Below are 72,089 nucleotides of genomic sequence, written 5' to 3'. Positions count from 1 at the left end.
ACCAGCAGGCATAAGGAATATCTGAGAATGATTCAGCTGTCAGTGACATGCTTGTGACTTAGCTTAGGAAAAGAAAACAGACAAAGGTAAATAAGAACATAGATGAGTAGAAGTAGAAGAAAAGAGAGGTCTGAAAGTAAAATAGCAAGGAATGGAGGAGGGGAGAAGAAGGTTAGGCAATTGGAATTTCAGTAGTTCCTGGGCTGCAAATGTGAAATGAATTGAAGCCACGCAGTTGTGTCCAACTCTTTGTGACCCCATGGACTGTAGACTGCCAGGCTCTTCTGTCCATGGAATTCTCCAGGCAAGAATACTGGAGTGGGTTGCCATTCCCTTTTCTAGGCCAACCCAGGGATTGAACCTGCAGGCAGATTTTTTACCATCTGAGCAGACAGGGCCTGGAAAGTGGGGTTAAGCTAAAGGGCCCATGGGTGTGATATGACTCTTATTCCATCACTGCAATGTCCTGATTCTCAGTCAAACCATTCTTTTATATTTTTGGAGTATAATATCAGAGTTGATATGTAGTTTATTGTGAAAGGTGTTTCTTTTTTATGGCTAGTGAGAGGATAGATCTAAATACACTTCTGGATGAAATTAAGGTTCTTACAGAGGAGTGCAAAATTCTGACTAAAATAAAAAATCTTAATTCTTATTAATGAGCTGTTCACAATAAGGAATGTGCAGTTCTTTGGTTATCTGAATTTTAATAATAGTAGCCATTGCATTCTTTGTACAAGATTTAACTAAGCTGAATTTTTATAGGTGATGTGTTTTGAAGTGGTCACTTTTTGAAAAAAAAAAAAAATGTATATTGTCTCCGTAGAATTTAGTCAATAGAAACTAAACCCAAAATTCAATGAAGAAGGAAAGTTTGCATTTATTAGTCAAAGTCAATGTTTATATTTCTGGCCCCAAGGAGAACTTCTTATAGAAAATATAGAATAATTTTATGACCTTAGGAGAGACAGAATTTCTTAGATGACAAAGAGTTATAAGCATGAAATTAAAAATTAATGGATATCATCAAAATTAGAAACTTCTCTTTGTGAAAGACACAGTTGAAAAAGTGAAAAGGCAAGATATAGACTGAAAGAAAATATTTGTAAAACATGGATGACAAAGGATTAATATCAAGAATATCAAGAACTCTTACAGCTCAGTAATAAAAAGACAAATCAATAAAAGTTGGTTTATCTGTTCAATTTGAACAGATATTTCACACAAGAAAATATTTAAATGGCTAATGACCACAGGAAGGAATGCTGAGGATTATTAGTCATCAGAGAAATGTAATTTAAGTCATTATTAGGCACCACACTAAAGATCCATTAGAATAGGAAAAAATTAAAAGATGGACAGTACCAAGCATTGGCAAGATTTGGAGCATACAATTTCTAGAGGGTATACAAACCTCAGTGGAGATCTCTATGTCAGTTTCTCATAAAGTTGAACGTAAATTTACCATAAGACCCAGCAACTTCACTCCTAGTTATTTTTCCAGGAGAAATTAATACATATGTATTAAATGTTTGTGCATGAATATTTATAGCAACTTTATTCAGTCCATCAACCCATGTAGGGATAAACAAAGTGGGGTATATTCATATCAATGAAATGCTGCTCAACAAATGAACAAAACATGCTGGATGAGCCTCCAAAACATTATCTAAATGAAGGAAGACACTCACAAAATAATACCTAGTGTATGATGCTATTTTAGGAAATTCTGGAAAAGTAAATCTAATAACAGAAAGCAACCCGGTGACTGCTTGGGTTTATGTTTTACAGGGATTGACTTCAAAAAGGATTTATATTTTAGAGGGAGGATAGAAAGAATGAGTGGACTTGAAGTTAGTAAGCCATCATATTACTAATGTAAATGAAAAACGTCCTGTTTATCTCTGTAGCCCTGCTGCTTGCAGAGTGTCTTCAATGTTGAGTTGTTGAATGAATAAATGAATAAAGAATGGCTGTCTTAAAACAATAAATAAATGAAAAGTGTCCTAATTATTCCACTTTGATTTCGTTTGGAAAGTCTATTGTGCAAAATTCTAAAACAAATTTTAACCTTCAAAATTTATTTATTCAATGTTGGAACCTTCCACAGTGTTCATAAATTATTAAATATTTATCTTTTATTATAGCTGAGAGAAAAATAAATCAGATGAGACCAACAGATACCATGGAGGCTCTTAAAGGTAAGATGAAAAGGCAGCAAAACAGATCCTTTTGCTTTGATTCTTATACGGTTTCCTAGTAATTAGATTGCCACCCTCTATATATTAATTATTTTTGTTAGTTACTTAGATTTATCAGTTAATATACCATGATAAACTATTTTGTATCTTGCTTTGTTGTTCAGTCACTGAATGGTGTCTGACTCTTTACGACCCCATGGATTGCAGCACTCCAGGCTTCCCTGTATTTCACTATAGAATTCCAATTTTGATAAGTGAGGAGAAAATCAAGCTCTGGATCTAAGCAGCAAAGAGTGAGGTAGAGAACTCGGGGTTATCAGCAACGGAGACTTTCTTTCTAGATAGTCTGGACAACACAAGTGAAGTTGCTCAGTCATGTCTGACTCTTTGCGACCCCACGGACTGTAGCTTATCAGGCTCCTCCATCCATGGGATTTTCCAGGCAAGAGTACTGGAGTGAGTTGCCATTTCCTTCTCCAGAGGATCTTCCTGACCCAAGGATCAAACCTGGGTCTTCCACATTGCAGGCAGACGCCTTACCGTCTGAGCCACCAGGGAAATCATGGACAACAAAAATAAAGCTTATTTATTGGTCTAAAGGTTTATATTACATTGCTTGCCTTAAGTGCTATAATTCATTTAGTTAGTTAACATTTGTTGAGTTCTTTAGATGCAGAAGGAAGATACAATGTTCTTTTTAACAAAGAAGGTGAATCAGACAATGTTCCTGCTTTCATGGAGATTTCATTTTCTTAGTAGTTGGGGGAAAAAGTAATCAAAAAATGAGATAATTTCAGAAAGCAGTAAGTGCTTCTTTTTCTATAAAAAAGAAGATAGTAGGATTCTTTTGAACTGTGGTGTTGGAGAAGACTCTTGAGAGTCCCTTGGACTGCAAGGAGATCCAACCAGTCCATCCTAAAGGAAACCAGTCCTGGGTGTTCATTGGAAGGACTAATGCTGAAGCTGAAACTCCAATACTTTGGCCACCTCATGTGAAGAGTTGACTCATTGGAAGACTCTGATGCTGGGAGGGATTGGGGGCAGGAGGAGCAGGGGACGACAGAGGATCAGATGGCTGGATGGCATCACCAACTCGATGGACCTGAGTTTGAGTGAACTCTGGGAGTTGGTGATGGACAGAGAGGCCTGGCGTGCTGCAATTCATTGGGTCACAAAGAGTTGGACACGACTAAGCGACTGAACTGAATAGGATTAAGAGTGGCGGGGCTGCATTATATCAGTTAGGAAATGCCTGGTGGAGGTCGAGGCATTTGAGCTGAGATTTGGACTCAGCCTCCTTTTAGAATTTTGTGTTGAATAAGCTGTTTTTCTGGGCTTCCCTGGTAACTCTGAGGTAAAGAATCCACCTGCAGTACAAGAAGCTGCTGGAGACGTGGGTTTGATCCCTGGGTCAGGAAGATTCCCTGGAGGAGGGCATGGCAACCCACTTCAGTATTCTTGCCTGGAGAATCTCATGAACAGAGGAGACTGGTGGGCTACAGTCCATAGGGTTACAAAGATTCAGGCACAACTGAAGCAACTTAGCTTGTACACATACAAGCTTGTTTTTCAACATAAGCCTAATGAAATAAATTCTAAGTCTAATATTAAACTTCATTGCCAATTGGATAGATTTTGAACATAATAATGATAATACATAGACATCGTTTTCATGTTTTATAGTGATAACATCTTCGTCATAGTCCTCTGCTAGATGGGGAAACAGTGGAAACAGTGGCTGACTTTATTTTTTGGGCTCCAAAATCACTGCAGTTGGTGATTGCAGCAATGAAATTAGAAGACACTTACTCCTTGGAAGGAAAGTTATGACCAACCTAGATAGCATATTAAAAGCAGAGACATTACTTTGCCAACAAAGGTCCATCTAGTCAAGGTTATGGTTTTTCCAGTAGTCATGTATGGGTGCAAGAGTTGGACTATAAAGAAAGCTGAGCATCGAAGAATTGATGCTTTTGAACTGTGGTGTTGGAGAAGACTCTTGAGAGTCCCTTGGACTGCAAGGAGATCCAACCACTCCATCCTAAAGGAAATCAGTCCTGGGTGTTCATTGGAAGGACTGATGTTGAAGCTGAAACTCCAATATTTTGGCCACCTGATGCGAAGAGCTGACTCATTTGAAAAGACCCTGATGTTAGGAAATATTGAAGGCAGTAGGAGAAGGGGACAACAAAGGATGAGATGGTTAGATGACATGGACATGAGTTTAGGTAAACTCCGGGAGTTGGTGATGGACAGGGAGGCCTGGCATGCTGCGGTTCATGGGGCTGCAAAGAATTAGACATGACTAAGTGACTGAACTGACTGTATGTTTATAGACAACCAGCCTCATAGTTCAAGAGAAAATAATAATAGATATTAATATAATCATTAATGTTACTGGTATATAATTTCAATGGACAGTCTTATAACTACATGTCATGCTAATCTGATTTGAGATTGTAAGAGATTACCAGACATGACTCCATTTTAGACTATGTAATTAAATGAAGATTTCATTTCTTTGTTCTCATCTATAGTTGAATTAGACTGATACTATATAAGTATAAGTGATATTGTACTTATGTTGAAACTGTTAAATAATTCTTAAATGTCCTTCTGGGTTCTTTTCCTAACTTCCCAGAAGAAAGAAAATTGATTCCAGAGACTTTGAAAATATTCAGGGGAACATGACAATTCAACTCACAGATAAGGAAATGTTTAGCCACTGAAAACTTTGCCAGTGGATGATAAACATTTTCCTTTGAGAGAGTTTTGTTATGAGGCTTATATATGGTAATTTCTAGATCTATACCTATCTGATTAGATATGTTAAGAAAAATATTCCCTTCTCCAGGGGATCTTCCTGACCCAGAATTCAAACCCAGGTCTCCTGCATAGCAGGTGGATTCTTTACCATTTGAGCCACCAGGAAATCCCAGATGTAACTATCTTGAAAGGAAAAATGTTTGTGATTTAGTTTTTAATGTATTGATGGTAGCAAACCATTTACTCATGGTTTTTGCCATCAAAACTGAACAGTATTTAATGGTACTCTGGAATCAGTGATTAGCCTAAAGTATAAATATAAAAAGACAGAAATGAGTCTAAGAGGAACAGAAGGAGAAAGCAGGAAAGTATTCAGAAAGAGAAAAAATCTTAAATAGGTTGTGTATATGGCAGGATTAAATTTAACACAGTACTAACATTAGTGTGCAGTAAGTGAGAGTGGTGTTCTTTATTTTTTCTAACTGACTTCACTGTCTTCCCAGCCCCCTTTCTATTTTGGCTGTGAGTGGGGATGAAGACAGTGGAAGGTGAGAGGGCAGGACTTAAATTGGCCACCTAAAAGTAACTCAGTTCATTCTGGTTTAAAGTAAAAGATGTATTTTTAGTTGACCTAGTTTATTTTAGGAAATCCTCAGTTTTTCAAGCCTTTCTTCCCTTCCCCTCATAAAGATATCCCACTAAAAATAAATAAATAAATAACATCTTTAACTTTGATATAAAGAACTATTTTCAGAATTGCCTTTCAGATTAAATTTTAAAAGCTCTAAAAGTCTCCTATCTAATTTTATATATAAAATGTCATTTGCATTAATTTGATGATTTTTAACTACACATTTGGCCCACAGTATCTAATTAATTTGGCAAGAGAATTATGGAAATAATAAAATTACTTCCAAATTTCAAAAAAAAAAGCTTGTATATCCTCCTGGTGGTAGAGGAGGGTAGCCAGACCTTGTGTTGTCCTCTGGGTTCTTGATAGCCTCTTTCACAGTGTCTCATACTTCATGAGTCCTGAACATGCTGGTGAAGTCCTCTCCTGCTGAAGGAACTTGTGGTCTGTTTTCTTAGCAAAGTCAAGGTTCTATGGTCCTTCCTTCGCTAACTTGGCTGAGCTTTAGACTCATTGTTGATGAGGTCCTTTAAGTCTCAATTAAGTGTTCTGTCAGTCCCCAGACTGTGCTGTCTATCTCATAGCCTCTGTTAAGCATTATATTTCCCTTGATTTGGTGACCCACTCACTTCTATCTCTGACTCATTAGGAGTATGTGGAATAGCTGAATATTTTCCATATCATTCCAAAAGCCAAAGCGGGCAAAGGGTTATTTCCAGCCCTCTCTCTGCCTAAACACACCATAACACAATATCTGACAATGGCATTGCTGTCCGGGCACCCTATAAGATGGCAACTTTACAGAGTTCCAAGGAAGCAAGACACAAGTACTCCTTAATTTTTTTATACCCTCACTCCCATCCCACCAACATATCTTCTATTTTGCCTCCTTTCAAGGTTTGACTTAGAGAGAAGAGTTGGGGGTAGACTTAGATAGGGAAGGAAATGGCAACCCACTCCAGTATTCTTGCCTGGAGAATCCCATGGACCGAGGAGCTTGGTGGGCTACAGTACACGGGTCGCAAAGAGTTGGACATGACTGAGCGACTTCACTTTCACTCACTTTAGATAGGGATGGGGCGTTTAGCAGCAAAAACACTTAAACCTACATTCTTTAGAAAGAGAGAGGTGAAAGGAGGGAGGAAAGGAGGATGGGAGGAAGGAAGGGAGGAAGAGAGAAAGAGAAATAGATAAAAATAGGTTAAAAAAGAAAGGTATATCTTTATCTCTCATTCTCCAAGTTGCAGTTTCTTAAGCCATAAAGTATGGGGCTTCCCTGATAGCTCAGTTGGTAAGGAATCTGTGTGCAATGCAGGAGACTCCAGTTCAATTCCTGAGTTGGGAAGACCCACTGGAGAATGGATAGGCTACCCACTCCAGTATTCTTGGGCTTCCCTTGTGGCTTAGCTGGTAAAGAATCCGTCTGCAATGTGGGAGACCTGAGTTCAGTCCCTGGGTTGGGAAGATCCCCTGGAGAAGGGAAAGGGTACCCACTCTAGTATTCTCGCCTGGAGAATTCCATGGACTATATAGTCCATGGGATCGCAAAGAGTTGGGCATGACTGAGTGACTTTCACTTTCACTTTCAAGCCATAAAGTAAACTTTTCCTGTCCTTTTCTGATCAAATGAGGGTGAAAAAGAAAGAGGAAAGGAGCTTTCCTATGTCATCCTTTGGTCTTTCAACCCTCTAGTTTATTATTTAATGTCAGATGTTCAAGTTTGCTTTGTAAAAGTAGTTTTTGAAAATTAAAAATATGCTTTTTTTCCCTTTGAGTGATATACATTCTATGACTTGAATAGGGAAAAATTTCACAGGAGAAAAAAAAATGAAGTCACTCAGTTGTGTCTGACTCTTTGCAACCCCATGGCCTGTAGCTTATCAGGCTCCTCCATCCATGGGATTTTCCAGGCAAGAGTACTGGAGTGAGTTGCCATTTCCTTCTCCAGAGGATCTTCCCGACCCAGGGATCGAACCTGGGTCTCCCACATTGTAGGCAGATGCTTTACCGTCTGAGCCACCAGGGAAGTTCATAGGAGAAAAGAAATATGAAAAAGAAAAATACAATTTTAGTACAGTTTCAAATCTTTTACCTGTGCAATAGATTTCAACATGACAGAATGTTGCTTCAAGGGTGAAAAGACTTTGATCTAGCTTTCATATTTTTATGGACATGGATATTCCTAATCTATAAGGCAAATCAGAAAAGTGCTTCTTTATGAAACTTAAACTATCTCATGAGTTCCATTTCTCTGTGAATGGAATTTTGCCTTATCTTTAGCTAATAGCAAAGGTGAATCATAGTGAAATCTTGGCTGGTTTTGAAACTTTCAAAGGTAAGATGGATGATACATTAACTCTCAAATTGTCTCCTAGTATCTTATTTCCTAATCATTTGATAAGGAGTTCTGTTACTCTCTGATGTGTGGATCCAATATAATTTAAATTATTTTATCTTGGCAGATGTTTTTTATTTTTGGTTTATTTACCTTGGCCATATTGATATGAATTTTAATAAACTTTCCTAAAGAAGAGATAGAATTTATTGCTTGAGGTTAGTTATGAAATGCAGAACAAGAAAATAGTCATTCAGTGATTTTGGTGAGCATAGGCAGTGAATCCAGTTAGAATTAAAAAGGGAAACCAACCCTACTTTTGTCACAGAGATAGTTATTAAAGTGTGTCAAGCACCTCTGTATGGCTGACAGAGTTCTAAATATTTTCACATATGTTACTTTATACTCACAGAAGCTCTATGGGACAGATAGGATCACCTTCACCTCATATACCAGAAAACTAGGACTCCCAAGAAGTTGTGTTATTTACCTACATTCCAGTAGGTAATAAATAGTAGAGAACAATATTCAAACCCATGTGTTCTTACTTCAACCATAGTAATTTTCTCATTTCACTAGAACTGCCTATTTCTTTCATAAGAATAATACACTGAAAACTGTATAATATTAAGAATAATGCACTGTTCCTTTTAGAAATTTATGGTGTGTATGTTTATTCCTCCAAAAAGGTTTAAAGGAAGTGAGCTTAATTCTAATCATATTGAATGTCTGCAAAAATTTATATAGGTTCAAGGGGTCTTGAATATTCCTACCCTCCCCCCAAAAATCGATAATACATAGGCAAAATAAATGAAATATTTTAGAATTAGTAAGAATTTTCATATTTATCTCTCTTTCCTTAAGGAGAGATGGTAAATATCAGAGACCTGGACAGCTTACTAGGAAACATGGGCATCGAACTCACCAAAGAAGAACTTGGAGAGCTGAGAAGAAACCTTCCCATTAATGGTAACTCATTTTAGATATAAAGCATCCCTCAGGAAAGCTTGATCTTGAGGTTTATGTATGAGTATTTCTGAGACCAGATTCATTTTATGATGATAAAAAAAACCTTGCAAAAGTTGTCTAGATTAATTCCAAGATCATCTTTCATATCTGTGAATATGTTCGGGGAGCAAAATTAAAAGGTGGAAAAGGAAATGGAAGACTGAAATTGCACATCCTTTCCATATTTCCCATTCACTTATGTATTCTGACTTAACTCCTTAATTCTGACTGTAGCTCCTTAATATTACTTAAACTTCTCTAAAGACATAAGTAGCTTACTATTTGTCAGTTCAGTCGCTCAGTCGTGTCCGACTCTTTGCAACCCCATGAATTGCAGCACACCAGGCCTCCCTGTCCATCACAATCTCTCGGAGTTCACTCAGACTCACGTCCATCGAGTCCGTGATGCCATCCAGCCATCTCATCCTCGGTCGTCCCCTTCTCCTCCTGCCCCCAATCCCTCCCAGCATCAGAGTCTTTTCCAATGAGTCAGCTCTTCGCATGAGGGGCCAAAGTACAGACTTTATCCAGTCTTATTTTTATTGGAGCTTTCTACTGTCTTTGATATTGCTGATAATTCTGACCTTGAGATTATGTTCTTTTGGCTTCTGTATTATTCCCCCCACCTGAATCTTCCCACTCCTCTTTGATTTTCATTTTACATACTCTCTCTGGATAATCTCATCATTATGCATGGTTTTACCTGTCCCCTACTTGCTTTATGACTTTCACATCTCATTTCTACACAGACTCTCTCCTGGGCTTCAAAATGGTATGTCCAAATGCCTCTTAAACATTTCTCCTTGGATACTGCCCAGGAGGCTCTTTTTCCCTCAACTTATTTAAAATTGAATTCGCTATTTTCTGCTCAGTCTTCTAGTCCTGTGTTCTCTCTCATTTGAGTTATCGGTATCACTGTCTAGTCACCTAAGCAAGATATATGGGATTCATTTTTTTATTCTCTAATGTTTCCAATCTGTCACTTAACCTTGCATTTTACATCAATCACTTCAGTTCAGTTGCTCAGTAGTGTCTGACTCTTTGTGACCCCATGAATTGCAGCACGCCAGGCCTCCCTGTCCATCACCAACTCCCGGAGTTCACTCAAACTCATGTCCATCGAGTTGGTGATGCCATCCAACCATCTCATCCTCTGCCGTCCCCTTCTCCTCCTGCCCCCAATCCCTCCCAGCATCAGAGTCTTTTCCAATGAGTCAACTCTTCGCATGAGGTGGCCAAAGTATTGGAGTTTCAGCTTTAGCATCAGTCCCTCCAATGAACACCCAGGACTGATTTCCTTTAGGATGGACTGGTTGGACCTCCTTGCAGTCCAAGGGACTCTCAAGAGTCTTCTCCAACACCACAGTTCAAAAGCATCAATTCTTCACCACTCAGCTTTCTTCACAGTCCAACTCTTACATCCATACATGACCACTGGAAAAACCATAGCCAAGTAATGTCTCTGCTTTTGAATATGCTATCTAGATTGGTCATAACTTTCCTTCCAAGGAGTAAGCGTCTTTTAATTTCATGGCTGCAATCACCATCTGCAGTGATTCTGGAGCCCAGAAAAATAAAGTCTGACACTGTTTCCACTGTTTCTCCATCTACTTCCCATGAAGTGATGGGACCAGATGCCGTGATCTTTGTTTTCTGAATGTTGAGCTTTAAGCCAACTTTTTCACTCTCCTCTTTCACTTTCATCAAGAGCCTTTTTAGTTCCTCTTCACTTTCTGCCATAAGGGTGGTGTCATCTGCATATCTGAGGTTATTGATATTTCTCCTGGCAATCTTGATTCCAGCTTGTGCTTCTTCCAGCCCAGCATTTCTCATGATGTACTCTGCATATAAGTTAAATAAGCAAGGTGACAATATACAGCCTTGATGTACTCCTTTTCCTATTTGGAACCAGTCTGTTGTTCCATGTCTAGTTCTAACTGTTGCTTCCTGACCTGCATACAGGTTTCTCAAGAGGCAGGTAAGGTGGTCTGGTATTGCCATCTCTTTCAGAATTTTCCATAGTTTATTATGATCCACACAGTCAAAGGCTTTGGCATAGTCAATAAAGCAGAAATAGATGTTTTTCTGGAACTCTCTTGCTTTTTCGATGATCCAGCGGATTTTGGCAATTTGACCTCTGGTTCCTCTGCATTTTCTAAAACCAGCTTGAACATCTGGAAGTTCACAGTTCATGTATTGCTGAAGCCTGGCTTGGAGAATTTTAAGCATTACTTTACTAACATGTGGGATGAGTGCAATTGTGCAGTAGTTTGAGCATTCTTTGGCATTGCTTTTCTTTGGGATTAGAATGAAAACTGACCTTTCCAGTCCTGTGGCCACTGCTGAGTTTTCCAAATTTGCTGGCATATTGAGTGCAGCACTTTCACAGCTTCACCTTTCAGGATTTGAAAGAGCTCAACTGGAATTCCATCACCTCCACTAGCTTTGTTTTAGTGATGCTTTCTAAGGCCACTTGACTTCACATTCCAGGATGTCTGGCTCTAGGTGAGTGATCACACCATCGTGATTATCTGGGTCGTGAAGCTCTTTTTTGTACAGTTCTCCTGTGTATTCTTGCCACCTCTTCTTAATATCTTCTGCTTCTGTTAGGTCTATACCATAAACCTAAATTTCAAAAATACCATACATAGATGAATAGATGGATGGTTATGTGACAAACCAAATATAGTAAAATGTTAATAGTAGAATCTAGGTGGTGGACATTATTGCACAATTTTTTCAACTTTGCTGTATGTTTACAAATTTTCATAACAAAATGCTGAAAAGATTCCATATTTAATTTCTTCCACATCTCTCTGTTCTCACTCCGTGGCCATAATTTAGGTCCTTTTATTTTTTTCTGATTTCGCATACTACAGTGGCTTCCAGAATGTAGCCTTCACAGTGATCCATATAAAATGCAAATATAATGATATTATGCCTCAATTTAAAATCATTTATTGGTTTTCAGTAATGTACTAGGAAATGTCTCAAATGCCTTCATATGGTAAACAAGTAAGTGACTTCACGATCTGGACCCTGCTTATCTACCTAGTCTGGAAAAATCCCATGGACCACGGAGCCTGGTAGGCTACTGTCCGTGGGGTTGCAAAGAGTTGAACATGACTGAGCAATTTCACTTCACTTTCACTTATTGATCTAGTCTAGTATTTTACCCTCAATAACATTGAACTTTTATTCCAGACAGACATATATCATGTTTTTCATCACAATTTTGCTTTGTTAATGCATTCCCCAGTATTCAGAGGGCCTCTCCTTCCCCTTTTTCTGACTAACTCCCTCCTTGCATATTAGAGTTGAGAGCCACCTTTTCCAAAAAGCTTTTCCTTAATTGCCCAGGATGTATTAAATACCTCATCTCTGTTTTCACAATCACTGTACATATATTTTTTCATTGTTCTTGCTACACTGTATTGTAATAATATGTTTATATTTATTTGCTATCTGGTAACTTTATTTTTTATTATAAATTTATTTGTTTTAATTGGAGGCTAATTACTTTACAATATTGTATTGGTTTTGCCATACATCAACATGAATCCAGTGGTACGGGGAGGGAGGTGGGAAGGGGGGTTCAGGATGGGGAACACTTGTATACCCATGGCGGATTCATGTTGATGTATCTGGTAATTTTAATATGAGCTTTAGGAAAAGAGGTACTGTTTACCTTCAGGAAAGGGCTTACTATTCATCTTTCTATAGCCAGTACTTAGCAGAGTACCTGACATATAAATTGGCATTCCATAAAAGTTGATTGAGAGATGGATGAATAATTAAGTAAATGACTAGATAAATAACTGAGTAAAATAACTAAGTGATTCCTAAAAAAAAGAAATAACTGCTTTTGGTTAGGTCATAAACATTTACCTCTAGTATATTGTTACCATTTGTCAGCAGCAATTCTGAGTGACAAGAGAGATCAGTTAGGAATAGACTGGAGATAAAAATATGAACTTTTTTTGACCAGCAATCCATGCTTACAATTCATAGCATTACCAGAGTTTAGAATCTTCAGGGAATAAACTTCCATGGCTGGTATTTCCTATCATGCTTATAAGGAGTTATTGGCCTAGTGATAGCATATTTTACTCTGGGATGAACTTTATAGTCCAAGGGTCAAGGGCCAGCTTACTAAGATAGAATCAATCTCTGAAAACTAAGAATTATGCATTAAAATGAACCTAGTGGATAATGTGAATTTTGGAGTAACAAAATTTAGCTAGCTTCTGGAATATTATTTGCAAATCTTTTTTATGAATTTGCTTTCTATATAAGTTATGCCTTACTTATTTAATAGCTCAAGGGAAGACTGATCTGAAAACGCTGATGGATACAGTACAAGTTATTACAGGTTAGTGAGATGTTACTATAAATTTAAGATACTAATTCTTTACAGGAAACTATATTTTTTCTCTGACAAATATTTTGCTGAAGTATGACATGTATAATTACTGTTTTATAAAATCATATTTATCTAGCTTAAGAATTATTACAAAATGAACTTATCCATGTCACCCTGAATCAAGAAATAAATAGTATCAGTAATCCAGAAGATCCCCTATAGCCACTTCCTTCATACTTTCTAGAGGTTATTAAATCCTTTATTCTAGGATCACAGGTTAGTTTCATCTGTATTTGAACTTTATATAGATGGAACTATATGATTTATATTCTACTATATTTCTGTATCTATTTCACTGCCTTCTTTCATTCAGCATTATATTAAATGTTTTTCTCTGAGATTTACCCATATTGTTGCATGTGGCAGTGGTTTGTACTTTTCATTGCTGTATGTTATAAAATATACTAAATTACAATCAAGTAGAGATATTTAGAGAAAAAACTTACTTTGGTAGGTGAAATGACTTCTAATTAATTCATTGTACCTGAATACAGTTCTGTAATGTAATATTCCATTGCATAAGTATACCCCAAAAATCTATTTAATATACTCTTAAAGGACATTTCCAGTCTAGAGCAGTTGCAAATAATTTATTATTGCTATTAATATTCTTGTATATACTTCTTGCTGAACACATGCACAATTCTGTGGCCAGACACCTAAATGAAATTGCTTTGTCATAAGATAGGATTGTGTGTACTTTATTAGATATTGTCCATCATTTTCTTAAGTAATTGTACCATTTTACATTCCAACCAGCAGTGTATGAGAGTTCCAATTGCTTTACATTCCTGCTAATCTTTGATACAGTCTGTCCTTTCCATTTAACTATTCTGGTGAGTACATGGTGGTATCCCACCATGGTTATTACTTGCATTTCCTTGAGGGTTAATGATGTTGAGCCCCTTTTTCATGTTTATTGGTTAAGGCCTTATTCCCAAGTTTATTTTGATAATTCCTTTTGTAAAGTTTCTGTTCATATCTGTTGTCTATTTGTCTGCTTGGATGCCTCTCTTTTAGTTATTAAATTATTTACATCCTGCATTTTATCTATAGTTTTTAATGTATTCTGGATACAAGTCCACTATAGATTATATAAATTGTAAATGTCTCCCTGTATGTATTACATTTTCACATATATCTTTTGATGAACAGAAGCTCCTATTTTATGTGTAGTTGAATCAATTAATCAATCTTTTGTAGTTAGAGAGTTTGGGGGCATATTTAAGAAATCCTTGTATGCACCAGAGTCAAACACTTTTCCTATTTTATCTTCTGGGAGCTTTATTTATTACTTTTCTTTCACATTTTGTCCTATAATCCTCTCAGAATTGATTTCTCTGTGCAATGGTATAAGCGTCATTATTTGCTTTTTTCTAAATATATACTCAGCACCATTCATTGACAAGATGATCCTTTTCCCCACTGCAGTATAAGGCAAACTTTTTCATAAATTAAAGACCACAAAAGTGTTGCTGATTCTGGATTTTTTCTTTGGTCTATTTGTCCTTGCACCAGTACACTGTACACTTGATATAGCTTTAGTATGTCTTAATGTCTGAAGTGTAAGTCCTCCAAATTTGCTTTACTTTATAAAGATTGTCTTGGTTATTCTTGGTCATATGCATGTCTGTATAAATTTTATTTTATTTTATTTTTATTATTTTTATTTATTTTTATTTTTTTTAATTTATTTTTTATTTTACTTTACAATTCTGTATTGGTTTTGCCATACATTGACATGAATCCACCACGGGTGTAAATTTTAGAATCAGCTTTTAATTGCCCCTCCAAATCCTGCTGGTGTTTTATTTGACTCTAGATCAATTTACACAAAATTAACATCTATGCAATGTTAAGTTTTCTAATTTATGAAAATCAGTGGTGTGCTGGTGAAATGACTCTGAAAAAAACGACACCTGATTTGTAGCATATTTTACTTTCCATAGTGTAAATGGACTATAACCCACCAGGCTTCTCTGTCCATGGGGATTCTCCTGGCAGGAATACTGGAATGGGCTGCCATGCCCTCCTCCAGGGGATCTTCCTAACCCAGGGACTGAACCCAGGTCTTCCGCCTTGGAGGTGGATTCTTTACCATCTGAGCTACCAGGGAAGCTGACTAAGCACATAGTATAGCATTGTAAAGCAATTTTCCTCTAATTAAAAAATAAATTAAAAATAATACAGCAGTGTAGAAAATGAAAAAAAGAAAACTAGCTCACAAAATTCCTAAGTTTTTAACAATTGGCCCTTGTGAGCCACTTCAAGCTAGTAGTACATTACTGAAAATAATTCAAGGTAGTAGCACATCACTGAAAATGTTATATTTATTTAGGTCAACTTACTTTCTCTCCTTTGTTAGAGTTATTCCTAGATATTTTATAGTTTTTAAATGTAATTGCAAGTGATATATATATTTTTATTTAATATCCTAGTCATTGACATATAGAAATAGAGGTGATTTTATCTGTATTTGTGTCTGTGTGTTAGTTGGGGTCTGACTCTTTGCAACCCCATGGATTGTAGCCCGCCAGGCTCCTTTGTCCATGGGATTCTCCAGGCAAGAGTACTGGAGTGGATTGCCATCTCCTTCTCTAATTTGTGCCTATATGTGTGTGTGTATGCATATATATATATATACACACACATACATACACATGAGGTTTGCTAATATTTTGTTTAGGATTTTTGTGAAGTGGAGTTAGAAATTCTCTGGAAAAGTTTGTATTTAATTGTATCATTCACTGAAATACTCTAGGACTGGAAATTTTTTTGTGGGTAAGATTTTAAATTGCCAGTTTAGTTATCTTAGTAGATATAAGGCTATCAAGATTTTATATTCCTCTTGCATCATTACTAAGTTGTGTTTTTCTAGGACTTTGTCCCTTCTAAATATTCAAATCAGTTATATATTGGTCATAATATACTCTTATTATCTTTTTAACATCTGTAGAGTCTGTAGTGATTTCCTCTTTGTCTCTAGAAATATTCACTATTTATATTTTCTCTTCTTTCCTTTGTTAATATTAGTACAGGTATTTATCACTTTTGTAAGTCTTTCCAAAACCCAAGTTTTGGTTGTATTGCTCTTATTTAGAGTTTGTTTTCCATTTCAGTAATTCTTTCTCTTTCTTTATTATTTATTTTTTTCTACTTTTGAGTGATTTAACTTGTTGTTCTAACTCTTTGAGGTAGAATCTTATGTTATTAATCTTTCAATCTTTTCTACTGTATACATTTAAGTTTATAAATTTCCTTCTCAGAACACCTTTACTTTATCTCACAAGTTTTATATGTACTATTATTATTGTTATTTAATTCAAAATATATTCTAAATTCCAGTGTGATTTTTCACATATGATTTATTTAGAAAAATGTTCTTTAATTTCCAAATGTATGGGAGTTTTCTAATATCTTTTGCCCTTGATTTGTAGCTTAATTCCATACTGTATACTGCACAGTTATTTGTACCTGTCATCTTTATTATTCTAATAATTTAAAAATTGTATAAGCCTTATTGATTGTATGAATTATTACTTTATAACCACCATTATGGGTCTCTTTTGCTAGAGTTAAAGGAATACTGTTCATTCTCTATACCTGCAGTTGATTGCTTATTGTTTAGCAGGTGTCATTGTGCCTTATTTTACTTTCATAATTTGAAATTCTAATGTTTAAAAAAGTCTCATCTTTCTCTACTTCTTTTGTTTTGAAGGAGGAGAAGTTGACCTCAGTGACTTGGATAATGTCATGCAAAACATGGGAATAGAGCTCACACCAAAAGAACACTTGGAACTAGTGAATTTACTTCCAATTTATGGTGAGCATTTCAAATATCAGCATAGATTTCAGGAGAGTTAATATTACCTTTAAGACAGTTAGTATACTCATCAAAAAAGTTATTCGGTTTTGCAGGCGATAGTTGGCTTTTGAGGAGATAATGATATCCTTAAAAAGCCATTTTATCCAATAAACCCAGGTTTATTATAGATAAATTATAAATTAGAGATAATTAAACATATCCAAATTTTAGAGATAATATAGTGAATATTTAAGAATTTATAAATTGTCATTTAAATAAATATATAAGTCAATAACCCAATCAATTCTAAGTCTTGACATCAGGACTAAGGAATGTTGATAGTTATCTTTCATTCCATTGAGATGCCTATAGGAAATAGGAGAAGGAGGAGAGATATAAAACTATACTAGTAGAGGGGAAAAAAGAGTCAGAAAAAATATAAAATAAGGAAATGTTTTTGCTTTAGCATCAGTTCAGTTCAGTTGCTCAGTCGTGTCTGGCTCGTTGCGACCCCATGGACTGGAGCATGCCAGGCCTCCCTGTCCATTACCAACTCCCAGAGTTTACCAAACTCATGTCCATTGAGTCGGTGATGCCATCCAACCATCTCATTCTCTGTTGTCCCCTTCTCCTCCTGCCTGAAATCTTTGCCAGCATCAGAGTCTTTCCAATGAGTCAGCTCATCGCATCAGGTGGCCAAAGTTTTGGAGTTTCAGCTTCAACATCAGTCCTTCCAATGAACACCCAGGACTGATCTCCTTTAGGATGGACTGGTTGGATCTCCTTGCAGTCCAAGGGACTCTCAGGAGTCTTCTCCAACACCGCAGTTCAAAAGGATCAATTCTTTGGCGCTCAGCTTTCTATATAGTCCAACTTTCACATCCATACATGACTACTGGAAAAACCATAGCCTTGACTAGACGGACCTTAGTTGGCAAAGTAATGTCTTTGCTTTTTAATATGCTGTCTAGGTTGGTCATAACTTTCCTTCCAAGGAGTAAACGTCTTTTAATTTCATGGCTGCAATCACCATCTGCAGTGATTCTGGAGCCCCCCAAAATAAAGTCACACTGTTTCCACTGTTTCCATCACTTTATGATGGGACTGGATGCCATGATCTTCGTTTTCTGAATGTTGAGCTTTAAGCCAACTTTTTCACTCTCCTCTTTCACTTTCATCAAGAGCCTTTTTAGTTCCTCTTCACTTTCTGCCATAAGGGTGGTGTCATCTGCATATCTGAGGTTATTGATATTTCTCCCAGCAATCTTGATTTCAGCTTGTGCTTCTTCCAGCCCAGCATTTCTCATGATGTACTCTGCGTATAAGTAAATAAGCAAGGTGACAATATACAGCCTTGATGTACTCCTTTTCCTATTTGGAACCAGTCTGTTGTTCCATGTCCAGTTCTAACTGTTGCTTCCTGACCTGCATACAGGTTTCTCAAGAGGCAGGTCAGGTGGTCTGGTATTCCCATCTCTTTCAGAATTTTCCACAGTTTATTGTGATCCACACAGTCAAGGCTTTGGTATAGTCAATAAAGCAGAAATAATGTTTTTCTGGAACTCTCTTGCCTTTTTGATGATCTAGCAGACGTTGACAATTTGATTTCTGATTCCTCTGCCTTTTCTAAAACCAGCTTGAACACCTGGAAGTTCATGGTTTATGTACTGCTGAAGCCTGGCTTGGAGAATTTTGAGCATTACTTCACTAGCATGTGAGATGAGTGCAATTGTGCAGTAGTTTGAGCATTCTTTGGCATTGCTTTTCTTTGGGATTGGAATGAAAACTGACCTTTTCCAGTCCTGTGGCCACTACTGAGTTTTCCAAATTTTTGCTTTAGTGTAGTAAGTATTAATAATTGTCTCAGGTGCTAAAGAATTGATAGATTTACCATATTAAGAATTTTTCTTACAGTTTGTTTTACCATTTCTAGAAGATAAATTTTAGGAGCAAATTATTTATTGCTCCTATTAATAATAATAAATAAATAAATAAACAATTATTTATTAGGTAAATTTTAGGAGCAAATTATTTTATGGTCTATATTTCTGTACTTGGATATTTAGTGTTGCTTTAGTATATCTAGTTTTTTTTCCTATGGCCTAAATTATGTTATTTTCTTACAGCTACATCTGATGGAAAAATATATAAGAATAGGTTGTTGAACTGTGTGAAAGCTACAAAAGGTGAGTGAGAAACAAATTGAAAATTCAGATTGAGACTGTTGTATGTCACTCTTGTCTTTTCCTTGTCATTAAATATTGCTTGCTGTCATTCATATATATATATACTTCCATAATTACTTTTAATACATGTATATGTGTTTTGTGCCAGTCTCGGCCTATCAATAACCAGTGCTCTGGTTGGATTGGCCCTTGTGATTATTGTTACAATGGCAACATACCCTTCAATATTAATCATCAGGAAACTTTGGAAAAACAAAGGCTTATTACTTACATGACCTGGAAATTACTCAGTACATCTGGGGTCACATAGTGAGGTTCCAAGGAGAGAGAGAGAGTGCGTGCATGCGCCTGGAGTTCCACTTTTATTAAGGTTGAGGGTGGGAGCCTAGGATTTTGTGTTCTCATTCTTTATGGGTGAATTTGGAACATAAGAGTGGAAGTTTAAAGACTGGGAAGAGAATAAGTGGTTCAATGATTGGAATCTAAATCAATCAAGATCTCTAAAACAAAGGCGCTTCAGTGCTGTGAGGTGTGTGACAGTCAATGTATTCATTCGAGATAACCATCTTTGAAGTAAGTGCACTTGAATTACAAAAAGAAAAAAAACACTGTCAGGATTTACACTACTGTTCATATTGATTAAATAATCTCCTGTTTTAAAGAGATGTTATAACAATTTAGGTTTACCTCAATTTTGGCTGTGGATATATTAAAATTTAAGGCTATTATATATTGAGATGTGCTTCCCTGGTAGCTTAGTTGGTGAAGACTCCACCTGCAATGCAGGAGACCCTGGTTCAATGCCTGGGTCAGGAAAATCCTATGGAAGGGATAGGTTACCCACTCCAATAGTCTTGGGCTTCCCTGGTGGCTCAGATGGTAAAAGAATCCACCTGCAATGCAGGAGACCTGGGTTCGATCCCTGTGTTGGGAAGATTCCCTGGAAGAGAGCATGGCAACCCACTCCATTATTCTTGCCTGGGGAATCCCAATGGACAGAGGAGACTGGAGGGCTACGGTTCATGGGGTCACAAAGAGTCAGACATGACTGAGTGACTAAGCACAGCATGTATTGAAATACAGTGACCAAACTGAACACAGTTACTTATGTAAATTTTTATATTAAAAACTGTTATGTTTGTTTTTTTCTGCTAAAATTAACCTGAATGTTTTCTCAGTCTGCTTTCAATATGTTGTGTTATATAAATTAATAGATTAGTTTTAGTTCATTAATGACTTTCTTGAAACATTTAAATGTCCTTGACCTCTATTTTATGATGAAATTAATAACCATAGTACATAGGCATTAATATTTATTATATTCTGAGTTTTATATCAATTTCCTCACATGTTTCTCTTTTTAAGGATTGCAAGTTGATGTTCAGGGTCTTGATGCTATTCTTGGAAACATGGCAGTCAAACTCACAGCTGACAAACCTATTGACCTAACTCCATATATACCAGCTGATGGTAAGTGCCTTAGACATCATTGTGCCCTAGTAAGAATTTGGGGTTCAGGGCTGATATTTTTGATAGTACTTACTTGGCTTAAATAAGAATGATTTTTTCCTCTTAATATATTAAAATTTCCCAAAGGAAGGCAATGCCAAAGAATGTTCAAACTACCGCACAATTGCACTCATCTCACATGCTAATAAAGTAATGCTCAAAATTCTCAAAGCCAGGCTTCAGCAGTACATGAACCGTGAACTTCCAGATGTTCAAGCTGGATTTAGAAAAGGCAGAAGAACCAGAAATCAAATTGTCAACATCTGTTGGATCATAGAAAAAGCAAGAGAGTTCCAGAAAAACATTATTTCTGCTTTATTGACTATACCAAAGCCTTTGACTGTGTGGATCACAGCAAACTGTGGAAAATTCTGAAAGAGATGGGAATACCAGACCACCTCACCTGCCTCCTGAGAAATCTGTATGCAGGTCAGGAAGCAACAGTTAGAACTGGACATGGAACAACAGACTGGTTCCAAATAGGAAAAGGAGTACGTCAAAGCTATATATTGTCACTCTACTTATTTAACTTATATGCAGAATACATCATGAGAAACGCTGGGCTGGAAGAAGCACAAGCTGAAATCAAGATTGCTGGGAGAAATATCAATAACCTCAGATATGCAGATGACACCACCCTTATGGCAGAAGGTGAAGAGGAACTAAAAAGGCTCTTGATGAAAGTGAAAGAGGAGAGTGAAAAAGTTGGCTTAAAGCTCAACATTCAGAAAACTAAGATCATGGCATCTGGTCCCATCACTTCATGGCAAATAGATGGGGAAACAGTGGAAACAGTGTCAGACTTTATTTTTCTGGGCTCCAGAATCACTGCAGATGGTGATTGTAGCCATGAAATTAAAAGACGCTTGCTCTTTGGAAGAAAAGCTATGACCAACCTAGACAGCATACTAAAAAGCAGAGATGTTACTTTGCCAACAAAGGTCCATCTAGTCAAAGCTATGGTTTTTCCAGTAGTCATGTATGGATGTGAGATTTGGACTGTAAAGAAAACGGAGTGCTGAAGAATTGATGCTTTTGAACTGTGGTGTTGGAGAAGACTCTTGAGGGTCCCTAGGACTGCAAGGAAATCCAACGAGTCCTGAATATTTATTCAGGAAATCAGTCCTGGCTATTCATTGGAAAGACTCATGCTGAAGCTGAAACTCCAATACCTGATGCGAAGAACTGATTCATTTGAAAAGGCCCTGATGCTGGGAAAGATTGAAGGTGGGAGCAGAAGGGGATGACAGAGGATGAGACGGTTGGATAGCAACACTGACTCAATGGACATGACTTTGAGTAAACTCCGGGAGTTGGTAATGGACAGGGAGGCCTGACGTACTGCAGTCCATGGGGTTGCAAGGAGTCAGACATGACTGAGTGACCAAAATGACTGACTGACTGACAGATTAAAATTGGTACTTTTTTTTTTTTTTTTACCATTTATTCATTCAATAAATATTACTGAGCATCACATATTGGATATTCTGCTAAGTGCTAGAGATACAATAGCAAGTAAAAACAACCATAGTTCTTGACCTAAGCAGCTTAATATCTGCTATATAATAATTCTTCATGTACTAGTAGACGCTGAATTAGAAGTAGAGAATTCAGACAATACTGCAGAGCTACAGTAATCGAAGCAGTGTGGTATTGGCACAAAAACAAACATGTGAATCAATGGAACAAAATAGAGAGCCCAGAAACCCATACTCCTACAGTCAAATAATCTTTGACAAAGGACACAAGAATATATAATGGGAGAAAGACAGTCTCTTCAGTAAAATGTGTTTGCAAAGTTGAACAACTGCTTGTAAACCAATGAAGTCAGCACACACCCTCTCACCATACACACTAATTAACTCAAAATGGCTTAAAGACTTAAATATAAGACATGACACAATAAAATACCAGAAGAGAACATAGGCAAAACATTCTCTGAACATTAATGTACCCATGTTTTCCTAGATCAGCCTCCCAAGGCAATAGAAATAAAAATGAAAATAAACGGGATCTAATCAAACTTACAAGCTCTTGCACAGCAAACGAAACAATAAACAAAAAGACAACCTACAGAATGGGAGAAAATATTTGCAAATGATGTGATTGACAATGGCTTTTTCCAAAATATAACAATAGCTCATACAACTCAATAGCAAAGAAATAGCCAACCAATAAAAAGCGGGCAGAAGACCTAAAGAGACATTTCTTAAAAGAAGACATGCAAATGGTCAACAGGCATGTGAAAAGATGCTCAACATTGCTAATTATTAGAGAATTGTGAATCAAAACCTCAATGAGGTACCACCGCACACCAGTCAGAATGGCTATCATTCAGTTCAGTTCTTTGCTCAGTCATGTCTGACTCTTTGCGACCCCATGAATCGCAGCACGCCAGGCCTCCCTGTCCATCACCAACTCCTGGAGTTCATTCAGATTCACGTTCATCGAGTCAGTGATGCCATCCAGCCATCCCATCCTCAGTCGTCCCCTCTCCTCCTGCCCGCAATCCGTCCCAGCATCAGAGTCTTTTCCAATGACTCAACTCTTCGCATGAGGTGGCCAAAGTACTGGAGTTTCAGCTTTAGCATCATTCCTTCCAAAGAAATCCCAGGGCTGATCTCCTTCAGAATGGACTGGTTGAATCTCCTTGCAGTCCAAGGGACTCTCAAGAGTCTTCTCCAACACCACACTTCAAAAGCATCAATTCTTCGGTGCTCAGCCTTCTTCACAGTCCAACTCTCACATCCATACCTGACTACTGGAAAAACCATAGCCTTGACTAGACGGTCCTTAGTTGGCAAAGTAATGTCTCTGCTTTTGAAGATACTATCTAGGTTGGTCATAACTTTTCTTTAAGGAGTAAGCGTCTTTTAATTTCATGGCTGCAGTCACCATCTGCAGTGATTTTGGAGCCCCCCAAAATAAAGTCTGACATTGTTTCCACTGTTTCCCCATCTATTTCCCATGAAGTGATGGGACCAGATGCCATGATCTTCGTTTTCTGAATGTTGAGCTTTAAGCCAACTTTTTCACTCTCCTCTTTCACTTTCATCAAGAGCCTTTTTAGTTCCTCTTCACTTTCTGCCATAAGGGTGGTGTCATCTGCATATCTGAGGTTATTGATATTTCTCCTGGCAATCTTGATTCCAGCTTGTGTTTCTTCCAGCCCAGCATTTCTCATGATGTACTCTGCATATAAGTTAAATAAGCAGGGTGACAATATATAGCCTTGACGTACTCCTTTTCCTATTTGGAACCATTAAAAGTCTACAAATAACAAATGCTGGAGAGGTTGTGGAGAAAAGGAACTTTCCTACACTGTTGGTATGAATGTAAGTTTGTGTCACCACTGTGGAAAATAGTATGCAGGTTCCTCAGCAAACTAAAAATAAAATTACCATATGATCTATCAATCCCACTCCTGGGCATATTTCCAGACAAAGCTTTAATTCAAAAAGATATGGGCATCCCTGTGTTCGTAGCAGCACTATTCACAATAGCCAAGATATGACTGTATAGCTTGGGGAATATATTCAATATCCTGTAATAAGCCATAATGAAAAAGAATATGAAAAAAATATATATGCACATGTATATATTATTACTGACTGACTGCTTTACAGCAGTAATGAACACAACATTGAGATTCAACTATACTTCAATAAAAAATAAATTTAAAGAGGAAGGGGTTCCATGGTGGCTTAGTGGTAAAGAATTTGCCTGCCAATACATGAGACACAGATTCTATCCCTGGTCTGAGAAGATCCCACATGCCACGTGGCAACTAAGCCCATGTGGCACAATTTCTGAACCTGTGCTCTAGAGCTGGGAAGCTGCAACAACTGAAGTTCTGTGCCCTAGAGCTGGCACACCACAGTGAAGAGTAGCTCCTGCTTACTGCAACTAAAGAAATCCCACGACAACAATGAAGACCCAGTCCAGATAAAATAATTCATTTAAAGGAAAGAGGAAGATGCCACCAACAAGCTAAGAACTGAATTCTTTCCACTAAATTATAATTAAATGCTCTTTCCACATTATGATTGTATGGGCTTTTAAAATCTATTACCCCCATACTCCTTAAAAAAAGTATAAATGCCTAGAGTTAGATACTGAAATACTAGAACTTTTAGCAATAAAACTTCACTGTACTTTGTTGTTTCCAAAGTCATTATCTGGACTCCTTGCCAATAATTAGCATATCTTCTCTTATATGATGGGAAAGGTGAATTCTAGTTCAACACAGCAAATGGTGAAGAAAAGTTTTGGTAAAATTAGAGTTGAACTCATAATAAAGCAAGTGCTTGCTAATAAAACTTATTTTATATCAGCAATCTATATCATCCTAATTTACTACAAAGTTATTCTCATAATCGCTTGTTTTGTTGCCTTGATTATCATTCAGAGATTATACTAGAATTAACAACAAAGTCTTTATCTGAACTGCCAATGGCGTATTTGTTAGGTCAGGTACCTGTTTATCCTGCAGTTGGTTGTAATGCTGCAAAGACAGTTTGTTTTTTTTAATTATATCAAATCATGGCATCATTCACAATAATACCATAAGTCTCCATTTCTTTTGCTTTGAAGAAGGAGAGGTTGTTGTCAATGACATGAAAAAAGTTCCTGGAAATATAGGAGTAGAACTCAAAGAAAAGAAGCATGATTTGGTGAACAATGTGCCAATTAATGGTAAGAATTTCAGTAACTATTCTGCTTCCTATCTAGGTGAAAAACAAAAACTGTCCAAAAAACCTTTTGAAGGCAATATTGTTTTATCTTAAGAAATACCAACTCTGTCATCTCATGTTTAGTTTGGGAATCAGTAGACTCTAGTTATAAATCCCATGACCATGGATGAAAAATACTGGTTCTTATTTTTTAATCCATTGTAAGTCCTAAAGTTTAAAATGAGAATTAAGGGGGAAAAGGAAGGCATTGAAAAGTATTGGAATGAAAATAAATGAGACATTACAAAAATAAATGAGGAAGGGGCTTCTGCATGCTAGAGTCCAGGCAATAACTACCTTAGATGCCAATGAGTGAAGAGGGGCCTTCTTAACAGTTTACTCCATTTCATATTTTATGAAAAGTTACTGAGAGTAAATTTGTACTTTGTAGGGAAATGTAAGTTCTGACTTTGTGAAATGGTGGCTCCTATACTGCTTAATGAGTCTTTTTATCACTTTTGTGAGATTTTAATTAGTATATTTCTTAAAGCCCATGAAAAGATCAATCAGAATAGGATGATTGATGGTATGAAGGCCTTTAAAGATAAGCAAAAGAAAGAACAGGATATTGAATCTTGATAGCTGCACCCTTCTAATATTTTGATGGCATGCTTATGCTTCTTTTAATCCATCTGTACTTTTGCAGATATTCTACATTACATGTTAGAACACTTCATAATTTGTTGAAAGTTTATGGAAAAGAAGAAAATAAGTACTGTCTAGTCTGAAGAGTGATTCAGTTCAGTTCAGTTCAGTCACTCAGTCATGCCCGACTCTTTGCGACCCCAGGGACTGCAGCACGCCAGGCCTCCCTGTCCATCACCAACTCCCGGAGTTCACTCAGATTCATGTCCATCAAGTCAGTGATGCCGTGCAGCCATCTCATCCTGTGTCGTCCCCTTCTCCTCCTGCCCCCAATCCCTCCCAGCATCAAAGTTTTTTCCAATGAGTCAGCTCTTCGCATGAGGTGGCCAAAGTACTGGAGTTTCAGCTTTAGCATCATTCCTTCCAAAGAAATAACAAAAAAGTAGTAATTGCTAAGAAATTTACTCAGAAAAAGAAAAATTTCTCTGTGTGTCAGAAAAAAAAAATCATGCTTACTGGGTAGAAGTATGAAATTTGTTTTCCCCATTGCTGTTTCAGTAAGCAGTTCATCAACTTCTTTTAAAACTTTCTTTGTGGAGTGGCCAAGGGAAGAGATTTTATTCTATTATTGAACATCTTTTAAACACTTGAACAGAATTTATTTAGCCATGGTCTTTGTACTAAAACCTATAACCATATTATGCAGGAATTAATAGTTTTTGGTTACATTTAAGAATCACTAAACTTTGGGTTTATTCCTCTCATTTTCTTAAAGGGAAGGGGATGATTGTATCAACAAGTTATATACTTTTCTGTAAAACATGAGGGTGAATCTCATAGGCAAAAAACCTTAAAATCGGAAATAGAATCTGAAAATTAATAACTGAGCATTTAATATAACAGTTAACCACTCAAGAGGTCTTGCGCTTATGAAATGCTGAAATGAATCTCTAAAGCTACTAATCTGGCACCAAGAAGACATTTTAAAACCTCACAGAATCTATTTCTAAATAGAAGTAAATTCCGTCTTTAAGACTTACATTGAGTTTGTTATATCAGCAACTTCTTTCACTGTGAATCATAAACGATGCTGAAGTTTCTGAAGACTACAAAAGACCAGAGAAGGGTCAGGGAAAAGAGAAAAAATTGGGGCAAGGAGAGTGGAAATAGATGAAAACATTTTAATTGAAAAATCAAATCTAGGTCTACACAGCAAACATTGAGTGGAGGATTAGCAGTTATCAGCAGAAATGATCTGGGAGTTCAAGCAAATGAGAATGGCCCTTTGTTATTGTTTGGAAAGATGAGATCTGTGGTCTACAGCAATAGGTGCTAAACTACCTTGGGCACATTTTGTTGTTTCAGGTTATCCCCAAGAAAAGGTAATAGGATTTATCTATCCTATTGAATTTTTCTGAACATTGGAAATTAGTCTTGATAGCCCTATTAAAAGTGTTAAATGATAGTACAGAGACATGAATTATATTTTCTCTCTCTTTTAATATCAGTAACACAAACTAATTAGTCATACACAGACATGAATGTATTTTTAATATTTTGGAAACGTTTTTTTGTCATTTTCCACTCCTACTGCTTTCCTAAGGAGGGAAGGTTAACATGAGTACTTTGGACAGCATTCTGGGCGAAATGAGGATTAAACTCATAGAAAAGGAAAAGGAAAAACTGACAGAAAATCTGCTAGCTAATGGTGAGTATTTTCAAAATAACTGTGCCTTTGATGGGAATTCGTGTTTGTAAATATGAGTATGAGAATTTCTAAAATTAGTGACATTTAGTACCCAAAAGCTATTTTGTAGATCTTGAAATGAATTAATTTCTTATGTAAAGGTAAGTCCTATTTCTTCTTTTCTATAAATCCTAGGGAGCAGAAAACAGTTGTCTTCAGTTTATTGTTCTGTTCAGCACTCTCTCACAAAAAGCTTAATTTTCCCTATAATTCCTGAAAATGTTCATATTTGTATCTTTGGACCAATTTTCTCACCCAAATATTGAATTGGTATATTTTAACTTTTATAGAACATGTCTGTGCTGTCGCTCAGACATCATGGATTTTGTCAGTAACTGAGTTCATAATTATCATTGTGGTTCTTTATGAAGCCACATGGGGCTTTTAGAAATATATTGGGGGCATGTTTGGTTCTCACAGGTGATTTTAGGATTGGGTACTATTAGTATTAAATTCCCTGAGCACTTCCCAGGTGGCACAGTGGTAAAGAATCTATCTGCCAATGCAGGATATGCAAGAGACGTGGGTTTGATCCCTGGGTCAGGAAGATCCCCTGGAGATGGGCATGGCTGGCCACTCCAGTATTCTTGCCTGGCGAATCCCATGGACAGAGGAGCTTGGTGGGCTGCAGTCCACGGGGTCCCAAAGAGTTGGACACGACTGAGCACACACGCATGAGTGCCAGGGATACTAAGTGCTCTACAATTAATGGGACTTTTCCACACACTGAAGAATTGTTCCACAGATAATACCAATAGCATGTCCAGTAACTGAGAAACCCTGGACCCTAACTTGACTCGTATTTCCATACTTTTTCACTATTATAGTACCATCATTATTATCTTGGTAATACAAGCTGGAATCCTGAGAGTTAACCTTCACTCAACTCTAACTCATTGTATTACAAATGAGTACCATTCATCTGTAAAATGTGAGCTTCTTTTGCCAGAGACCATACCTGGATTTCATTTTGCATCTTTATCCCTCCCTCATCTTAGTACCTTTCACACATTATAATAAATATTTAATGAAAGAATTAGAATAAATAAAAGAAGTTTCTATTCAATGTGAGAGAAAAACAAAAAGAGTGCTAGTGGCTGGTACTTACAGTAGCCTATTGACAGATGCCTCAACTATTTGCTTACTATTATACTCTTCATACCAATTATTAATACCACAGTGTTGTCATAGTTATCCCACACAGAGTTAACTGTCTTATATTCTCGTAAGAAGTATTTGGTCTTACTTGCGTTTAGAGCCCATGTTCTCAGGGAAGCTTATAATCCATTGCAGTCTATTCAGTTCTCAATGACATAAATGGAAAAACAATTTTATATACAAAATATAAAGTTTCTTACTTTCTTTCAGTTTATTTTCTGTCATCTCTTCATTCTACCCTCATATCTTTCTAATGTGAGCCAGTGGGTGTCCTTTTGGAGATTATAATTTACTTTATTGTGACTAACTACAATTATATTAAAGTTAGTAGGATTATCAAAGGACTTTGTGAATACCCAGATCACCCCAAAAAGAAATCTCATGCCCTTTAGCTATCACCCTACAAGCCCTATGTAATTACTAATCTATTTTCTGTCTCTGTAGATTTGCCTTACCATTTCAAATAAATGGTATAATCTGTGGGTTTTGTGACTAGCTTATTTCACTTAGTATGTACAGGTTTATCTGTATTGTAGTATGTATCAGTTAATTCATTCTTATTTTTTGCCTTTTTTTCAATATTTTTATTGTGATAAAATACACATAACATAAATTTTACTCTCTTAATCATTTTAAAGTATACAGTTCAGTGGTATTAAGTCCATTGATAATTATTGTACAACCATTCAGTTCAGTTCAGTTCAGTCGCTCAGTCATGTTCGACTCTTTGCAGCCCCATGGACTGCAGCACCCCAGGCCTCCCTGTCCATCACCAACTCCCAGAGTTTACCCAAACTAATGTCCATTGAATCCGTGATGCCATCCAACCATCTCATCCTCTGTCATCTTCTTCTCCTCCTGCCTTCAATCTTTCCCAGCATCAGTTCAGTTCAGTTCAGTTCAGTCGCTCAGTCGTGTCCGACTCTTTGCGACCCCATGGACTGCAGCACGCCAGGCCTCCCTGTCCATCACCAACTCCCAGAGTTCACCCAAGCTCATGTTCATCGAGTCGGTGATGCCATCCAACCATCTCATCCTCTGTCATTCCCTTCTCCTCCTGCCCCCAATTCCTCCCAGCATCAGGTCTTTTTCCAATGAGTCAGCTCTTCACATCAGGTGGCCAAAGTATTGGAGTTTCAGCTTTAGCTTCAGTCCTTCCAGTGAACACCCAGGGCTGATCTCCTTTAGGATGGACTGGTTGGATCTCCTTGCAGTCCAAGGGACTCTCAAGAGTCTTCTCCAACACTACAGATCAAAAGCATCAATTCTTCAGCATTCAGCTTTCTTCACAGTCCAACTCTCACATCCATACATGACCACTGGAAAAACCATAGCCTTGACTAGACGGACCTTTGTTGGCAAAGTAATGTTTCTGCTTTTGAATATGCTATCTAGGTTGGTCATATCTTTCCTTCTAAGGAGTAAGCGTCTTTTAATTTCAACCATTACCATCATCCATCTCCAGAATTCTTTTCATTTTGCAAATTGAAACTTTATATTCATTAAACAAAAGCTCCCCACTGCCCCTTATCCCCAGCCCCTAGCAGCCACCATTCTGTTTCTGTCCCTGTGACTTTCTGTCCCTTTGATTTCATGTAAGTGGAATGACTGATTTCTTTCATGTGGCATAATGTCCTCAAGGTTCACCTATGTTATAACATATGTTGGAATTTCCTGCCTTTTCAGCCTCAGTAATATTCCACTGTAGGTGTATCCCACATTCTGCTTATCCGTTCATCCACCAGTGAACACTGGGTTGCTTCCACATTCTAGTTGTTTATAATGCTGCTATGAACATGAGTATACTGCTTCATTCCTTTTTGTTGGCAAATAATATTCCATTGTATGGATATATTTCTTTATCTGCTTATCAGTTGATAGGCATTTGGGTTCTTTCCACCTTTGGGGCATAATAAGCATTTCCAAACATACACAAAAGTAGTAATAGAATAATACAATTATTCTTTCTCACATATTCCTGTCACCAACAAGTATGAAGATTTTGTTACACTTGTTTCTTTTTTGTTTTTATTTTTTGACTGAAATAGTTCAAAACAAGTTCCAACATCATTTTGTTCTTACATACTTCAGTATGCATCTCTTAAAAATAGAATAATTTTTACATTACTTCAATGCCATTATATAATTTAATTTAAATTTTTCTTACTTCTCTCTAATATTTTTACAGTTGTTAATAGTTTAAGTCAAACACCAAAGTTTACACCCTATATCTGTTAAGACACTCGAATCTCATGGAATATAAAGCTGATCCTTCTTCCTCTTCCTCTTTTACTAAAGCTCTAATTTATTGAAGAAACTGTATCTGTTGCCAATTATCTGTAGAATATCCCATTTACTAAATTTGTTTTCTTATCTGTCTTGTTCCTCTATCCCTTGTATTCCCTATAACTAGAAGTCAGCTCTAATGGTTTAATTATTTTCAATTTTAACATCTTTTTGACAAGAATACTTCATATGTAATACTGTACATTTTACATTGATTTCTATCAGGAAATACAGATTTATCTTTTTGAAAATAGCTATACAATTGTCACAAAGAATTGGACCTGACTTAGTGACTGAACAACAACAAAAAACAGTTGTCACAAATTGCTTAAAGTTCTATCTTCATTCCCTATAATGTGAGATGCCATCTTAACTATATACTTAGTTTCTATATGCACTTGCCTATTTTGGGAATTCATATTTTGTCCTATTGGTCTGATTATTCATATACTAATACTAAATTTCTTTGAATATGACAGCTTTATCATGTTTTAATATAGGTTGGTCTAACCCTAGGCCCTCATTCCTCTCCCCTAGACACATAAATATATGTGGGCTTCCCTCAGGTCTGGCTGTTCTTTTTGGGAATGTCTTTCTGTGTGACTTTTATTAGTAGGATATTTGTCTATTTTTTATGTAATATATTCCCAAGTGAGAAGATTATTGATTTTTTAGGGTTTGGAAATCACTTACGTGGTCAGAGTACTTATTGCATGTACTTGCTTATTATCGTGCCTAGTCAAAAAACCCCAACATGAAGAAATACAAAGGTATATGGTGCACCATTATTTCTTATTTTCTTTGGTACAGAAATACCAACTATTCTTTCAAATTTAGATTGAACATAAAAATCTTCCACATTCAATATAGACTGGCATTATTCTGAGTCAAGATTAGATCATGTGATGATGATGCTGTGCCCAATTTGTTGTAGTTTGGGCCTCCATGGATATAAATGATGCATACATGCCTCAGTAGGTGTGCACAGTAAGAGTGCCCCATGAACACTGTGAGCAATTCACTAAGAAGCTCCAGGAACAAGAGGAAGTGCCTCTTCCTGGCACCTGACTACCTTCCTGTTTTTCATGAGACTTTGGACTAGTAATTCCTTACTCTCTTCCAGCTCTTCGTTGCTTTCAAAATGATGCTTGTTATATTTTATTCAAGATTTTCATTGTAAGATGGGTCTGAATAACATAGTCATCCAAATGAATGGAAACAACTTTCTGGTCAGTTTTAGTTAGGAGTTAAGGTATCTAATCTGGGAGTTCAGAAAAGAAAAATAAACTTTATTCATTTTCATTTATTTTACCATTTTCTGAAAATAATTAAGAACTTGATTAACCATTTTGAGTGTATCAATTTTAATTCAAATACCCTTATTGACCCCCTTGGTATATATATGAACAGACCTTATTAAATCTTGGCCTTCTTGATAAGGTGGATGAAGAAGTTGTTGTTCAGTTGCTAAATCATCCAACTCTTGTGACCCCATGAACTGTAGCACACCACACTTCCCTATCCTTCACCATCCCCCAGAGCTTGCTCAAACTCATGTCCACTGAGTCAGTGATGCCATCTAACCACCTTGTCTTCTGTTATCCCCTTCTCTTCCTGCCTTCAATCTTTCCCAGCATCAGGTCTTTTCTAATGAGTTGACTCTTTGTTGTTTTTTTTTTTTTTTTAATTTTTTAAATTTATTTATTTATTTTTAATTTTTACTTTACAATTCTGTATTGGTTTTGGCATAGATTGACATGAATCCACCACAGGTGTACATGCGTTCCCAAACATGAACCCCCCTCCCACCCCCCTCCCCACAACATCTCTCTGGGTCATCCCCGCGCGTCAGCCCCAAGCGTGTCATATCCTGCATCAGACATAGACTGGCATTTCGATTCTTACATGTTATTATACATGTTTCAATGCCATTCTCCCAAATCATCACACCCTCTCCCTCTCTTTGCATCAGGTGAAGTGAAGTGAAGTGAAGTGAAGTCATTCAGTCGTGTCCGACTCTGCAACCCCATAGACTGTAGCCTATCAGGCTCCTCCGTCCATGGGATTTTCCAGGCAAGAGTGCTAGAGTGGACATCAGGTAGCCAAAGTATTGGAGCTTCAGCTTCAGCTCAGTCCTTCCAATGACTATTCAGGGTTGATATCCTTTAGGATTGACTGGTTTGATCTCCTTGCTGTCCAAGGGACTCTCAAGAGTCTTCTCCAGCACCACAATTCGAAAGCATCAATTTTTCAACACTTAGCCTTCTTTATGGTCCAGCTCTCACATTTGTACATGACTAGTGGAAAAACCGTAGCTTTGACTATACAGACAAAGCTGTAATCATAATGCACAGTAAGTAACATCAATGGCCACATTGTAGAACCAATAACTTTTTTGTACATGCTTTTCTTTTTCACAAGATAAGATTATTGATGTCAATAAGGTGGGTACTCTTTTGCAAAACATGGGGATGAACTTTACAGAAAAAGAAATTAGTAATCTGACACACAATCTACCAGGTAATGGTAAGTATTTGAGACATATTTGAATTGTGCAGGGTGTCTGGAGAATATAGGCTTCTATAAAAGTAATCTCTGAAAACTCTTACTTGACATTGAGACAGAAGACAGTAAAAATGACTCAAGACAGAAAGTAAACATGTTGATGTTGGACAAAAAGCAACAAAATTCTGTAAAGCAATTATACTTCAGTTAAAAAATAAACTTTTTTTTAAGAAGAAAGTAAACATGTTTTGTCTGTTGATATTTTCAGCAACTCTGATTCAGTTGAGAATATGGCCAGTGCCACTATTAGACTTGGATAGAACTAGAGAAAGACAGCACTGTGGGAGAAGGGAATACATTCCCTTTAACACAGGAATTGTTTTTTAATAGAAAAGACAGCTTAGCCAAATGTGGGAAATTGATTCATGTCAATATATGGCAAAACCACTACAATACTGTAAAGTAATTCAGTAATTAGCCTTCAATTAAAATAAATCAATTTATATTAAAAAAATAAAAAAAAAGTTAGACCATGCCAAAAAAATAAAAATAAAAATAGTTTAAAAAAAAAAGAGTTCTATCACCACCATTATTTCCAGGGACTTTAGGACAGAAGAATAAGGGAGGAGTGTTAAGTGTGGGACTTATTTCCTACACCACATGAAAAGGGCAGAGTCTTCCAGATACCCCAAGGGAAAGGACCATGAAGAATTCAAGCTGTCATGCAAGGAATGCAAGAATGCTCAGCCACTCATGCTTTTGCTTACATCCTTATATTCCTGAAACAGATTCTGTGGTCCAAAGACTATGTTCCCAGACTTCTAATCGCCCTCAATGGGCTGGAGACAAACTCTAAAGAGCAGTAAATTTCACATTGCTGCTAAGTCGCTTCAGTCGTGTCCGACTCTGTGCGACCCCATAGACGGCAGCCCACCAGGCTCCCCCATCCCTGGGATTCTCCAGGCAAGAACACTGGAGTGGGTTGCCATTTCCTTCTCCAATGCGTGAAAGTGAAAAGTGAAAGTGAAGTCACTCAGTCGTGTCCGACTCTTAGCGACCCCATGGACTGCAGCCTACTAGGCTCCTCCGTCCATGGGATTTTCTACGCAAGAGTACTGGAGTGGGGTGCCACTGCCTTCTCCAAAATTTCACATTAGGGCTAAATTAATTCATAAACTAAATAAACAAAAGTTAAAGATATAAACCTGAGATCACTCCAGTGAGGCTAAGTGTTTGAAACATTTCCTGAATATTTTACAACCTTAATTGAATTAATACTTGCTTATCTTATTAAGATGCATTTAATTGCATCATTGTGTAGGACAGAACTGTTCCCTAAAATATTTTTTTGTTTCATTCTATCATTTTTATCACTTTAAATCTACCAGAAAGAATATGCAGGTGATCTTCATTGTCTTATTTTCTTTGTGTGGGACGATGTATCCATTAGGAAAAGTGGGACTAGATGTGGAGCTATCAATTATCATAATAGAAAAATATTTTTTTAGCTTAAGAGACCTATCTGAGATTATAATGGTACTTTTAAAAATATTGCTGTAATAAAATGAACCGGAATTATGAAAGAAAAAATATATAGCTATTATTTGGGACTGTCATCTAGTCTTGCCATTGATTGCTGTTCCTTGTTTTGAAATAATAATTCAAGATCAACCAAGACAATGAAAGGGGCTTCCCTGGTGGTTCAGACAGTAAAGAATCTGCCTGCAATGTGGGAGACCTGGCTTCATTCTCTGGGTTGAGAAGATCCCTTGGAGTAGGAAATGGCAACCCACTCCAGTATTCTTGCCTGGAAAATTCCATGGACATAGGAGCCTGGTAAACTGCAGCCCATAGGGTCACAAGAGTTGAACATGACCAAGCTACTAAACAACCAATGAAAAGGGGGATTCCCAGGTGATGCTATGACCAACCTAGATAGCATATTAAAAGGTGGAAATTACTTTGCCACAAAGGTACATCTAGTCAAAGCTATGGTTTTTCCAGTAGTCATATATGGATGTGAGAGTTAGACTATAAAGTAAGCTGAGCACTGAAGAATTGATGCTTTTAACTGTGATACTGGAGAAGACTCTTGAGAGTACTTTGGACTGCAAGGAGATCAAACAGTCAGTCTAAAGAAAATCAGTCCTGAATATTCATTGGAAGGACTGATGCTGAAGTTGAAGCTCCAATACTCTGGCCACCTGATGCAAATAACTGACTCATTGGAAAAGACCCTGATTCTGGGAAAGATTGAAGGCGGGAGGAGAAGGGGACAATAGAGGATGAGATGATTGGATGGAATCACCAACTCGATGGACGTGAGTTTGAGCAAGCTCCAGGAGTTGGTGATGGACAGGGAAATCTGGCAGGGTGCAGTCTATGAGTCTGACATGACTGAGTGACTTAACTGACTAACTGACAGCCTTCTTTATGTAAATATTTATTTACAACATTGTTAGAGTAAAGTAGTCGCTCAGTCGTGTCAGACTCTTTGCAACCCCATGGACTGTAGCCTACCAGGCTCCTCTGTCCATGGGATTTCCCAGGCAAGAGTACTGGAGTGGGTTGCCATTTCCTTCTCCAGGGCTCTTCCTGACCCAGAGATCGAACGTGGGTCTCCAGCATTGCAAGCAGACGCTTTACCATCTGAGTCACCAGGGAATATGTACTAAATGCCACTGAATTGTTCACTTCAAAACGGTTAATTTTATGTTATGTGAATTTCACCTCAAAAAAATTGCAGTGAGAATCTGCTTATACTTTTAAAGTTACCTCATAACTTTTACTTTATTATAATATATTAATTAATTAGCTAGTTATTAATTAGATACCTGGCATCAAAGCTCATTCCTATTCCTTATGATGTATGTTATAATTAAATCCTATAGTCTATCCCTTCATGGGCTGTTTATAGTACAGTCTTCTACCCAAGTTAAAGTTTAAAAGAAGATAATTTTAATTATGATTTTTTCTATTGATTACTTGATGCTTTTAGATAATAAACACATAAGTACATTTCTTGTTTTCAAAACCATATATAATAATGGTAAAGCATAAATAGTCAGATGACAATTCCTGTGCAAAATATTTTTAATATTTTAAGTTTTTTTCATGTATTACTCCTATATGTTTTCCTAAGGAGGAAAGTTTAAGGCCAAAAACCTAGACACCATCCTTGAACACCCGGGAATCAAGCTCACAGAAGAGGAACATGAAGATGTGAAAGAGCACCTGCCACTTAGTGAGTATTGTAAATACTCCTGTACCATAGGGGAGAGTTTATGCACCTGTATATGAGATTTTCTATAATAGTTTTACATGGTATTAAAACAGCATTTGATCTCTGGTTCCTCTGCCTTTTCTAAACCCAGCTCATACATCTGTACATTGCTAGATGGAAGCAATGCACAGGGCAAGGTATGTGGAATGGGGCACAGAGCTTCTATGCCCTCTCTGCCCTCCGGGTACTTCCATGTGTTTACCAACTTGGAAGCTCTCCAAACTCCCTCAGCTGATTTTTATGGAGGCTTCATTATGTAGGTATTATGGATGAAGTCCTTGGCCATTGGTGATTAACTCAACCTCCAGTGCCCCTTTTCTTCCCAGAGTTTCAAGAATAGGACTGAAAGTTCCAATCAAGTGGTTTGTTCTTCCAGCAACTAGCCCCGTATATTGTGGTTATCATCCAAGGGCTTTCCAAAAGCACCTCATTAGCGTACCATAAACTCAGGTGTGGTTGGAAGGGGCTTTTTAAGAATAATGGAAGACATTCTTTTCACTTTTGGTGATCTGAAGCTATTTTAGGAACTGAGGACAAAAGACCAAATATTATAACAAGGAATATTCCCATCACTTTTATCACTGAGGAAATTACAAGGGTTTTAGGAGCTGGTTGGTACAGAGGTGAAGACAAAACATGTACTTCTTATATCATAAATCATAATGTCACATCTTTTAGTTCAGGAAATAAGAACAACACTTTCCTATTGGCAGAAGTATGTGACTTGTTTTCTCTAATTCTGTAAATGGTCTAGAAGTTATGCCAAATCTTTAAAAGCGAATTATATAGACTATTCCCCAAAAAAGGCTCAAGGGAAAAAAATTCTAATTCCACCTTCATTACTGACAACTTTTTGTACAACTAAATGTACTTCATTGTGTGTCAATATCTATAATATACAGTAATTCATTGCTTTTTGTCACATTCCAAGTTTATTAAATTTTGCTTATTTTCCTCTCTTTTTCCCAAGGAGGGGTCACTGATGTCAGTAAACTGGACACTGTTTTGCAAAACATGGGAATGAAGCTTATAGGAACAGAAAGTAAAGACTTACTAGAGAATCTGCCTGTTGATGGTGAGTGCTTACATTTTTTGCACTGTTGAAAATAACCTGAGATGTGAGTATCTATAAAGTCACTTCTGGAAAAAAACTTACTTGCCATTAAGACATTTATAAAAGCTTAGAAATGAATTTAAAAAAGAAAATAAGAAAATATTTTTTCTCATCATTTTTTTTAACATAAGCCAACAACTCCTTTAATTTTGGTTCTAAAGGAATCATGAAAATGAAGACAGAACTGTTATTAGGACTATAAAAAGTGAGGCAAGAGAAAAGCAATTGAGGGAAAAGTTGCATGAAATACAGTCTGGAAATAGGTTAATGCAAAAATAAAGAAAAGAGTAGGTCAGAGGTGAGAGAGTATTGACATGTGGGACTTGTTCCATAACTGTATGGTAATGCTCACTCCCTTTCTCAGAGTCATGGACCATCAGACATTCTGGTCATTAAGTATTGAAATGCTTCCTTATTTCCCTATTTCCATAAAATCCACATTCCTACACCAGACTCCGTGATCCAAGGACTGTATTCTTAGGCTTACCCCCTTTATGATCTAGAAATAAACTCTTAAATACAGTTAAAACTGAATTAGGGCTGAAATGCCTTGGATCAATGAAAATATTACGCTAAGTAAAAGAAGTCAATCATAAGACATCGTATATTGTGTGATTCATCTATCTGAGATGTCTATTATTGGCAAACCTATAGAGACAGAGAATAGACAATATTTTCTGGTACTGGGGATGGTAGAGAAGGATGGACTAGGCTTAATGGATATTAGGTTTAGGGTAACAAAAGTGTTTTAGTGTTAGATTGTGGTGATGATTGGTCAGGTCTCTGCAGCTATACATTTTTAAATTAACCATAATATGTGAAAGATAGTCACACCTGTTCAATAAATCTGGTAAAAAATTAATAATGGCCTACTTGAGTTTTTAAATAGAGGAGAAAAAAATTCCTCTCAGCCTAGATTTAGTATCACTGTGGAGAATTCATACTTCCTTCTGACCACTTTCTGTTATTCACAGGTGATCAGTAAAAACTATTAAATTATTGGGAATATTTTAAAATTATGTTATTATCTCTGATGTTATTATTGAGTTTCTCAATAACATGAGCTTAAAGCTCAACATTCAGAAAACTAAGATTATGACATCCAGTCCCATCACTACATGGTAAATAGATGGGGAAACAGTGGCTGACTTTATTTTTCTGGGCTCCAAAATCACTGCAGATGGTGATTGCAGCCATGAAACTGAAAGACACTTATTCCTTGGAAGAAAAGCTATGACCAACCTAGACTGCATATTAAAAAGCAGAGACATTACTTTGCCAACAAAGGTCCGTCTAGTCAAGGCTATGGTTTTTCCAGTAGTCATGTATGGATCTGAGATTTGGGCTATAAAGAAAGCTGAGTGCCAAAGAATTGATGCTTTTGAACTGGTGTTGGAGAAGACTCTTGAGAGTCCCTTGGACTGCAAAGAGATCCAACCAGTCCATCCTAAAGGAGATCAGTCCTGGGTGTTCATTGGAAGGACTGAAGCTGAAACTCCAGTACTTTGGCCACCTTATGTGAAGAACCAACTCATTAGAAAAGACCCTGATGCTGGGAAAGATTGAATGCAGGAGGAGAAGGGGACGATAGAGGATGGTCGGATGGCATCACCAACGCAATGGACATGAGTTTGAGTAGGCTCCAGGAGTTGGTGATGAACAGGGAAGCCTGGCGTGCTGCAGTCTGTGGGGTTGCAAAGAGCTGGGCACAACTGAGTGACTGAACTGAACTGATATGGATATATTTCATTCTGCCCTTGCGTGTTCTCAAATTGTTACCTTCTGAGCCACCAGGGAAGCCCCTGATTCTTCATAGGCAGGAATATTTCATTATTTGAAATCATTAGGTAGGCCATATAACTCTCAAATGTCTATATTCTCATCTTTTCAAAGGAAAAAAAGTTGATGTCAATGACCTTCCAAATCTTCTTAGGAACATGGGAATTGAGCTGACTGATAAGGAATGCTCAGAGCTGAAGAAAATCCTATCAATTGATGGTGAGTCACATGGTTGCCACTCAGGCCTTTCATGGCCTAATTGTGTGGCCTTTTTAAGAAGTTATAAAACTTCCCTATGAAATTTCCTCTAGAAATTTCTTAACTTTAAGAGAAAAAAATTCTAAGCTGTGTAGAAACCATATAACTGTCAATTAAATTTACTTTTTAAGTCATTAAAACTTTCGACTATGAGTAAAGCAATTAATATTGTGTGTGTGTGTGCTTAGTCATGTTCGACTCTGTGACCCCATGACTGTAACCCACCAGGCTCCTCTGTCCGTGGGATTTTCCAGGCAAAAATACTGGAGCCAGTTGCCATGTCCTACTGCAGAGGTTCTTTCCAACCCAGGGATCGAACCCACATCTCTTGCATCTCCTGCATTGGCAAGCAGATTCTTTACCACCTGCACAACCTTTACCACTGGAAGCCCTGACTTAATATTACTTATACTTCATTATAAAACCTAATTATAAGCAAGGAAAGAAAGGAAAATGAGGAGCGTGAAAGACTAGTAGAAGGAAGAGAAAGAAGTCAGAGAAAAAAAATGGTGGTCTAGTGGTTAAGAATCCATCTTACAATGCAGTGGACACAAGTTTGATTCCCTCACATGCCATGGAACAACTGAGTCAGCGTGCCACAACCAGGAAGTCCATGCACCTCAACAAGGATCCCACATGTTGGCAACTAAGATCAGATGGAACCAAATAAATAAGTAAATATTTAAAAAATGGGAAACAACAATATAGCAGAGTGGTTGAGTACAAAACACCCTGTGTCTGAATGCCTAGATTCAGATCCTAGCTCTACTACTTATCTTCTGTGTTATCTTAGACAAGTTTCTTCTAAACCTCAGTGTGTCAATTTCCTCATTTATAAAAAGAGGATAAAAATGATAAAGCACTTCATAGAAATAGATGGGCAAATATTGGAAACAGTGTCAGACTTTATTTTTTTTGGCTCCAAAATCACTGCAGATGGTGATTGCAGCCATGAAATTAAAAGACGCTTACTCCTTGGAAGAAAAGTTATGACCAACCTAGATAGCATATTCAAAAGCAGAGACATTACTTTGCCGACTAAGGTCCGTCTAGTCAAGGCTATGGTTTTTCCAGTAGTCATGTATGGATGTGAGAGTTGGACTGTGAAGAAGGCTGAGCACCGAAGAATTGATGCTTTTTGAACTGTGGTGTTGGAGAAGACTCTTGAGAGTCCCTTGAACTGCAAGGAGATCCAACCAGTCCATTCTGAAGGAGATCAGCCCTGGGATTTCTTTGGAAGGAATGATGTTAAATCTGAAACTCCAGTACTTTGGCCACCTCATGCGAAGAGTTGACTCATTGGAGAAGACTTTGATGCTGGGAGGGATTCGGGGCAGGAGGAGAAGGGGACAACTGAGGATGAGATCCCTGGATGACATTACTGACTCGATGGATGCGACTCTGAGTGAACTCTGGGAGTTGGTGATGGACAGGGAGGCCTGGCGTGCTGCGATTCATGGGGTCGTGAAGAGTCGGACACGACTGAGCGACTGAACTGAACTGAACTGAACTTTGAAATGTGCTTAGTATAAGGTAAAATTTCAATAAAAGTTATCTATTGTGCTGTTATTGTAGTTGTGATTATGATGGTGGTGGTGATACTGGTGGTGGTGGTAGCAATGATGGCTGTAATGGTGGCAATGAAGATGATGCCTCAGCGTAGCCCAAACTCACAATTGCTTTGGGTAATAAAGATCATAGGGACATGTCACCTTTTTAAAAGCTGTTATTTCTACCTTCATTTTTAAAATTTGTAGTTAAAATAACATTTTAAGGAAAATTATGAAAAATATATTTACAGCATTATGAAATACAAAATACTCTTTTATGAATGACCATATAGTTTTCATTCTGACATGAATTTGCCTTTTCTTATAGCTATTGGACAGGTGTTTCAAAATAGGGTTTTGGATGAAATAAAGTCTCTCAAAAGTAAGAATATACCTATTAAATTCTTGAGTCTATAACATTATACTGTGAATATTATTGATTCATTACTTATACATCTCTAAATATCTTTATTTTATCAGATAATATTCTTTATTATATTTTTGCATCTAGCTTTGCATTTACTGAAGCAGGTGAAAAAAATCATTTCAAATTTACTTATATATAGCAAGTTAGTTATTTTAGAAATTTGCCACAAATACCTGAGAGTTTATGTGACAAAAATAACCTGTTACTTTAGAAATCTATGAGATTAGTTGCTTCAGCTCTAGTTTAAAAATAGTAAGAAATTTTATGGTATGTTTTCTTACCCCCTCAAGCCCAACTTTAAAAAGAGAAATTTTATTTATAACTCTGCTACTTACTTTTTCAGTCATGAATATGATTTATTTTTATTACTGCTTTTCCATTACATTTCTGAGGTAATAATGGCTATTGGAAAAGGAATTTATGGATAGAGTTATATTTTTAATGTTTTGAAGTTATTTAATTTGCCTCATTTTAATTTACTCTCTTTTTCTAAGGTGGGATGATTAATGTCAATGATCTGAACAAAGTTCTTGGAAACGTGGGAATTAAGCTCACAGAAAAAGAACATGAAGCTCTGATAGCTAATCTTCCAGTTGATGGTGAGCATGAAATATATAATGTACTCTAACATCTCTCAGCTCCAAAGGGTTATGTCCAAGTATCTGCTAAATATTTCTATTTAGATGTCCCAGGCTAAAAAGAAATGCATTATATTTTAATTGAATAGATTCTTACCTCCATGTTCTCTACATCTCCCATAAAACTGGGGTCATTCTTCACTCTAACTTTCCCTTAATCCCTGTCCCAGTTAAATTCTACTTAACATTCTAAAGATTTCTTTACTCTGCTTTCTTTACTCCTATCTGTTACCACTGCCCCTATAAACTGGTATTTATAGCCCCAACTTTCTACCTCATCAACATTTGACATTGTGAGGTGTATTATTTTTTAACAGGGTTGATATGAAATTGTATCTTGTTGTTTTAAACTGCATTTGCAGATTGCCAGTGAGGTTATCATCTCATACCTTTACTGATCATTAGCCTTTCTTTTCTGTAAATTGCCTTTTCATATATTTTGCCTAAATCTATTAGGTAATTTGCATTTTGCTAATTAACTTGTAGTTGTTCTTTATGTACTCTGTGCATGTGTGCTAAGTCGCTTCAGTCGTACTTGACTGTCTGCAACCCTATGGACTATAGCCTGCCAGGCTCCTCTGTCCATGGGATTCTCCAGACCAGAATACTGGAGTGGGTTGTCATGCCTTCCTTCAGGGGATCTTCCTGACCCAGGGATCAAACCCGCGTCTCTTATGTCTCCTGCATTGGCAAGTGGGTTCTTTACCACTATTGCCACCTGGGAAGCCCACATACTATATGTTACTATGTATGCTAGTAGGATATAGCATCCCACTCTGTATGCTAATCATTTTTATGTTTTATATACAAGAAATCAAAAGCATCAATTCTTTGGCACTCAGAATTGATACTTTTGAACTGTGGTGTTGGAGAAGACTCTTGAGAGTCCCTTGGACAGCAAAGAGATCCAGCCAGTCCCTCCTAAAGGAAATCAGTCCTGAATATTCACTGGAAGGACTGATGTTGAAGCTGAAACTCCAATAGTTTGGCCACCTGATGCAAAGTACTGACTCATTGGAGAAGACCCTGATGCTAGGAAAGATTGAAGGCAGGAGGAGAAGGATCGACAGAGGATGAGATGGTTGGATGGCATCACCAACTCAATGGACATGAGTCTGAGCAAACTCCAGGAGTTGGTGATGGATGGGGAGGCCTGGTGTGCTGAAGTCCATTTGGTCACAAAGAATCAGACATGACTAAGCAACTGAACTGACACAAGAAATATCTGTCTCTTACTTAGCATGTTGCTTAGATTATCACCTTTCATTGAGCAGAAGTTCTTAATTTTAATAGAATTAAATTTGTCACTGTCTTCCTTTATAATTTGTTTTTTATTTAGAAAATTCTTCCTTATCATCAGATCTTTCCTATTGTTTTTATTCTATTTCTTTTTAATTGATAAGAAATTTATTTATTTATTTATTTTTTTGTGAGTTAGTGAAAGTGAAGTCGCTCAGTCGTGTCCAACTCTTAGCGACCCCATGGACTGTGGCCCACCAGGCTCCTCCGTTCATGGGATTTTTCAGGCAAGAGTACAGGAGTGGGGTCTAATATTTTTCTGTATTAATGGCCAGTATTTCATTAGCCCTTTTCCTACTGATTTGTAATATTTACTATCATATATGCTAGAGTCAGTTTCTAAGTTTCTATACTGTTTCATTGACCTATTTTTCCCTCTATCAATATGCTATGCTACCTTAATAATAAGACCTTACATTTGTAAATCTTGAAATTGAGTATTATAAGTACCCCTTCTTGAGATGTGTTTTATATGTGTATTGGAGTATTACTCAGCCATGATAGACAAGGAAATAATGCCATTTGCAGCAGCTTGGCAAGATTAGAGATTATCATGCTAAGTGAAGTATGTCAGATGGAGAAAGACAAATATCATATGATATAATTTACATATAGAATCTTTTGAAATGATACAAATGAACTTATTTACAAAACAGAAACAGAATCACAGACTTAGAAAACAAAGTTGGTTACCAGAGAGGAAAGTAGCGGGATAAATTAGGAGGTTATAGTTAACATACACACCCTACTATAGCACAGGAAGCTCTTCTCAGTACTCTGTAATATCCTATATGGGAAAGGATCTGAAAAAGAATAAATATATGTATAAGTAAATCACTTTGCTGTGCACTTGAAACTAACACAACATTGTGAATCAACGATACTCTAATATAAAATAAAATTTTTTAAAGTACCCTTTCTTGTTCCTCAAAATTATGTCAGTTATTTTGTAATTCTTAGCTTCCATAAATTTCATAAACTTTCTAAAATCTATGATTAATACCATTTGGATTTTAACTGAATATATATTAAAATTAGTACTGTGGTATTTCCAGACTCTTGTTGATTTTCCGATGTTAATCTGGTTTCCCACAACCCTACAAAGATATTTAAAATCAATTATTTCTTTTTCTTGTTATATTTAATTTGTTAGGAATTGCAGCCCAATTTGAATACTAGAGGTAAAACAGGCTTTCTTGTCTTTTTGTGGTTTTAATGGACAAACTTCTAAAGTTTCACCATTGAATAACAGTTCTACTTTTACATTTGTTTGTTTTATTGAGGTGAAACTCACATATTCATATAACATAAAATTAGCTGCTATGAAATAGATAATTCAGTGGTATTTAGTACATTCACAATATTGTACAATCACCAATTCCAGAACATTTTTGTCTTCTTTTTAAGAATCTCCGTTATTTTAAGCTGTTAATTTACACTAATCCCACCTTTGGTATTAGGGTAATATTGGCCTCATAGAATGAATTAGGAATTATTTCCTCCTCTTCTATTTTTTTGGAAGAGTTTGAGAAAAATTGGCATTAATTCTTCTTTAAATGTTAGTAGAATTCACCAATGAAACTAGCTGGTCCCAGGATTTTTTTTTTTTTTGATTGAGAAGTTTTTGATTGCTAATTCAATCCATTTACTTATTAAAAGGCTGTTAAAGGTCTGTTTCTATTTCTTCTGGAGTCAATTTTGATAATTTATGTTTCTAGGAATATATCCTTTTCACCTAGGCTATCTAATTTGTTGGCATGTACTTATTCATAGTATTCTCACATAATCCTTTTTATTTCTCTGAGGTCTGTAGTATGTCCCCACTTTCATTATTTATTTTAGTATATTACATCTTTTTCCTTAATCAATTTAGCTAAAGATTAGTCAGTTTTATCTTTTCAAAGAGTCAACTTTTCATTTTCTTGATTCTCCTGATTTTTCTGACTTCTATTTCATCTATCTCTACACCCACATTTATTATTCCCTTCTTTCTACTAGCTTTGAATCTAGTTTGACATAATCCAATTCCAGGGCTTATGAAGTGCCCAGTCTTGCCTGAGGTATATGGCCACATAGAGGAAGGTTACCAAATTAGAGTTCTGTTAGCACAAAGAATAGTAAGTAGTTGAGCTTCCCTGGTGGCTCAGACGGTAAAGCATCTGTCTACAATGCAAGAGACCCAGGTTCAATCCCTGAGTTGGGAAGATTCTCTGGACAAGGAAATGGCAATCCACTCCAGTACTATTGCCTACAGTCCGTGGGGTTGCAAAGAGTAGGACACGACTGAGTGATTTCACTTTCACTTTTCATGGCTGATTGTTAGACAACCAGCAATGTCTGCCATATACCCACAAAGCCTACTACATGGCCTAGTTCATATTAACAATTCTTTACATATTTAATAAATGAATTAATCAGTAGACAAAAAATAATGAGGAAGAAAATTTCCTGTGGTGGGAAATGGTAGGAAGCTTTAACACTTGTCTCAAATGTATGCTAAGTTGCTTCAGTAGTGTCCGACTCTATGCGACCCTATGGACTGTAGCCTGCCAGGCTCCTCTGTCCATGGGATTCTCCAGGCAAGAATACTGGAATGGGTTGCCATTTCCTTCTCCACAGGATCTTCCTGACCCAAAAATCGAACTCACATCTCTATGTCTCCTGGATTGGCAGGCAGGTTCTTTACCACTAGTGCCACCTGGGAAATGTGTCTCAAATGTATAGAAATCAAGTATTTACAGTAAGTCATGGTGATTGAAAATATTGGAGAAAAGAAATTTAGCACAGAATGAAAGATGAAAAGTATAGACTCTTTTCCATTTGTGGTGACCACTGATGGAGCTTTATGGCTGGCATAAATCATATCTTGATCTCCTTATACAGGAGTGTATAGCTTCATATAAACTAGAGAATCCTTATAATCTAGGAAACAATTGGTTCTTAATTTTATTGGGTGAATTATTGAAATCTAGTAAATATAAATTAATATACATTTATAAAATACAATAAAATAAAATAGTTGATTTTGACTAGGAGCTATAAACAAGTATTTTATACCTTTTTTCTGAATCTCAATCAATTGTATTAATTGTACCTTTTCTAATAGCTAATGGAAAGATTGTTCTCAATAAGCTAATGGATGGAGTAAAAAGTGTTATAGGTGAGTGACAAATACTCTAAATCTATGAAAATAAATTATTATACTAAATTACATTTAATGATTTTTTTATCAGCATTGTCATAACTGTTTCATCATCATTGTTGATTTAGACATTTTTCCTTTTTATTAATGAGTGGTATTGATCAAATTTTTCAGAGTTGGTTGAACTGTAGATAATCTATATTTTAATAACAGTGCTTTGGTGCAGTCTTTTGATAAGAAGTATCTTATTCTATGAAGCATTTGTCAACAACATATTTCATATGAGTTTATAATTATCACATATTAGTTTAGATGAGCAAAGTACAGGTATAGATGAAGCACTGTAGATGAAGCAAAGCTTCAACTTATATAGGTAATCATATAAAGACCAACACAAATTTCATTCAATAACTAAAGATCAAACATCTAAAATATTCTATTTTATCATGGTACTTTGTATCCCTACATTCTATTGTATACTATATTATCCTGTCCACATGATTAGGAGATAATACCTTTCACATATGTTTGTGATGAAGTTTTGCTCTTGATTCAATAACTGAAGTCAGTGCTACATAGGAAAATATTATTTATTTTTATATTTTAAATCTTTAAGTAATTTTTAAAATTCTTACATTTTATAATTCTTATTATTTGTAGGGGAGGACATTGATATCTCTGACACAGAAGGTGTTCTGGAAAACATGAGGATACAATTTTCAGATAAGGAACGCTTGGAGTTATTGAAAAAGTTATCAGCTGATGGTAAGCATTTCAAATATCACTGTAACAATGGTTCCTAAGAGGGGACAGTTTTGCTCCTGAAGAAACATTTGACAATGTATGGAAACGTTCTTGGTTGTCACAACTTGGTGGGGAAGGGGGAAGTGTCACTAGCATCTGGTGGATAGAAGACATCTAGTGCATAGGACAGGCCCGTACAGCAAAGAATTATCCAAAATGTTAGTAGTGCTTCTGTGAAGAAACTTTGCAGTAAAACCTTTAAGAAAACTTAGATTTGTGTGTTTAAATAAGAATGTCTATTCCATTTGAGACTCGAAGAAAAAGTTTGTCAAAAATTAAGAAATCTTAATTGCATAATTTAGTTCTTCATTTGAAAATCAAGAAACATACCATTATTATGAATAAGTGCTGAGAAATACCTGCCATTACTCTTAATTCTATTGGAATACTTAATTTTAAGAGAGGAAATTGAATAAAAAGGAAGTGTGGATGTTCAGTCATTCTGTTGTGTCCAACTTTTCATGACTCCATGAACTGTAGCCAGCCAGGCTTCCCTGTCCTTCAGTATCTCCTGGAGTTTGCTCAAGCTCTTGTCCATTGAGTTGATGATGCCTTCCAACCATCTCATATTCTGTCGCATCTTTCCCCTCTTGTCCTCAATCTTTCCCAGCATCAGGGTCTTTTCCAACAAGTTGGCTGTTCGCATCATGTGGCCAAAGTATTGGAACTTCAGCATCAGCCCTTCCAATGAATAGTCAGGGTTGATTTCATTTAGGATTGACTGGTTTGATCTCATTGCTGTTCAAGGGACTCTCAAGAGTCTTCCCCTGCACCACAAATCAAAAGCATCAGTTCTGCAGTGTTCAGCCTTGTTTATGTCCAACTCTCATACCTGTACATGACTACTGGAAACACCAAAGATTTGACTCTTCAGACTTTTGTCAGCAAAATGATGTCTCTGCTTTTTAATATGCTATTGAGGTTTGTCATAGCTTTTCTTCCCGAGGAGCATGTGTCTTTTAATTTCATGGCTGCAGTCACTGTCCTCAGTTATTTTGGAGCCCAAGAAAATAAAATCTTCCTCTGTTTCCATTTTTTCCCCATCTATTTGCCATGAAATGATGGGACTAGGTGCCATGATCTTAGTTTTCTGAATGTTGAGTTTTAAGCCAGCTTTTTCACTTTCCTCTTTCACTTTCATCAAGGGGCTCTTTAGTTCCTCTTCACTTTCTGCCCTAAGGGTGGTATCATCTGCATATCTGAGGTTATTGATATTTCTCCCAGCAATCTTGATTCTAGCTTGAGCTTTGTCCAGTCCAGCATTTTGCATGATGCACTCTGCATAGACGTTAAATAAGCAGGGTGACAATATACAGCCTTGAGGTACTCCTTTCCCAATTTGGAACCAGTCAATTGTTCCATGTCTGGTTCTAACTGTTGCTTCTTGATCTGCATACAGGTTTCTCAGGAGGCAGATAAAGTGGTGTGGTATTCCCATCTGTTTAAGAATTTTCCACAGTTCGTGTGATCCACACAGTCAAAGGCCTTAGTGTAGTAAATGAATCAGAAGTAGATGTTTTTCTGGAATTCTCTTGCTTTTTCTATGATCCAACAAATGTTGGCAATTTATGTCTGGTTCCTCTGCCTTTTCTAAAACCAGCTTGAACATCTGGAAGTTCTTGGTTCATGTACTAGTGAAACCTGGCATGGAGAATTTTGAGCATTACTTTGCTAGCATGTGAGATGAGTGTAATTGTACGGTAGTTTGAACATTCTTTGGCATTACCTTTCCTTGCAACTGGAATGAAGACAGACCTTTTCCAGGTCTGTGGCCACTGCTGAGTTTTCTAAATTAGCTGGCATATTGAGAGCAGCACTTTAACAGCATCATCTTTTAGGATTTGAAATAGCTCAACTGGAATTCTATCACCTCCACTAGCTTTGTTCGTAGTGATGTTCCTAAGGCCCACTTGACTTCACACTCCAGGATATCTGGCTCTAGTTGAGTGACCACACAGTCATGTTTATCCGGATTATTAAGACCTTTCTTGTATAGTTCTTTTGTGTATTCTTGCCACCTCTTCTTAATCTCTTCTGCTTTTATTAGGTCCTTACTGTTTTGTCCTTTATCACCCCCCTCATTGCATGAAATGTTCTCTTGATATCTTCAGTTTTCTTGAAGAGATCTCTAGTCTTTCCCATGCTTTTGTTTCCCTGTATTTCTTTGCATTAATCACTGAGGAAGGCTTTCTTATCTCTCCTTGTTATTCTTAGGAACTCTGCATTCAGATTAATATATCTTTCCCTTTCTTCTTTGCCATTCACTTCTCTTCTTTTCTCAGCTATTTGTAAGGGCTCCTCAGACAACCATTTTGCCTTCTTTCATTTCTTTTTCCTTGGGGATAATTTTGGGCACTGTCTCCTATACATACAAACTTCTGTCCATAGTTCTTCAGGCACTCTGTCTATTAGATCTAATCCTTTGAATCTAGTTGCCACTTCCACTGTATAATCATAAGGGATTTGATTAAGTCATACCTGAGTGGCCTAGTGGTTTTCCTTACTTTCTTCAATTTAAGTCTGTATTTTGCAGTAAGAAGTTCATGATCTGAGCCACAGTCAGCTCCTAGTCTTGTTTTTGCTGACTGTATAGAGCTTCTCCATCTTTGGCTACAAAAAATATAATCAATCTGATTTCAGTATTGACCATCTGGTGATGTCCATGTCCAGAGTCATCTCTTGTATTGTTGGAAGAGGGTGTTTGCTATGACCAGTGTGTTCTCTTGACAAGAATTGGTTGGCCTTTGTCCTATTTCATTTTGTACTCCAAGGCCAAACTTGCCTGTTACTCCAGGTATCTCTTGACTTCCTATTTTTTACATTCCAGTCCCCTATGATGAAAAGGTCATCTTTTTTTGGAGTTAGTTCTAGAAGATCTTAAATATCTTCATGGAACCATTCAATTTCAGCTTCTTTGGCATTAGAGGTTGGGGCGTAGACTTAGATTACTGTGATGTTGAATAGTTGGCCTTGGAAACAAACCAAGATCATTTTGTTGTTTTTGAGATTGCACCCAAGTACTGCGTTTCAAACTCTTCTGTTGACTATGAAGGCTACTCCATTTCTTCTAAAGGATTCTTGCTCACAGTAGTAGATATAATGTTCATCTGAATTAAATTCACCCACTCCGGTCCATTGTAGTTCACTGATTCCTAAAATGAAGTGTTCACTCTTGCTATCTCTTGTTTGACCAATCCAATATACCTTGATTAAGGGACCTGACATTCCAGGTTTCTATGCAATATTGTTCTTGACAGCATCAGACTTTACTTTCATCAGACATCGTTTCTGGGCATCATTTCTGCTTTGGCTCAGCCTCTTCATTCTTTCTGGAGCGATTTTTCTGCTCTTCCCCTGGAGCATATTGCACAACTACCAGCCTGGGGCTCTCATCTTTCGGTGTCATATCTTTTGGCCTTTTCATACTGCTTGTGGGTTTCTCAAGGCAAGTATGCTGAAGCAGTTTGCCATTCCCTTCTCCAGAAATCCAAATGAGAAAAGTAAAAGGAGGGATTAAAAGACTGCATGTTTTGGCATGGTAGAATAATAATAATAATACTGGCTTTACAATTCAAAGAGAATATGATCAGTTTTGTTTGGGGAGGGGAGGGTTGTACCACATGGCATGTGGGACTTTTAATCAGGGATTAAACCCATGTTCCCTACTTTGGAAGCATGGAGTCCTAACCACTGGACCTCCCCAGATGATCAGACTTTCAAAGTTTGTTTTTAGTTTGTAATGTTTTTATAATTTGACATATATGGAACAATTTTAAAGCCATAATTTAATTCTAAAATGATTTTAAAACCATCTGGTTAATGATTTCTTTTTTTCCTGAATTATGTGTTTTTTTACAGCTGATGGGAAAATCTATCAGAATAGATTACCTGAAGGTATAAAGACTCTTAGAGATAGGAGAGTCATAATGAAAAAAGCAGATGAGTGCTCTGTAATTTACCATTTTTTTGTTGTAATATAATACACATAAGATAAAATTTCTATTTCAGTAACATTAAGTATACAACCTTTTGCAACCGTTACCACCATCCATATCCAGAAACTTTTCATCACCCCAAACAGAAATGCTATCAAAAAGCCCATTAAGAACCCTTTCCTCTGCCCTGAGTAACCACTACTCTACTTTCTATCTCTATGAATTTGCCTATTTTATATACATTAGGTAAGTAGATATCATTTAATTTTGTTATTTTTTTCAAAAAAAATCCATATTCCTTTGGAATTTCCCAAACTTTGGCAGGGCTTGGAAAAATCAAAATCTGGAATCTGTACCATAAAAAAATAAAAGATTTCTTTTATTCATAAAATTTGATCAAGAGTGAAGCCAACCAGTCTGAAAATTTAATCAGCAGTAACAACCACCACCCCGTAGTTGAACAGAAGAATTGACTGGATTGTCTAGTTTTGTCACATTTTTAAATTACTATATTTTGCTCTCATCTCTGTCTCTTTTTAAGGAGGGAAAATTGATGTCAGTAAACTGGACACAGTTCTGGAAAACATGGGGATGAATCTCACAGAAAAGGAACTTAAAGATCTGACTCAGAGCCTGCAAACTGATGGTGAGCAACAGATGGTGAACATTCAGAGTTCAAATAGCAGAGTGGTTAAAGGCACAGACACTAGAACCAGACTGACTGGGTTTGAATTCTAACTCTTAAGGTTTAAAGTTATGGCATCTTAATGTTTTTCTGTCTCAATTTCTTCATATATGAAAGGAGTACATTAATAGCACATCTTTAATAGAATTTTGTGAGGATTAGATTAAACCAGTGCCTGGTATTATACATAATGTGTCCAATAAAGTCACTTATTACTATGATAAATATTATTGTTATAATCATTTCTATTATTATCAAGCACCTCTGAAAGCTTGTGAGATTATAGACCTCTTCAAAATGCTTACTTGACATCAAGCTGCTTAGAAAAACTTTGAAAACCCAATATGGAAGTAAGAACAAACATTTTCTCTTGACTTTTACATTAATTTATATTAATGTTTTCTTTTACATGATGAAGTCTACACATTGCTGAGAATGTCAACAGGATTACTGAAGGACCATTAGGGAGACAGGAAAAAAGAGAAAAAGTGGGGAGAGGTTTCAGAGGTCAAGGCTTGTGACAATGGGATATAACAAAATTAAAAGAGTAAAATTGAAAAAAAAAAAGAGAGAGAGAAACAAAGAAAGCCTACTGAGCATAACGATTAAAATTTCACCCCAAATTGCATCAAATTTGCAGAGATATCTTCCCCCAGCTATTTAAAATAGAAGCACAAAGATGGTGTCACTTTTTTTGTCCCCTTAGAGAGTCTCATCACAGAGCAAAGTTGTCTATAATTTGGGCCATCCAGTGAACATGTTCTTCCTCCTTTAGAAGGCTATAAAGATTCCTGTATGATGTTGCCAGACTCCGTTATCCAGGAGCTGATGTTGAACTTCATTTCCCTCTTGGAATCCTGGAAACAAGCTCAGATTTTTAAAGAAATGTTAAGGTTGAAGTGTAACTATTCACAGAGCAATTCCCTCCTAGAAGGACAAGATCTAGAATATGTGAACTTTAGAAGATTCCAGTTAGGCCAAGAAATATCTCACCAGTGGACAAATCCATTTTTCTCCATCTTAATCAGATGCTATTTAGTAGGAATTTGTCATTTCTTACTTTACATTTTTCAGAGATAAGTTCTTATTTTTTAAATTAATTAATTTATTTATTTTAATTGGAGGCTAATTTACAGTATTGTAGTGGTTTTTGCCATGCATTGACATGAATCAGCCATGGGTGTACATGTGTCCTCCATCCTGAATCCCCCCTCCCAACTCCCTCCCCATCCCATCCCTCAGGGTTGTCCCAGTACACCGGCTATGAGTACCCTTTTCCATGCATCGAACTTGGACTGGTGATCTATTTCACATATGGTAATATAAATGATTCAGTGCTATTCTCTAAAATCATCTCACCTTTGCCTTCTCCCACAGAGTTCAAAAGTCTGTTCTTTACATCTGTGTCTCTTTTGCTGTCTCATATATAGAGTCATCTTTACCATCTTTCTAAATTCCATATATATGTGTTACTATACTGGATTGGTGTTTTTCTTTCTGGCTTACTTCACTCTGTATAATAGGCTCCAGTTTCATCCACCTCATTAGAACCGATTCAAATGCATTTTTAATAGCTGAGTAGTATTCCATTGTGTATATGTACAACAACTTTCTTATCCATTCGTCTGCCAATGGGCATCTAGGTTGCTTCCATGTCCTAGCTATTGTAAACAGTGCTGCAATGAACGTTGGGGTACACGTATCTCTTTTAATTCTGATTTCCTTGGTGTATATTCTCAGCAGTGGGATTGCTGGGTCATAAGGCAGTTCTATTTCCAGTTTTTTAAGGAATCTGCACACTGTTCTCCATAGTAGCTGTACTGGTCTGCATTCCCACCAACAGTGTGAGAGGGTTCCCTTTTCTCCCCATGACCCTCTCCAGCATTTATTGTTTGTAGACATTTTGATAGCAGCCATTCTGATTGTCATGAGATGGTACCTCATTATGGTTTTGATTTGCATTTTTCTGATAATGGGTGATGTTGAGTGTCTTTTCATGTGTTTGTTAGCCATCATCTGTATGTCTTCTTTGGCGAATGTTTGTTTAGTTCTTTGGCCCATTTTTTGATTGGGTCATTTATTTTTCTGGAATGAGCAGCTGTATATTTTTGAGATTATTTCTTTGTCAGTTGCTTCGTTTGCTATTATTTTCTCCCATTCTGAAGGCTGTCTTTTCACCTTGCTTATAGTTTCCTTTGTTGTGCAAAAGTTCTTAAGTTTAATTAGGTCTCATTTGTTTATTTTTGCTTTTATTTCCATTACTCTGGGAAGTGGGTCATAGAGGATCCTGCTGTGATTTATGTCAGAGAGTATTTTGCCTATGTTTTCCTCTAGGAGTTTTATGGTTCTGGTCTTACATTTAGATCTTTAATCCATTTGAGTTTATTTTTGTGTATGGAACTTATATGCAGAGTACATCATGAGAAATGCTGGGCTGGAGGAAGCATAAGCTGGAATCAAGATTGCCAGGAGAAATATCAATAACCTCAGATATGCAAATGACACCACCCTTATGGTAGAAAGTGAAGAAGAACTAAAGAGCCTCTTGATGAAAGTGAAAGAGGAGAGTGAAAAGGTTGGCTTAAAGCTCAACATTCAGAAAACGAAGATCATGGCATCTGGTCCCATCACTTCATGGCAAATAGATGGGGAAACAGTGAAAACAGTGGCTGACTTTATTTTTCTGGGCTCCAAAATCACTGCAGATGGTGATTGCAGCCATGAAACTGAAAGATGTTTACTCCTTGGAAGGAAAGTTATGACCAACCTAGACAGTATATTAAAAAGCAGAGACATTCGTTTTCCAACAAAGGTCCATCTAGTCAAGGCTATGGTCTTTCCAGTAGTCATGTATGGATGTGAGAGTTGGACTGTGAAGAAAGCTGAGTGCCAAAGAATTGATGCTTCTGAACTGTGGTGTTGGAGAAGACTCTTGAGAGTCCCTTGGATTGCAAGGAGATCTAACCAGTCCATCCTAAAGGAGATCAGTCCTGGGTGTTCATTGGAGGGACTGATGTTGAAGCTGAAATGTCGATAATTTGGCCACCTGATGCAAAGAGCTGACTCATTTGAAAAGACCCTGATGCTGGGAAAGATTGAGGACAGAGGGGACGGGGACAACAGAAGATGAGATGGTTGGATGGCATCACCAACTCAATGGACATGAGTTTGGGTGGACTCTGGGAGTTGGTGATGGACAGGGAGGTCTGGTGTGCTGTGGTTCATGGGGTCACAAAGAGTCGGACATGACTGAGTGACTGAACTGAACTGAACTGATGGTATTAGAAAGTGTTCTAGTTTCATTCTTTTTCAAGTGGTTGACCAGTTTTCCCAGCAGCACTTGTTAAAGAGATTGTCTTTTCTCCATTGTATATTCTTGCCTCCTTTGTCAAAGACAAGGTGTCCATAGGTGTGTGGATTTATCTCTGTGCTTTCTATTTTGTTCCATTGATCTATATTTCTGTCTTTGTGCCAGTAATGTACTGTCTTGATGACTGTAGCTTTGTAGTATAGTCTGAAGTCAGGCAGGTTGATTTCTCAAGATTGCTTTGGCTATTGCAGGTTTTTTGTATTTCCATACAAATTGTGAAATTATTTGTTCTAGTTCTCTGAAAAATACCGTTGGTAGCTTGATAGGGATTGCACTGAATCTATAGATTGCTTTGGCTAGTATACTCATTTTCACTATATTGTTTCTTCCGATCCATGAACATGGTATATTTCTCCATCTATTTGTGTCATCTTTGATTTCTTTCATCATTGTTTTATAGTTTTCTATATATAGGACTTTGCCGACTAAGGTCCGTCTAGTCAGGGCTGTTTTCTCCTGGGGTCATGTATGGATGTGAGAGTTGGACTGTTAAGGCTGAGTGCTGAAGAATTGATGCTTTTGAACTGTGGTGTTGGAGAAGACTCTTGAGATTCCCTTGGACTGCAAGGAGATCCAACCAGTCCATTCTGAAGGAGATCAGCCCTGGGATTTCTTTGGAAGGAATGATGCTAAAGCTGAAACTCCAGTACTTTGGCCACCTCATGCGAAGAGCTGACTCATTGGAGAAGACTTTGATGCTGGGAGGGATTGGGGGCAGGAGGAGAAGGGGATGACAGAGGATGAGACGGCTGGATGGCATCACTGACTCGATGCATGTGAGTCTGAGTGAACTCCGGGAGTTGGTGATGGACAGGGAGGCCTGGTGTGCTGCGATTCATGGGGTCGCAAAGAGTCGGACACGACTGAGCAACCAGTGTACAGTAATGCAAGTGATTTCTGTGTGTTCATTTTATATCCTGCAACTTTACTATATTCATTGATTAGCTCTAGTAATTTTCTGGTTCTGTCTTTAGGGTTTTCTATGTAGAGGATCATGTCATCTGCAAACAGTGAGAGTTTTACTTCTTTTCCAATCTGGATTCCTTTTATTTCTTTTTCTTCTCTGATTGCTGTGGCTAAAACTTCCAAAACTATGTTTAATAGTGGTGGTGAGAGTGGACACCCTTGTCTTGTTCCTGATTTTAGGGGAAATGCTTTCAATTTTTCACCACTAAGTATAATGTTTTCTGTGGGTTTATCATATATGGCTTTTATTATGTTGAGGTATGTTCCTTCTATGCCTGCTTTCTGGAGGGTTTTTATCATAAATGGATGTAGAATTTTGTCAAAGGCTTTCTCTGTATCTATTGAGATAATCATATAGTTTTTATCTTTCAATTTGTTAATGTGGTGTATCACATTGATTGATTTGTGAATACTGAAGAATCCTTGCATCCCTGGGATAAAGCCCACTTGGTCATGATATATGATCTTTGTAATATGTTGTTGGATTCTGTTTGGTAGAATTTTGTTAAGGATTTTTGCATCTATGTTCATCAGTGATATTGACCTGTAGTTTTCTTTTTTTATGGCGTCTTTGTCTGGTTTTGGTATTAGGGTGATGGTGGCCTCTTAGAATGAGTTTGGAAGTTTACCTTCCTCTGCAATTTTCTGGAAGAGTTGGAGTAGGATAGCTGTTAGCTCGTCTCTGGTTTTTTGGTAGAATTCACCTGTGAAGCCATCTTGTCCTGGACTTTTGTTTGTTGGAAGATTTTTTTATTACAATTTCTATTTCCATGCTGGTGATGGGTCTGTTAAGATCATCTATTTCTTCCTGTTTCAGTTTTGGAAGGTTGTACTTTTCTAAGAATTTGTCTATTTCTTCCAAGTTGTCCATTTTATTGGCATATAATGCTGATAGTATTCTCTTATGATCCTTTGTATTTCTGTGTTGTCTGTTGTGATTTCTCCATTTTCATTTCTAATTTTATTGATTTGATTCTTCTCCCTTTGTTTCTTGATGAGTCTGGCTAATCATTTGTCTATTTTATTTATCTCCTCAAAGAACCAACTTTTTAGCTTTTCTTGATTTTTGCTATAGTCTTCTTTGTTTCTTTTTCATTTATTTCTGCCCTAATTTTTATGATTTCTTTCCTTCTACTATCCCTGGAGTTCTTCATTTCTTTTTTTTCTAGTTGCTTTAAGTGTAAAGTTAGGTTATTTATTGGATTTTTCTCTTGTTTCTTGAGGTAAGCTTGTATTCCTATGAACCTTCCCCTTAGCACTGTTTTACTGAATCCCATAGGTTTTGGGTTGTTATATTTTCATTTTCATTCATTTCTATGCATATTTTGATTTCTTTTTTGATTTCTTCTGTGATTATTTGGTTATTCAGAAGCATGTTGTTTAGCCTCCACATGTTTGTATGCTTTTAAGACCTTTTTTTAAAGCTCAGAATGCCCATCTGAAATTATAATGGATTTTGTATTATATTTAATAGTTGTATTTTCTCAATAGTGTAATATGTAATTCAAATTTTAATTTTTGCTATTAGTCAACAGGTAAATACTTGGAAAATAAAAGCACTGTTTTTCTCTTTCTTGATACTTAATATAATTGAGATGCTGATTTAGTGAACTTATTTTGTCTTTCTAATGTTTCTATTTGAATGTCCTTTTAAAAACTGATGAAATATATCATTGAATATCTATTATATACCAAGGTTGTAATTAACAATTGTGTAGGTATTAAGTCATTTATAACTTGCATATGTAATTCAATGTCAATGAATTATTTTTGGCTTAATTATAATAGTGAATAAATAATGAGTATGTGTCAACTTTATATTGGTAGAAAATTTCCAAACATGAAACAGTGAAATATGGTATACACCACCTTTTAATTTTGACCCAGTAACCTAACTAAATAATGGAGAATTTTCCAATATCTAAATGCTTAAAAGCAGCTAAAGTAAATTGGGCTTCCTTTGCCTATAATTCTTTTATGCTGAAAGTTTTAATATCTTAAAGCAAAAATGTCAATGTCACATTGTTAATATCATTATATATGTGAAATGTAAAACATTTTTCTTATTTTGTAAGGGAGAAATAAAGGGAGAAATAAAATTCTATAGCAAGTGATAAGTACTAAATTTTTTTGTTCACTTTCTCATCTTTTGTGTTATGTGTGTGTGTGTGTGTGTATAGATAGATAGATGTAACATGTATGTTTTGTTGCAGTTGATGGGAAAGTTGATATGAAAAAGGTAATGGATGAAGTGAAAGCCTTCACAGGTTAGTGGTAAATTACTAATAAACTGAGCATCCTAGGGTTTGACAATAATTTTTATTTTTCTATTATGTTTTCCTGCTATCCTGCCACTAGATCCAATGGAAAGTTTTATCTTGTTGCATAAATTTAAGTTTGGAAAAAAGAAAGCAAAAATAAAGCAATACGAAATATACCTACAGGACTAAATCTGTGTAAGAAATCCTACACTGTAGAGATTTCCTTCCTAATAAAACATTTCCCTGCATGAAATTCTAGGCAGGCACAATAAACGGCACTGTGAATTCTTGAATGATTGTAAATAAGTCAACAATTGCATTATTAACAAAGTCATGTAACACTTTCATATAAGATTATTTTTAATCTTACCTAATAAGCTATCTAGGTGGATTAACTGAACAGTAATAGAAATAAATTTATTTTTTCTCAGAATTTAAAAAGAACCTTTATCTGTTAGAAAAGTTCTGATTTCCCTCAAGACTATAATAGATGGGGATTTCATTGTGCTTTTTGCTATTCAACCTCAAATTTGGAATCATTATTAATAAGTATAATTATTTCTAACTTTTTAAAGATAAAAATATCAATATCAATAATGTGGAAAGTGTGGTGAGTGATACGGAAATTGAACTTCCAGAAACAGAACATGCAAAGCTGATGAAAGCACTGCCAGTTAATGGTAAGCCTAAAAACTGCTGCTGAAACCTTCCTTTGAACAACTAGACCTTGTAAGCCTGGGAGGGAAGTTATAAAGCTTTAGAATTTAATGCGTAACGATTTAAAATTTAAACTCGGGTTTTTTTCTAGAAGTCCGCCACCCAGATTGAGGGCTGTTGTACAAAATAAATGGCTTGTACACATCAAAAATGTGAAAATCATGATGGAAAAAGAATGAGGAATTGTCCCAGATTAAGGAATAAAGAAACATGAGAAATTGATTCTTAGTTGCTATATATGACATTAATGGAACAACTAGTAAAATTTGAGTAAACTCTGTAGGTTAGGTGTACTGTATCAATCTTAATCTTCTAATTGCACTGTGTCTATGCAAGAGAATTATATGCATGTATATGTGTATATATATATATATATTTTTTTAAAAGATAATGCACACTAAAGTATTTAGTGGTTAAGGGCATTGTACCTGCAAATTCACTTGCAAACATTCAGAAAAAAATAATATGCACCTACAGAAAGGATGATAAAGTAAATATAGTTAAATGTTAACATTTGGGTAAAGACTATATGAGAATTCTTTGTACTATTTTTGTCACTTTCTGACTCTGACAGTGTCATGTAGATTTTGGTTTAAGAATCACTGAAATTCCAGTGAAAACTGCCATGATAAGATAAGCAATGATTTTATTCATTCACTTGTCTTATTTTTTAGATTCCACAATAAGTAAAAACATACAGTATTTATCATCCTGTGTGACTTACTTCATGAAGTGTAATATTCTCCAGCTTCAAAACAAAGAGCATGGCAAAATATCCTCATAAAACTTTTTAGAATTTCCCCTGTATTGATAATTATTTCCTAGTCTCATTCAGTATCAACCTTGATCATCTAATTAATGCACACTGTATTTAGTGTGCATTATCTTAAAATATATATATATATAAGATATATATATGTATACACATATATATACATATACATGCATATAATTCTCTTACATAGTCACAGAGCAATTAGAAGATTAAGACTGATACTGATCAACCTCAGTCTGATTTGCTATATTTATGCTTTATCTTTTTCTCAGTTATACTTCCTAGCAATTAATCTGTGTTATTGTTTCCTACCCCACAAACAACCCAATTCTTAGACTTATTTGTTGTTTACTATTTGTTTAATGTATTAATTTCTGCTATAATTTTGTCAGTTCCTTTTTCTGTCTCTAGAACATTTTCATTCTCTATTATTCTTGAATGGTTGACTGTTTTCATTTTTGTTGCTTTAGCCTTATTTCATGGGATCAGATATATCGTTCTTATTATCATCATTGTTAATTAGCTTACAGTTTCATTTTTTTTCTTTGACCCAAATGTTGCTTCCAAAATAATTTTTAATGTTTTTAGATGGTTGGATTTTTTTACTTTTAGTATTTTAACTTTATTTGAACATAATATTAAATTTTTAGAAAAGTTTTAAGTAGAGTACAAAAAACTCCCTCCTACCCTTTACCCAGGTTCACAATTCATTTACAATTTGCCCATTAGCTTTATCATTTATTCATACTTTTTCTCTTTCTCTATCCATACCCCTCTCTCTCCAATAAATACACACACGTACATACATTCTTTTTTCCTGAATCAACTGCAGAAATATTAACACTCAACATCCAGAAATAATAAATTGACAAGATTTAATACTTCCGCATGAGATAAAAAGCAAATACCAACCTTGGAAATTCTTCGCAACAAGTATAACAAAGAGATAATTAAGAACTTTTTAAAGATCTTTTTTAAAATAAAAAGACCACCTAATATGAAAATGGACTTTTGACAATGGACATCAACATGCATGTATAAATGGGCATGGAATTCCAGTTGAGCTATTTTAAATCCTGAAAGATGATGCTGTGAAAGTGCTGCACTCAATATGCCAGCAAATTTGGAAAACTCAGCAGAGGCAATAGTACTGGAAAAGGTGAGTTTTCATTCCAATCCCAAAGAAAGGCAATGCCAAAGAATGCTCAAACTACCATACAGTTGCACTCATCTCACACACTAGTAAAGTAATGCTCAAAATTCTCCAAGCCAGACTTCAACAATATCTGAACTGTGAACTTCCAGATGTTCAAGCTGGTTTTAGAAAAGGCAGAGGAACCAGAGATCAAATTGCCAATATCTGCTGGATCATAGAAAAAGCAAGAGAGTTCCAGAAAAACATCTACTTCTGCTTTGTTGGCTTTGACTGTGTGGATCAGAATAAACTGTGGAAAATTCTGAAAGAGATGGGAAGACCAGACAACCTAACCTGCCTCTTAAGAAATCTGTATGCAGGTCAGGAAGCAACAGTTAGAACTGGACATGGAACAGACTAGTTCCAAATAGGAAAAGGAGTACATCAAGGCTGTATATTGTCACCCTGCTTATTTAACTTATATGCAGAGTACATCATGAGAAACTCTGGGCTGGAGGAAGCACAAGCTGGAATCAAGATTGCTGGGAAAAATATCAATAACCTCAGATATGCAGATGACACCACCCTTATGGCAGAAAGTGAAGAAGAACTAGAAAGCCTCTTGATGAAAGTGAAAGAGGATAGTGAAAAAGTTGGCTTAAAACTCAACATTCAGAAAACAAAGATCATGGCATCCAGTCCTATCACTTCATGGCAAATAGATGGGGAAACAGTGTCAGACTATTTTTGGGGGCTCCAAAATCACTGCAGATGGTGATTGCAGCCATGAAATTAAAAGATGCTTACTCCTTGGAAGGAAAGTTATGGCCAACCTAGACTGCATATTAAAAAGCAGAGACATTACTTTGCCAACAAAGGTCTGTCTATTCAAGGCTATGGTTTTTCCAGTAGTCATGTATGGATGTGAGAGTTAGACTATAAGGAAAGCTGAGCACTGAAGGATTGATGGTTTTGAACTGTGGTGTTGGAGAAGACTCTTGAGAGTCCCTTGGACTTCAAGGAGATCCAACCAGTCCATCCTAAAGGAAATCAGTCCTGGGTGTTCATTGGAAGGACTGATGTTGAAGCTGAAACTCCAATACTTTGGCCACCTGATGCAAAGAGCTGACTCATTTGAAAAGACTCTGATGCTGGGACAAATTGAAGGTGGGAGGAAAAGGGGATGACAGAGGATGAGATGGTTGGATGGCATCACCAATTCAATGGACATGCCTTTGGGTAAACTCCAGGAGTTTCGATGGACAGGGAAGCCTGACATGCTGTGGTCCATGGGGATGCAAAGAGTCGGACACAAATGAGCGACTGAACTGAACTGAGAAACATAATGAGAACATAAATGAACATGAGACCCCCATAGTATTCTTTTTCCAAGATACTGAATTTGCAAATGCCACCATCTGTCATGTACACTAATTACAAATTTGTACTCTTTTAGCATTCAGTCTGTATTTTGCAGATTAATCTCATGTTCTGTCTTAGAAGTCCCATATTCTCTTGTGATTTTCCAAACTTTTTGGGAAAAGAAATACCACATTTCAAGTTTGTATAGCAAAAAATAGCAGTGATTCAGGGAATTTAGTAAGATGCCAAAAAAAAAAAAAAAAAAACTAAATGGAGATTTCATTCATCAAAGGTTAGATTACATATGTTTCAAAGTAAAGAATGTTAGCCCCCAGAACCAGAATTCCCTGAGCATTTATTGAACTCCTTTTAAAACTTTATGTTGTATAGACTAGTCCCCAAGACAAGTTTCAGAAGAAGTGGACTTTTTTTTTTAATAAGGTGTAGTTGATGTACAGTTTTATATGTTTTAGGTGTACAACATATTGATACACAATTTTTTTAAGTTATATTCATTTAGAGTTATTATTGGGCTTCCCTCATAGCTCAATCAGTAAAGAATCTGCCTGCATGGTTGGGAAGATCCCCTGGAGAAGGAAAGAGCAACCCACTCCAGTATTTTTGCCTGGAAAATCTCATGGACAAAGGAGCCTGGCGGCTCCAGTCTGTGGAGTCTCAAGAGTTGGACATGACTTAGTGATTAAACCACCACAGAGTTATTATAAAATATTAGCCATATTTCCTGTGATGTACAATATTTCCTTGTAGCTTGCTTATTCTATACATAGTGGTTTCTAACTCTTAGCCCCTTATCCCTCTTCTTTTCCTTCTCCTCACTGGTAACCAAGAAATGTTCTTAATTCTAACTTCATAGTTTACATCCTTGAAGGTTTAAAATATTTGGTCTCTGTACTTGAACATTAGTTAATTTGTATTTTTCACTTTAGAGCAAATATCCTTAACCTTAGGTTAGTAGGCATTGAGGGAACTTTTGAATAGGCTTTTAGTGGGTACATAACCTGCCTAAAATACTGTATAAACTTTACGAGTAATGATATACTGCTCAATTCACAATGGGGTATATGGTATCAAAAAAGTTAAAGAAACTTTTCTTTTGGAATCATTTAATACTCTTTATGGTCTTCTGTTACTTTTCTTAGGCGGGAAAGTTAATATCAAGAACCTGGACACCATTCTGAACAATCTGGAAATCAAACTTGCAGATTCAGAATTTAAAGATCTGACTCAAAATATACATGCTGATGGTAAGTATGTTATCAGATATGGTAGTTACCATGAAGAAAGTTTAGTTAAAAACTATTAAATATATATAATGGGAGAAATTATAGTTTCTGTAGGAAGAAAGGAGAAGAGAGGTATGGTGATATATCATGTCAGTGACCAATGCATAGTGAATGTCATTTGAATTTATGAGCATCAAGTTAAAGTAGAAATTAAAGCACTATACTTTGATATGTATAATATAGGTAACTTTTATGCTCTCTACAGTATCATTGTTAATAGTAGAATCTTGCAAATTTGAATACTAGAATGTTGATTCTTGAGATGTACTTATATCTGAATCATTTCCCCTTAGTAAAACAAATAGGTTTGAAATATTATAGGCCAAAAATTACATCATTAGAATTTTCTTCTTTGCTGATTAAAAAAAGTAAAAGATAAAATAATAATCTAGAAACTGTGTTCAGTAAATCTTTGTTAAGTATATAAAGCAATTAGGATGGTGCCTAATGCATGGTATAACTATGATAATTATTCTTAAATTTTGCACATTTATGAGTATTATATGTCAGTGTGATTTTGATCTTCTCCTATAGTTGATAAGAAAGTTTCTCTAGAAACGCTGATGGATAAAGTTACAGATTTCACAGGTGAGTGAAAGTTACTATAAAATTAAGATTCCAATTATCTACATTAAATTCTCTTTTCTCCCTAATATTTCCCAGTATTCTATCATTGACATGAATTCTGCTGTCTTCCCATATTTGCCTCTAATGCCTAATTATTGATATAAAATTATTCAAGTTTTTGTAGTGAAGTACTATATTCTTCCTTGCTTTAAAATTCTATAAATCTGTTGTTTATGCCAATAATATAATTCACTTCACCAGTGTTTAATAACCTTACTATAGAGTGGCATGGCAAATTAAGGCATGAAACCTAAATATGATCAAGGTAATATTTTCACTATATTCATTATATAATTCTTATTTTTAAAATTAAAATATTGTTTGAATAAGCACCTTTTTATTAACTGATCAAATTTTATGGAAGTGGTCTTTTCTAATTTTAGGAGAAACTCTTTTGTTTATATTAAGGAAATAAATTTGACTTGACAATTCTAAAGTTAAAAATGTTTTATTTTTACTTCAGTCCTCAAGTTGAAAATTAATCATCATAAAGTAACTTCCTTAGAAATAATTACTGCTATATGAAATGATGATATATATATCCAATCTATTTTAAAGGTGAGAAGATTGAGTCTAAGGATGTTAAAAATGTTGTTAAAAATCTTGGAATTGAGCTTGCAAGTGAAGAACTAGAAAAGCTAATGAAAACACTGCCAACTGATGGTGAGCCATACAAATGTCTGTGGGGGCTTCCAGGGAGCTTGAATTTTTCTGGATTTGTATTAAAATTTTAATTTCTTATTAAACATGATAAAAGAACATTTTAAAAAACTAAAATTCAAGTTATGTATAAAAACTATCAGTGTCTACAATGAGATAACACTTCACACCAGTCAGAATGGCCATCATCAAAAAGTCTACAAATAATAAATGCTGGAGAGGATGTTGGTGGGAATGTAAGTTGGTGCAGCCACTGTTGAGAGTAGTATGGTGATTCCTTTCAAACAAAAACAAAAATTGAGTTACTATATGATCCAGCAATCCCACTCCTAGGCATATATCCAGAGAAAATTCTAATTCAAAAAGACACATGTACCTTAGTATTCACAGCAGTATTATTTACAGTAGCCAAGATATGAAAACAATCTAAATTCCATCAACAGATAAATGGATAAAAAAGATATAGTGTATTATATACAATGGAATATTACTCAGCCATAAAAAAGAATGAAATAATGCCACTTGAAGCAACATGGATGGGCCTAGAGATTATCATACTAAGTGAATAAGTCAGACAGAGAAAGACAAATATCATATGATATCTCTTATATATAGAATCTAAAAACAAAAAGATACAAATGAAGTTATTTACAAAACAAAAATGCACTCATTCACAGACAGAGAAAACAAACTTACGATTACCAAAGGGGGAGAAAGGGCAGGGAGGGATAAATTTGGAATTAACAGATACACCCTACTATGTATAAAATAGATAAGCAACTGGCACATACTGTATAGTACAGGAAAGTATATTCAATATCTTATAATAGCCTATAATGGAAAAAAATCTAAAAAAGAAAATGTTATATATATAAAATCTTATGGAAAAACCTGAATGAAATTTTGGCCAACCCAATATGTATATTACTGATCACTTTGCTGTATACCTGAAACATTGAAAATCAACTGTACTTCAATTTTAAAAAAATTAAGAAAAAAAACTGTCACTGTCATTTAGAGTTTATTTTAGAAACCAAGAGACTTTTGAGGTATAAATTGACATCAGAGCTAAGAAATGTCTATTGTTATCACTTAGGCCACTGGTGGGCTTATGTTATAAGAAGGAAAAATATAGAGATAAAGAGCATTTAAAGAAATTAAAGATAAAAGTCATAATTAAAAGGAAAAAAAGACATATTTATGTTTTGTTATAATAACCTCAGATATGCAGATGACACCACCCTTTTTGCAGGAAGCAAAGAAGAAGTAAAGAGCTTCTTGATAAAGATGAAAGAGGAGAGTGAGAAAGCTGGCTTAAAACTCAATATTCAAAAAAATAATAAGATCATGGCATCCGGTCCCGTCACTTCATGGCAAATAGATGGGGAAACAATGGAAACAGCGACAGACTTTATTTTCTTGGTATCCAGAATCACTGTGGGTAGTGACTGCAGCCATGAAATTAAAAGACTTGCTCCTTGGAAGAAAGCTATGACAAACCTAGGCAGCATATTATAAAGCAGACATTCCTTTGTCACAGAGGTCTGTATAGTCAAAGCAATGGTTTTTTTCAGTAGTCATGTATGGATATGACCATAAAGAAGACTGAGCACCAAAGAATTGATGCTTTCAAGCTGGAGTGTTGGAGAAGACTCTTGAGAGTCCCTTGGACTGCAAGATCAAACCAGTCAATCCTAAAGGAAATTAATCCCGAATATTCATTGGAAGGACTGATGCTGAAGCTGAAGCTCAAATACTTTGACCACCTCGTGAAGAGTCAACTCTTCCCTGATGCTGGGAAAGATAGAAGGCAGGAGGAAAAGGGGACAACCGAGGAAGAGATGGTTTGATGGCATCACTGACTCAATGGACACAAATTTGAGCATTCTCCAGGAGATGGTGAAGGATGGTCCATGCTTCAGTCCATGGGGTCGCAAAGAGTCCAACATGACTGAGTGACTGAACACCGAATGTTTTATTATAGTAGGCCTAATTGGACAAGACAAGTTTATTATACTGAGAAAGTGAGTGAAAGTTGCTCTGCTGCTGCTGCTAAGTCGTTTCAGTCATGTCCGACTCTATGTGACCCCATAGATGGCAGCCCACCAGGCTCCCCCATCCCTGGGATTTTCCAAGCAAGAGTACTGTAGTGGGGTGCCATTGCCTTCTCCAGAAAGTCGCTCAGTCGTGTCCAATTCAGTTGTCTCCAGGCCAGAATACTGGAGTGAGTAGCCTTTCCTTTCTCCAGGGAATCTTCCCAATCCAGGGATCGAACCCAGGTCTCCCGCATTGCAGGCATATTCTTTACTGGCTGAGCCACAAGGCAATATTGAGAAAGGCATCTCTAATTTCTTTATTATATAAAGATGAAAATTTGGGGTAAAACATTTTAACAGTGTTACTGAGATATAATTCCCATACCAAACAATTAACTCAATAAAGTACACAAGTCAATGAATTCTAGCAAATTAACAGAGATGTGCATCCATCACTGCAGTCAATTTTAGAACATTATTATCCCCAGAAGATGCCCTACACACAATTAGCAGTCACTCTCCAATTCCTCCATCCCCCCCAGCCCTGGGAAACTACTAATCTATTTTTCTGTCTCCATTGATTTGCCTATTCTGAACATTTTAAGTGGAATCATACAATATTTGTAACTAGTTTGTAACTAGTTTCACTTAACACAATGTTTTCAAGGTTCATCCCTGTCATGTTATATGGTAATACTTTGTTTCTTTTTATTGCTAAATAATAGTATATTATATGGATATACCACATTTTATTTATCCATTCATTGTCTGATGGACATTTGGGTTGTTTCCATTATTATGAATGCTACTCCTAAAAACATTCACATACAAATTTTTGTGTGGATGTATGTCTTCATTTGTCTTGGGTATATACCTAGGAGTGGAATTGCTGGGTCATATGGTAGCTCTGTATTTGACATTTTGAGGAATCCAAGGTGTTTTTCAAAGTGGCTGTACTACTTTACATTTCCACCAGCAGTGTTGAGAGTTCCAATTTCTTCACATTCTCATCAACACTGATTATTATCTGTCCTTTGATTATATCTTAGTGGATGTAAAGTGAAAGTGAAAGTGAAGTCGCTCAGTTGTGTCCGAATCTTTACGACCCTGTGGACTGTAGCCCACCAGGCTCCTCATTCCATGGGATTCTCCAGGCAATAATACTGGAGTGGGTTGCCATTTCCTTCTCCACGGGATCTTCCCGAACCCAGGTCTCCCGCATTGCGGCAGACGCTTTAACCTCTGAGCCACCAGGGAAGCCCTCCGTGGATGTAAAGTGGTATCTTATTCTGCTTAGAATTTGCATTTCCCTGATGATTAATGATATTGAGCATCTTTTCCTTGTTCATATTGGTGTTTGTGTATGTCCTTTGGAGAAAAATCTATTCATATCCTTTGTCCATTTTTAAATTGGGCTTTTTTTGTTGTTGTTATTGTTGAATTGTAAGAGTTCTTTACATAGTCTAGATACAAATCCTTTATATATTCTAGACATAAGTCTCTTGTCCAATATGTAATTTACAAAATTTTTCTTCCATTCTGTGGATTGTCTTTTCACTTTGTTGATTTTGTCCTTTGATGCACAAAAGTTTTTAATGTTGATGATGTCCAGTTTTTAAAATCTTTTTGCTTCTGCTTTGGGAGTCATGTCTAAAACACCATTTCCTAAAGTCAAGAAAATTTACACCCATATTTTTTCTAAAGGTTTTATGGTTTTAGCTCTTATATTTTCATCTTTGATACATTTTGAGTTAATTTTTGTATATGGTTTGAGGTAGGGATCCAAAAGAATGTTTTTGTATGTGAATATTTCATTTTCCCAGCATTATTTGTTGAAAAGACTATTCTTTCCTTATTTTCACCATTGTCAAAAACCAATTGACCATATATTGAAGGACTTATTTTAGGGCTTTCAGTTCTACTTCTTTGATCTATATATTTAGCATTATGCTAGTACCCTTCTGTGTTGATTACTGTAGCTTTGTATTTTATAAATTGGAAAGTGTGAGTCCCCAAAAGTTTTTCTTCCTTTTCAAGATTATTTTGGCTACTTGGGGTCCCTGTTTCACTGAGTGCATTTTAGAATCAGACCATCAATTTCTGCAAACAAACCAGTTGGAATTTTGACAAGATTGCATTGAATCTATAGATCAATTGGAGGAGTATTGTCATCCTCACAGTATTAGATCTTCCAATCCATGAATGTGGCTATCTTTTCATTTATTTAGATCTTTCATTTCTCTCTACAGTGTTTCATAATTTTCAGAGTGTAAGTTTTGCACTTCTTTTGTTAAATTTGTTCTTAAGCATTTTACTTGTTTTGATGCTCTTGTAAATGGAACTGCTATCTTAGTATATTTTTTACTTACTCATTGCTATTATATAAAAATAATTGATTTTGTATATGGATAAAAAGTTTAAATTTTTCTGTTTCTGAAATTATTTAATTCATATTATTTTATATCTTACTAATTTTACAATTACATGAATTATGGCTTTTCTTACAGCTGCTGGAAAGTTATATTATAATAGATTAATGAAGAGTGTGAAGTCTCTCAAAAGTAAGTAAGAAACAAAATTTTAAGGCATATTATCTAGATTCTGTAGATTTATATTATCAAAGTTCTTCAGACATATCTGCTACTGCTGCTGCTGCTGCTAAGTCGCTTCAGTCGTGTCCGATTCTGTGCGGCCTCACAGACGGCAGCCCACCAGGCTCCCCCGTCCCTGGGATTCTCCAGGCAAGAACACTGCAGTGGGTTGCCATTTCCTTCTCCAATGCATGAAAGTGAAAAGTGAAAATGAAGTCACTCAGTTGTGTCTAACTCTTAGCGACCTCATGGACTGCAGCCCACCAGGCTCCTCTGTCCATGGGATTTTCCAGGCAAGAGTACCGGAGTGGGGTGCCATTGCCTTCTCCATCATATCATTCAAGTATAAATCTTATCTTTATATAATTTGTCATTTATGATTCTTTTAGCATGACTATATTCTAACTGTATGTTATTAACATACAGTTTCTCTTAGCAGCAAGTCCAGTATAGTCTTAGTTTCTTTTCAACTTATCAAAAGGAAAAATTTACCCCCCCCAAAAAAACTAATTATTATTAAAGAGCAGTGGTCAACTGCACTGATAATTCACATATCAAGTCAGTAAACAGAAATAACCCTACCTTTTGTGTAGAGAAATTAAGTTGTGGCCTGCAGTTCTACTTATTTAAGACCCTTAACACTGTTTTACTATGTATGCTTGTCACCAAGAATAGATAAAGGAAATATAATTCTAACTCTTATATTGACTTTCTATTTGGATCTTCAAGTGGACACATTTGTTTGGGGTTTCAGCCTTTCTAAAATAAAATGATAACAAAATCATATTATCTCTTTTGTTTTACTATGTGGTCATTAAAGTTAATACTAATAACACCTTTTAAATATTTTCCTTGTTTTGCTATTATATGACTTTTTTCAAATGTTGCTTTACTGTCTCTGTCCTAAGAGGGGAAGATTAAAACTAATAATCTCCATAAGAGTTTGGAAAATATGGGAGTCAAGCTCACAGAAGAAGAATTTGCTAAACTGTCAAAAAAGCTACAAGTTGATGGTGAGCACTAGAGATATTCTTAGGGCATTTTTTCCCGTTATCCTCTATGTGATATCCTTAAAGAATAATTATAATTGGTGCCAGATAAATACTTAAAAGCTTAGAGAGGAGAGCTCAATATTAAGGTGAGAGTAACCTAAAATTAATCTAGAATCAGCATCATCTTTCCCTATGGATACCCAGAATTTCAAGGGGTTAGCAGGATCATTAGCATTAATAGATCTACATTAGTAATAAAAAATTAGGGAGAGTTATCAATATAAAGAAGTCAACAGAATCCATGTGTTTAACCTGTCATTTGTTCCTTTATCCATTGCATTCTGTCTCAGTCCCCTGTCCTTACCACTTAGCTAAACAGTGATCTAATTCTATGGATGTGATTCAGGTGTATCTTATCTGATATCTGTGGCACCTTTCTTATTTGGTGAATTCTTACTTCTTAAAGCCACTGTCGTCTCTTCTATCTCATTTCTATATGGA

At 36.2% G+C, this 72,089-nt stretch overlaps 1 protein-coding gene and 1 long non-coding RNA gene across 2 annotated transcripts in view; both read left to right on the top strand.

Moving 5' to 3' along the window:
• LOC120866982 overlaps positions 1-8,896 on the top strand; it is a 22,986-nt gene extending 14,090 nt beyond the window's left edge. The window contains exons 2-3 of the long non-coding RNA XR_005721789.1: positions 2,148-2,201; positions 8,798-8,896. This is a non-coding gene — a long non-coding RNA (uncharacterized LOC120866982). The remainder of the gene's footprint in view (positions 1-2,147; positions 2,202-8,797) is intronic.
• Positions 8,897-13,288: 4,392 nt separating this feature from the next.
• On the top strand, positions 13,289-42,792 carry LOC120866571. The gene is made up of 10 exons (XM_040244362.1): positions 13,289-13,313; positions 17,083-17,187; positions 19,296-19,355; positions 20,721-20,825; positions 25,458-25,559; positions 27,786-27,890; positions 38,132-38,236; positions 40,169-40,273; positions 41,888-41,997; positions 42,784-42,792. Exons 1-10 carry the CDS (start codon positions 13,289-13,291, stop codon positions 42,790-42,792), a joined length of 831 nt encoding a protein of 276 aa, XP_040100296.1.
• The last annotated feature ends 29,297 nt before the right edge of the window (positions 42,793-72,089 follow it).

The sequence above is a fragment of the Oryx dammah genome, unplaced genomic scaffold (genome assembly GCF_014754425.2).
Source record: "Oryx dammah isolate SB20612 unplaced genomic scaffold, SCBI_Odam_1.1 HiC_scaffold_8, whole genome shotgun sequence".
NCBI lineage: Eukaryota > Metazoa > Chordata > Mammalia > Artiodactyla > Bovidae > Oryx > Oryx dammah.
Note: the sequence above shows the minus strand (reverse complement) of the source record. Positions and strands in the feature narration are given on the sequence as shown.

Coding starts and splice junctions, on each gene's coding strand:
- LOC120866571 (XM_040244362.1), top strand. CDS start 13,289: ATGGATACAGTACAAGTTATTACAG. Junction 27,891..38,131: donor AGAAAATCTGCTAGCTAATG/GTGAGTATTTTC, acceptor CTTTTTCCCAAG/GAGGGGTCACTGATGTCAGT. Junction 38,237..40,168: donor AGAGAATCTGCCTGTTGATG/GTGAGTGCTTAC, acceptor ATCTTTTCAAAG/GAAAAAAAGTTGATGTCAAT.